The sequence below is a fragment of the Hakea prostrata genome, chromosome 4 (genome assembly GCF_041222555.1).
Source record: "Hakea prostrata isolate BN-2017 chromosome 4, UWA_Hpros_2, whole genome shotgun sequence".
Taxonomy (NCBI): Eukaryota; Viridiplantae; Streptophyta; class Magnoliopsida; order Proteales; family Proteaceae; genus Hakea; species Hakea prostrata.
The window spans coordinates 21,088,770-21,157,592 of NC_142603.1; the positions used below are offsets into that span (position 1 = coordinate 21,088,770).

General features: G+C 36.8%; 2 protein-coding genes across 4 annotated transcripts in view; both read right to left on the reverse strand.

The window, feature by feature from the left end:
* The window catches only part of LOC149018457 (protein GAMETE CELL DEFECTIVE 1, mitochondrial-like), a 13,119-nt gene extending 5,549 nt beyond the window's left edge, over nucleotides 1-7,570 (reverse strand). The window contains exon 1 of the mRNA XM_089152697.1: nucleotides 6,781-7,570. Coding sequence (XP_089008823.1) covers nucleotides 6,781-7,493 — 713 coding nt within the window. The 5' untranslated portion in view covers nucleotides 7,494-7,570. The remainder of the gene's footprint in view (nucleotides 1-6,780) is intronic.
* A 19,122-nt stretch (nucleotides 7,571-26,692) lies between these two features.
* Nucleotides 26,693-55,953, reverse strand: LOC149018458 (uncharacterized). Of its 3 annotated transcripts, XM_089152699.1 has the most exons (12): nucleotides 55,495-55,953; nucleotides 55,053-55,307; nucleotides 53,229-53,353; nucleotides 53,080-53,124; nucleotides 52,914-52,995; nucleotides 52,749-52,817; nucleotides 52,481-52,651; nucleotides 52,298-52,363; nucleotides 48,663-48,731; nucleotides 47,926-48,090; nucleotides 47,788-47,842; nucleotides 47,396-47,549 (listed from the first exon to the last, which is right to left on the reverse strand). In XM_089152699.1, the coding sequence occupies exons 1-12, from the start codon at nucleotides 55,651-55,653 to the stop codon at nucleotides 47,482-47,484; spliced, it is 1,329 nt and encodes a 442-aa protein (XP_089008825.1). In that variant the 5' UTR covers nucleotides 55,654-55,953; the 3' UTR covers nucleotides 47,396-47,481. The 3 variants fall into 3 exon arrangements, with proteins under 3 accessions (XP_089008826.1, XP_089008825.1, XP_089008824.1); XM_089152700.1 differs by lacking the exons at nucleotides 47,926-48,090; nucleotides 48,663-48,731; nucleotides 52,298-52,363; ... (5 more) ...; nucleotides 55,053-55,307; nucleotides 55,495-55,953 and adding exons at nucleotides 26,693-27,040; nucleotides 27,175-27,227; nucleotides 27,295-27,356; ... (4 more) ...; nucleotides 39,973-40,067; nucleotides 40,221-40,333 and having other exon boundaries at nucleotides 47,304-47,549; XM_089152698.1 differs by having other exon boundaries at nucleotides 52,914-53,124.
* Nucleotides 55,954-68,823: the final 12,870 nt, after the last annotated feature.

Here is a 68,823-nt window from a genome sequence, read left to right on the forward strand (position 1 = left end):
GAATCATGAGTCCAACAAAAAAATCGTGTTTGGTTTAATATTGGGTCGGAATCTAGCTGATTCCCACTGGAAACCACCTCAAGAGGTGGTTTCCAAACAGACTCACCAAAATCGAACCGTGGTATAAATTTGGGAGACTCAAACAGAATCACCATTATCGGGTTTTTTTGTCTAGGGTTCTCATTCTCGCAGGGTGTTCTTTTCGTCCGAGCTCCATTTTATCATGCGAACCTCATTCTAGGATCTTATCTTCTTCTTCCCATTTCTACAAAACGTTGGCTTTGTATACGAGACACATTTGGTTGAGCTCCATCGTTGAGCTTTTGTTGCCGTATCGTGAGTTGCAGGTTGAACTTCTTCTTCTTCTAAATCAACATCTGTCACGGAACATCATCCTTGAGCTCCATCGTTGAGGTGCGCAAGTTCAGTGTCAAGCTTCTTTTTCTACAACATCTCGGCGCTGGTCCTGCATCTTCTTCTTGTTCGGCGCTGGTCCTGCTTCTTCTTGTGGTTCAACTTCTACCAAATCACAGGTATAAGATCCTAAGTGTTGCTTTATTTTTAATAGATCCTAACAGATTTCCTTTGAAGATTTGTAAGCACAAGGTACAGTGTAGTAGCTTATGACCTACCATGTTCAAATCTCTTGATTATTTATTTGAAGTTTTGAAGACGGTAGACATTTCTTAAATAAGTTGATCAGGCACTTTTTAAGATACTAAACAACAAGGTAATTAATCTTGATCAAGGGTGATCTGCTGTCTATACTTTAAAAAATAAAGATCATCGAGTTTAAACAAAATTAGTACCTGAAGCAGCTTGAAGGTCTCATAGTCTAGGTCAGCATGGTACCAGTTTTCTCCCTGGTAATCAAGACAGTCTAACTGGAAAGCAGGGGCTGAATTGGTTCGGCTGTTGGGTCTGGCACCTAAGCTGACCATGTTATAGGTTGCAGAACCACCAGAGGATGGAACAAAGAAGAGAAAGATAAAAAGTGAGAGAAGAAAATTCATGGGTTTCTTCATTTCCATCTATTCTGGGTGAGTTACAGAGAAGTTGATAGCAGTTGGGTTATAGATGAAATAGGATCTAGGAAGAAAAAGGAAATGAGAAGTTGATGGAAGAAGTGATAATAAATTAGTGAAGTCATGAGCTATTTATAGGATAGAAAACAAATGGATAAAGCAATGATGAAGTGAGAAATGTAATGACTTATGCTCATGTGTTTCACAGCGCCTTTAGTTGCAGAAAATAAGAAATCCTGAATCAATTGTTCAAGGTTTGAATTGACCTTCAACGAAAATTGAGGTCAAGTTAGGTAGCTATTACCTTTAGAGAAGAAGTCACTAACATGGGCAGGAGAAGTTCTGGCTTGCTTGCAATGAGCCTGCTCACTGAAAGGATACACTAAATTCAAAGCAGTTAAGCGATTAGTTATTTTTATTTTTTATTTTTTTGGATTAGAGACTGGTAGTTATATAGTTGGTTAACCTGCAACATAGATTTATGTCTCAAGTTCTCAACCCGGTTTAACTGTTCAGCCTGACTGGTTGGACTGTTGATGCTGTTTTATTTCCAGGTAAAGGATTCACACTTCCAACTTTGCAAGACACTAAATACCTGAAAAGAAATTCTACAGGGTAGTAGAACTGGATTATTCTATGTTCATGCTTATGATTTGGCATATTTTGAAATTTTTTGGGGCCTTATGATTCTTATTCAATACTGATTTATGATTATGCTGTCTGGTATGACAATCAATTTCAGAAATGATGGAAGACATCTGTTGTAACCTCTGTTCCCATCAATTTACAGTACGACACGTTTTTTTGATGATTAATCTCTCTGTTTTTAGCAATCTATATAACAGAATCCAATGCACTATGAATCTTTAGTGTTACAAATAAGAGTTGAACTTATAAGTTTTTGTTCAAACTTGTTATTATCTTTCTGAAAATGATGATTAATATTTAGAGAAAGTAATGTAGCTTGTATTTGATAATGATGATTACCATTAAGCATCAGTCATGTTATCGAATTTTGTAATGGTTACTTCTTGATTAATTGTAGCTTGTATTTGAAGGAAGGTTGCCCTTTTTATAGCGACTGGTTTTACATTCAGATATTGTTAAACTGAGGTGTTTGCTTGAGATATAATTCTGAGTTTGATTTTACAGAAAGATAAAATGTGATTTATTACCATTTATAGCTAAAACAATGACATAAAAACAATAGTAACTGAGTGCAGTTGGAGCTTCTCCATCACTCTCACTTCCTAAAGAGCATTAGAGTAGCAAGGAGCACATGCCAATAACAACCAGGTCTATGGAAAATGAGGCCGAAATTTAACTACCATATGGCTCTCACTATAACCCTGCAATCCATTAACTCAAACAACATAGAAAAGAAATGTATTTTTGAGAAGTGTTAACAAAGAAGCTAAATTGTGCAACATAGACAAAGTCAGACATGCATTGCAAAAATGCCATGTTCAATAATAGGAACTAACAGGTATTCACTTTATGTGACACAAAGGCAACTCTGTACTTGTTTTTCACTTCATGGGATTGTGGGCTTACATTGGTAGAAACCAATAAATGTTCTGAGTTGTGCTGCAGAGTAGCAGGGTGAAAGATAGGAGAACATGGATTCCTCTTGTGAACATTGGTCCATAATTTCAAAGTTTTTTTCCTTCTTTTATGATTGCTGACTGATGGAAAAAACAGATTTACTAAAAACAAAGAAAATCAAAATCTTTAGGTTTATGCTACTTCAGAATCAGCTTGAAGTATTTATTAGGTTTATAAACCTAGATTCTGGATGAATTGTTGATTTCATAGATTGGGTTTCTTACCTGGTTCTTTGTTTTCCAATTTATTTTTTCTGAAGAAGCAATTGTTACATTTCAAGCCAAATTAAGAATGAGTTTTGTGGAGCTCATATTGAATACTCTACAGAGGTGGTTTGCCATCAAGCTTCTGGAAAATTCTGAGCCTTATTAGGTGTTGACAGAGAGGACATTCAGAGAGCATCTATCTTTCATGAGATCATTAGAACAGAGAACAGCATTAAGAATATAAAAAATAAGTGGATGACTTGTCTTCTATAACAAGCTACCTTACACCAATTTCTTTTCCAAACCACACCATAATGTTTGAGGTGTTTGCTTGAGATATAATGCTGACAGATTTCTTAATGACCTCTTAGCCATGTTTGGTGTAGTTAGGAAGTGTTTCTTAGCTTCTAAGAAGCCTGCAGATGGGATTATTGCCCGAATATTTCCCAATTTGTTCTCATCGTCTAGTGAGGTGACATTACTTATTTCTTTTTTCTGCTCTTGAATACAGTTCTTGATCTACTCAAAAATGTAGAGGTGCAAACTATTATTGGACCTCAACGATCTGCAGAAGCAGAGTTTGTGATAGATCTTGGTGACAGAGCTCAAGTGCCTATAGTATCTTTTTCCATAACTAGTCCATCTCTTGCACATAGAAGTCCTTATTTTGTTCGAACAGCTCAAAGTGACTCTTGTCAAATTAAAGCTATTACTACAATAATTCAAGCCTTTCAGTGGAGGGAAGTAGTTCCAGTACTTGAAGATACCGAATATGGAAATGGATTTGTCATACTTGATTGATGCCTTGCAGCAGGTAGATGTCAAAGTTAAATATCGGCTAAGTATTTCAATTACAGCAACAGATGATCAGATTCTGGAAGAGCTGTACAAATTGATGACCATGGAAAACAGGGTTTTTGTGGTGCACATGACAGCAAGAAACTCTCTTGTTTCTTGCTTTTTCTTAAAGGCAAAAGAAGCAGGAATGATGAGTGAAGGGTATGTGTGGATTGTTACTGCTGCAACCATGGATCTCTTGGATTCTTTTGATAGAGATGTCATTGAAGCAATGCAAGGTGTCTTGGGAGTAAAGCCTTTTATTCCAAGATAGAGAGGCTTGATAATTTCACGTCTAGATGGAAGAAGGCATTTCTTCAACAGAATCCTCACTTAGAAGGAGCTGATCAGATGGATGCAACATAATATCATAACTTCTCCTATCTTGATCTTTGGAATATAAAATGGAAATGTTAGATGTGCATAATTTTGTAAATGTTCAACCTTATTGTCTTTCATAATAAGGTCTGGATTTGATGTTTGTTATGAACATTGAGTTTATGAACATTGTATTCTCCTTGTTAACCAACTAGATTCATTGAATGTGTACAAATAACTTTGTATAACGTACAAGAAAAAGATGGCCGGGTTACTGAATCCTGTGCTAATGAGGAAACCCACCTTTCCTTTTGCCATGTACATTGTGCAAGCTAATGTTTTTCCCTTGGAAGACTAATCTGGGATATACATACATTACAACTAACGAGTTTATAAATTATGTGTAGCAAATCTTGTTTATGGTTCAAAACTTTCCATTCTTGAAGGCTGTAATAGTAGGTGGGATCCAGATAATCCAAGATCATAATAACCAACATAAACATTTTTTGATTCAAAGTTACTGCTTTAAAATATAGGTGTTATGATTTAAATGTCTGGGTATGACCTAAATTTAGAAATGCATACTTTCTGACTATCATGATTTATGCATTCCTTTTTTAATTCAAGTTTTCTTTGTTTGGGTATTACCAGAAGCAGCCATCAAATTTCTTTCAAATGAAAACTGAGCACCCTTAGGTAGTTGCAAGGAAAATTAAAGGAGAGCTAAATGAAAGTTATCCAAAGAAATATAATTAGGTCATTGGGTTCAGTGTTTATATTATTTTGTTTTGCATACAAATATTTTGGATTTTGAAAGTGTAAAATAAAAATTACAGTTAGAAATATCATACTAGATATAAATATGGTAAGAAATTTGAAGATTTTCAAATTTTTCTGAACCCTCTTAGTTTTTTTTTAAATACGTTAATATAAGAGCAAATTTCTATTGCTTCCCTATACTTAACCTCTATTTACTAAATTTTCCCTATTCAAACTTCCATATCTTATACTTAGCCTTTTAGTAGCGCTCACACACACAATCAAAAAAATTGTTAGTGCAACTTGGAAAGTTGAGGATTAGGTTATTATAAGTAAATAAGATTGATGCATTGGATTGAATTAGTTGCGTTTGTGGATTAAAACCCAAAAAAAAACCATTTTAATGCCAGAGGATCAAATACCTTACTAGTGACATCACTTTCACCAAAACTTACTAACAACCATGGGTTCAAAAAGCTTATAGGATGAACTCGTTAACAACCGGACTGAGTTGGAAGTTGGAACATATTAACTGGGTGAAAATAGGTTTAATGTTTAATTACTGATATTTAATCTTGACCAAAAATGTGTCTCAATAATTTCATGGTTGATGTATTGAATTTTGTAAATTTTTGTTATGCTCTTTGGTTAATCAAATAAAATAACAAAGCAGATTCACTTTCATAATCAGGGTAACCAAACACTATTTCAGACAGATTCACTTTCAAAATCACGATAACCAAATGCTAATTCTGACAGATTCACTTTCAGAATCAGGGTAACCAAATGCTGATTCTGACAGATTCACTTGCCAAAATCAGGGTAACCAAACACGATTTTTTTTAGGAATATGACTCTACAGAACCTAATTCCACACTCATGATTCCCTATAAACATGATTCTAAACCCGATTCAACAGAATTGCGAAACCAAACGCCACCTACGGGTTTTACAGAGTTCTGTTGCATACCTATTTCATTGGTTTCTTCCACTACATCAATTTTTGGTTACTGTTTCAGGTTATATGGCTGAGTTCTACTAATAATTTGATTTCTCTTGATTGCTGGTTTGATCCCATTTAGATCTGACATTGATTCTCTGTTCTGGCAGCTGAACTGTTGCATAGTTTCATCAATAGGATTCTTTGCTAATTCCACATCAGACCATCAGGTCTGGACCTAATTATGAGGAGCTGTTTTCCTTCAAAAATATACCCTTTAATGGAGTGTTGATCCATCCCAATGATCTGGTTCTTCACTTCTTTGGTTTTTCTAGGATCTGATTTCTATAACCCTTCAATGCGACTCAGGTTTCCAAAAGGCTACTTAATTCCTAAGCCTTAGGTATTTAGAAACCCATCAGATCCAGTGGCAGCATATTAAATCACTTGTGCACCTGTATGCCATAATCTTGCCAATAATCCAGTTGTTGGCCATATGGCCTAAGTGGCTGCCAAGTGCACCAAGACTATTAACACTAACCAATAATCCCAATCTTCTAGTGATGCAAGGCATCTTTCACCCCAAGCATAACTATGACCCTTTCCATGATCACCGATGTGGGAGAGGGGGTTTCTCAGTTCTGTCTGTGTAGACGATTCAGTAATCAGTTACATGATAGAAAATACTAGAAAGCTCATAGATAATCCAGTTCATTCTAAACCACTCATATACTAGAGCAAGATTCGTATCTTTGATTACAGTGTCTGTTTTCAATGAAGTAAAACACTAATCAGCATTTTCAGCATTAAGGTCCGGAACTACCGAAAATACTTCAAAGAAACCATGTCCACCTACAGATTACTAGATTTTATCTACATGACAATCATTTCCACGCTCTTAAGAATAACATGCCGTAATTTTAATTAAAGAAAGATATAGAAGTCCAGTCATCCATAGTTCCAAAAATTTTAAATGCTCAATCAATCACAAGAAGCATAAACCAAATCCAAGTAATCAAATTTCACGCAAATACACATGTTCGTCAAGAAAACAGGAAAACAAGTGAGCCGGAGAATTCATATCACTTACTCGGGGCAGGTGTCAATCAAAATCTCAACAGAATCGTCCAATGGGTGACCAAGCTTCTTCTCCTCTTCCTCCTCAAGCTCCTTCAACCAAAGAATCGCGTGAACCCTCTGCCGCATTATACGGTAATCCTTGGCCAATTTCTCAATAGTATAGACTTCGGGATTCTCCTTGTGCAATCGATATATCTCAGCCTTCTCAGAATCCTTCAAATACGTACCCCTAGAACCGGGCTCTCTCACCTGCTTCAACAAAACATACATTTCATTCATCCTCTCATCCCATCCATCAACATACGCTCTGCTCCTCCGGTTCTCTTTCTCCAACTCTGCAACCTCGTCAACGTCTTCCGAAGACATCGAAGGCGACGGCACGACACCCCCTTCCCCAGGAGAAACTTGCTGGCCGATTGCCGCACCGTCAAAGTGCTCTTTGGTGAGACCAGTAGACCATGACGACACAGAGTCCCAACCGAGATCGGAGCCGTCATTTGATTCCGTTGACGAACCACCAGGCTTCCGTCCTTTAGACCACTCATCCTCTTCATCCTTTCCACCATCGCCCGATTTCGATGAGAATGATTTCGACCACGCAATTCTCAAGGATTCAAGACCATTTGAAGCAATTCTGATATCATCGGTTGTGGCTTCTCGGAAGGCTCTTGAAGTTGCAGGAGAAACAGAGAGTCTTGAGAAGATACGATGCAAGCTCTGCATTTTTGCATGCCTATCTCTCTATTCAGAGCTTTGAGCAGTCTTACGAAATCAGTGTCTGCGATAGAGCTTCAGCTTCTTTCTTCTTTCATGGTAGGGTTTTTGGTTTTTCCAAATGGGAACTGGACGGGTCCATGGATACTGACCCGGTGTCCCGATTGTTGGATAGTGACGTCATAAGTATTCATTTAAAATTTGATAAAAACTATAAAATTTTAAAGCTGTTATAAATAATATTTATTATGGATGTCCATTACCCCAAAGAGATTGTACTTCCAATTGAAGATCTCAATTACCTCAGGATGCAATATTGGTGAAGATCTCAATTACCTCAGGATGCAATATTGGTGAAGATCACAACCATCTCATTACACAATATTGGCAGTCAATATTTCCATTCTATGCACCTTCTATCTTGGGCGGCAATCTATCTTTCCATATCAATAATATCTTATTGTGTGGAAGAATCATATATTGTATTTCCATATCAGAGTAGATGCTCCTTCTACTATAAATATGTAATGCACTCAACTGAATGAATTAGTTCTGATTGAACTCATCTTGTCTTTCTTCTTTGTATCTAATATATTTTCTCTTTATTTTATAATACGTTATCAAGACGATTCCGCTCAAGTATTAGTTGCGTTTTGAGAAGAAAGACAAGAGACAATGTATCATTATGTTTTCTATTCCAAAGTGAAAATAATGATCGATCTCCTCGCACGTTTTTGTAAACAATGGAGTTTACCTTGTCCATCTTGAAATGTAAGTGCATCATGATAAAAGGTATGTGTTTTATTGAATATAATAATCAATCAAATAATAAGATATTATGTTGCTTTAATGATTGTGGTTTTATTTATTGTATATAGTGGCTGCTAGCTTTGCACCACAAAGATTGTTAAATGCATCTGAAGTTCCAAGATTTGAAATTGTAAATGAATACAGTTCTACGGATGCACATGAAGTTGAAAGATTTGAAAGCGTAAATGAATACTGATTCAGATGCACATGAAGTTGCAAGATTTGAAACGTAAATAAATACGTGTCATGAGATGCACATGAAGTTGCAAGATTTGAAATCGCAAGATTTGAAACTCGTAAATAAATACAGATTAGTAGTATTTGAAATTAATTCTCTTTTGAAATTATAAGGAGAAAATATTATTCATGAATATATCCCAGCAAATTTTCAAGTTTCAGATTTGTTGTTACAATAGTAATATTGTAAGAGTTTTAAGAAATACTCTGAATGAGTAAAATAATGGACTATTAATGAAAAGTCATGAAGCTCATCTTATTAGTTTTACTCCATTCCCTGAAGTGAATGCAGCAATTCATAATATGCCTGAAAGAAGGCAAAATTAAAATTATGATCATGACTGTAGAAGAGGATGAGGCAAAAGACGGAATAATTACCGTCATTATTATGAAAATAAATAAGAGAATAATAAGGACTCTCAATATAACAATTCAAGGAGTGAAGATAATATTTGTTACCAATGTGGTATGAAAGCCATTAGACATATATCTGTCATACTCCACAATATTTGATTAAGCTTTGTCAAGCCTTAATTAAAGAAATAAAAATAATGTGGAGATAAATTAGATTTTCCAAAATCGTGATACTTGAGAAATTTTTGCCTATAAAAGGAATGATTTTGATGGCCTCACAGATACTACACATCTAGATGCTGCAAACTTCTTTGAAGATAATAGTTGAAGATTTGATTATGTAATTCTTTTCTCTTCAAATCTCATCTCATATGTTAGTTTATCTTAAATTTAATCTTTTTCTTCTATAAATTTTTTTATTGACTTTCTATATATCTTTTAATATATTTTGTTTCATTTTGATGAAGAATGTGAATATTCTCTTATATGCTGTGACGCATATTATACTGAGAGAAAAATATAAATATTTCTCTTATTTGATGATACGGAAGCCAATGTTCATATAAAATCGGTAGTACAACATTGATTGGAAGCTCCGGAAGAGCTAATCTATTATTATCTGGGAGATAAAATTGGTTATAAATAATTCATTATTTTGTAGTAAGTCTCAAAGAAACTTATTAAGTTTCAAAGCTATTTGTCAAAATTATTATCAGATTGAGACTACAAATAATGGTATAAGTAAATATCTATACAAAGTTATTAGATATTTCTCCCAATTTGTACTACACGAATATCGCATGGTTGAAACACATGCTTGGGTAAATCAAATGAACATTGATTCCAATAATTTTATTATTTGGCATGATCGGTTGGACCATACCGGATCAAGTATGATGCGAAAAATTATTGAAAATTCAATTGTCATCCATTGAAGAACCAGAAGATTCTTCAATTAAGTGAATTTTCTTGTATTGTTTGTTCTCAAGAAATATTTATTATTAAATATTCACCAGCTAAAGTTGAGATTGAACATTCTACGTTTTTGAAACGTATAGAGGGTGAAATGTATGGGCCCATTCACCCATCATGTGGATCATTCAAATAATATATGATTTTAATAGATGCATCTATAAAGTGGTCACATGTATGTTCATTATGAACTCGCAATTTGATGTTTGCGAGATTGTTTGCTCAAATAATGAGATTAAGAGCATAATTTATGAATTATAAGATAAAGACAGTTTATCTTGATAATGCTGATGAATTTACATCTCAGGTTTTATGATTATTGTATAACAATTGAGATCACAGTTGAATAGCCTGTTATTCATGTTTATATCCAAAATGGTTTGGTAAAATTATTTATTAATTGTCTCCAATTAATTGCTAAACCATTGTTTATGAGAACAAAGCATCATTTGTACACATCAGGCCAAAATGTTGTCATAAATTCTCCCTATTACAATTGGCTTATGGTCAGAAGCCAAATATTTCTCATCTTAAAATTTTTGGATGTACGGCTTAGGTTCCAATTGCTCCACCACAGTGAACAAAGATGAGTCCCAAAATAAAGTTGGGAATATATGTTGGATATAAATCTCCTTATATAATTCAATATATTGCTAAGGATAGGAGATTTATTTAATGCAATACTTGCTGAGTATTATTTTGATGAATTAGTTTTTCCAACATGAGGGGGAGAAAATAAACAGTTGGAAAAAGAGATTGATTGTATGCATTATCATTATCTCATTAGATCCTCGCTGAGCACTGTGAACTTGAAGTTCAAAGGATAATGCAATAAATATTATAAATCAACCGCCGATTTGTTGACTCGCTAAGAGTTACTAAATCTCATATTCCAGTTGTAAATGCTCCAATTAGAATTGATGTCCCAGCAGGACAATCTATCAGTGCAAATGAAATTAAACCACGTTTAAAACGTGGAAGATCAATCGGTTCCAAGGATAAAATCCTAGAAAAGGAAAGGAGCAAATGATCAAGATGGTCATAATATGGAGACAATTGATTATGAAGATCCTGAAGACATAACTTTCTATAAAACCCCAGAAGAGGTTCAGTGCACCGAAAATAATGAAGAGATCTCGATTAGTTATGTCATTGCAGGAAAAAGATGGAACCGAAAAGATAAAGTTGTCGACAACATTTTTGCATATTATGTTATTGTTGAAATAATACATCAAGACGAGGATCTTGAATATAAATTTGTTGATGAATATAAATCAAGAAATGATTGGCCAAAATGTAGAGACGCAATTCAAGCAGAATTGAATTCGCTTGAAAATTAAAGTTTTTGGACCTGTAGTCCAACATCTGAAGGTATAAAGCCAGTGGGGTACAATTGAGTTTTCTGCGAAAAATGAAATGAGAAAAATAATGAAATCGTGATATATAAAGTATGAATTATGGCACAAGAATTTTCGCAGATGCCTGGCATTGATTACATGGAAACATGTTCTCTTGTGGTGGATGCAATCACCTTCAGATATCTTATTAATCTGGCAGTATATGAAAATTTTGACATGCGTCTAATGGATATTATTACAGCCTATTTATATGGCTCACTCGAGTGTGAAATATATATGGAAATCCCTGAAGGATTCAAAATGACTGAAGCATATAAAGATTCCTAGGAAGTTTGTTCAATAATGCTTCAAAGATTATCAAGGCATATATGGTAATCTCCTTAGTGGATATTTACTAAATGAAAAGCATAAAAATGATCCAATTTATTATTGTGCCTTTATTAAAGGATATGGATCTAATTTTAGTAAGTATATATGATGATGATTTAAATATCATCGAAACTCTTGAAGAGTTTCCAAAAGTAGTAGATTATTTTAAGAAAGTTGAAATGAAAATCTTGAAAAGACAATGTTTTGTCTTGATTTATAAATTGAGCATTTGACGAATGAAATATTTGTTCATCAATCAACTTATATAGAGAATATTTTGAAGAGATTTTATCTAGATAAAATACATTCATTGAGTACCCCAATGGTTGTGAGATCGCTCAATATAAAGAAAGATTCATTTCGACCCCAAGAAAACAGTGAATAATTTCTTGGTCCTGAAGTACCATATCTTAGTGCTATTGGGGCATTAATGTATCTTGCTGATAATACACAATCGGATGTAGCATTTTCTATAAATGTATTAACAAGATTTATTTATTCTCCAATACGAAGACACTGAAATGTTATAAAACATATATTTCGGTATATTCGAGAAATTATTGACATGATATTAATTTTATGAATGTGGATATCAACTTACTAGTTTTGCAGATGCAGGATATTTATCTGATCTACATAAAACTAGATCTCAAACATGTTATTTATTTTCAAGTGAATGTTAGCTATTTTATATTTGGTTAAGATCAATGATATAACACATTCATGAAGCATGCAGTCTTCTACTAGAAGAAGGAATTTCAACAATATTATATGAAGATTATGCTACATGCAAAGCTCAATTGAAGGGATGATACATCAAAGAAGATAGAACGAAGCATATTTCACCGAAATTCTTCTTCACTCTTGATCTTCAATGAAATGGTGAAATATATGTTCATTGAATTCGTTCAAGTGATAACTTGACAGGTTTATTTATTGAGGCATTGCCTACTTCAAATGTTGAGAAGTTGGTATATGATAATGGAATGTCTGTATTCAAAGATACTCAATGATGTTATCATCAGGGGGAGTAAAATACGTGCTGCACTCTTTTTCCCTTAACCAAGGTTTTGTCCCACTGGGTTTTCCTGGTAAGGTTTTTAATGAGGCAGCTACCAATACGTATTATTTAGATATGTATACTCTTTTTCCTTCACTAAGATTTTTTTCCCACAGGGTTTTTCTTAGTAAGGTTTTAACGAGGTACATTATCTATTGATGGACATCCAAGGGGGAGTGTTATAAATAATATTTATTATGGATGTCCATTACCCCAAAGAGATTGTACTTCCAATTGAAGATCTCAATTACCTCAGGATGCAATATTGGTGAAGATCTCAATTACCTCAGGATGCAATATTGGTGAAGATCACAACCATCTCATTACACAATATTGGCAGTCAATATTTCCATTCTATGCACCTTCTATCTTGGGCGGCAATCTATCTTTCCATATCAATAATATCTTATTGTGTGGAAGAATCATATATTGTATTTCCATATCAGAGTAGATGCTCCTTCTACTATAAATATGTAATGCACTCAACTGAATGAATTAGTTCTGATTGAACTCATCTTGTCTTTCTTCTTTGTATCTAATATATTTTCTCTTTATTTTATAACAAAAGCTACCTTCTTGGTGTTTTTTTCTTTTTTTTTTGTTAGAAAAAAAAAAAAAAGAAAAGAAGTGGGGGGGGAGGGGGTATTTTATTTTTTTTTTTTTTTTAATATAAAGAAAAAAAAACAAATATTAACAAAAAAAAATAAATAATTTATGTTGGAAATAGAAATAGGGGGGTTATGGGGGGGGGTGTTAGTAAAAAAAAAAAAAAATTAAAAAAAATAAATGGGAGATTTATACCCGTTGGGTTGTGCAAATCTAGATTCACCTTTTTACACTAACAACGTGATTCTATAGATTTATGGATATAAGGTGAAATCTCCCTCTATCATAAAAGCCCTAAACATTTGAACTATGACTCTATAGATGTTTTTTCAAGATGAATCTACAGATTTCATTCTAAAGATTTAGGCTAATCAAACAGCTAATTTTATGAATCATGACTCCATAAATTTAAAATCTATAAATTTGAAATCTCTAGATTTTTGAAATCTCCGAACTCAATTAACCAAACAGGCCCTTAAGAAATTTGTGAGCTAGTTGAGGATTATCGGGCTCTGAAAGGTGGTGATCTGCTTATCTTGGATTTTAGGCCAAAATCTACATAATCTCATATATACACTCAAGATGCTCCTCTAGCTCTTAGTATGTGATTTAATTCCAGCACAATTTCTACATTGGTCTATATACCCAATTTGGATGCCTGCTCGCTAGGTGTGTTGCACTATATTAGAGACCTCAACCTAAGGACACAAGAAAAAAAATGTTCCAACACCCTTAAAGTAGCACTACATAGTCTAGGGTAGTCTTGGGGTTAGTGGTGGTGTTCCAAGTTTTAGATTGATTCCTTGCAATCCAAATTGCGTTGCACATAATCAGCATTATTGATAACACCGAATGTAGCATAGGCTTATCAATGTCATAAACCGATAACAAATTAGAACACAAATCCAGTAGATTGTTTGTTGGAACTGCTATGTTCTTAATCTCGGTGGTTCTTCTGCCTGGATTCTTCTTGTCCATCTGTAATCAATAAACATATGCCAAATGGATTCAGCCTTAGTACCACACATAAAATAGTTAATTGTATAGCAAAAGTGTCTTTTGTGGGGATACCTGCATGTAAAATTTGCAAAACAACATCTTAAATCTAAGTTGCACCTTGAGTTTCCAAAAAAAATCCACCATTCTTTACAAGGATTTTGGAAATTAGCAAATTCAACCATATAGAAAGATTTCAAAAAAGCAAGTTTGGTAGAAAATTCTCTTGAGTTGGAAATTGAAGATTTCCAAGCATCTAATTTTTTGTTTAAGGATAATCAATTCGCCTCTCCATCACATCAATAAGACTGGCATTCCTTAACTAAAAATGGAGATTGAAAACTCCAACCTTATAATCACGGGTCAAAACAACCTATGGATCAAACCAAAAGGAACATTTCTACCATTTCCCACCTTTCATCGGACCATACCTGCAAGTTGAGGAACAACCTTTCGTAAGCCATTCCAGTTTAGAGAGCTAGACTTTCGAAATACCTTCAAGTCAAAGATTGAGGAGTTTGGGAAATATCTAGCTTTTAAACATCGTGCCCAAATAGATTTTGGCTTATTTAATAGCCTCCAACCTTGTTTCAACCATAAAGCTCTATTGACATTTTCCAGTTTCTTGAAACCAAGGCCACCATTTCCTTAGGAAGGCAACATTTATCCCATGATATTAGAGTGAGATGCTTCCCTTGGTCAGTGTGTCCTAACCAAAATCTTTTACATTTAGCATTCGAATTCCTATAGATTTCTTTAGGGCCTGTTTGGTTACATGAATCCAGAGATTTGAAATCTCTGGATTCATGAATTTGAGAATTATACCCGTTTTGGTTGTAAAAAATCTCTAGATTCGTGAAATCTAGAGATTCACATTTTTACACTAAAAACGAGAATCTGTAGATTTATGGGTAAGGGGTGAAATCTAGAGATTTCAAACAAATTATACATTTGCACATTCACAAAAATCACGTCGATCAAATAGTTTTTTAAGACGAATCAACAAATTTCATTCCACAACCAAACATCTAATTTTATAAATTATAACTCCATAGATTTGAAATCTATAGATTTGAAATCTCCAGACTCATGTAACCAAACAGGCCCTTAAGGAAAAGAGAATATTGTATATGGAAAATAGGCAAAATAGCACCTTATTGTAATGCCAAGATAGTAAGATTGATTTCTTTCTTTCTTGTCTATATTTATATATTTATTTTGAGAAACGGGATGAAATAAAATAAGGAAGAATTACAATCTATGAAACCATTGACATTCACTCGTTCAATTTCTATGTTAATTTTACAAGGAAGAAGGACCTCAATCCCTGACCCCCCCCCCAAAATCTTATTGTTAATGACTAAAATGGTCATTCTATCTTGGTTGGTCTGACTTGTAGGCTTATACAGTCAGACCATCCGGTCTAGGGTCAGACCGACCATCCTGTCAGGGAATCCCGATCAAAGTAAACTTCTATTGTATGACAATAATCTAAAGGAATGAGCCAAGTAAATAACTCTTCCTAGAGTTATATTCCAAATCTAACTCTATTATCTTAAACTATATAAACACCTCAAGTAGGCATAAGAAAGTAAGTATTTAGATTCTAGTGTGATCAATTACTTGAATTCTCTATTGAGTAGTTGAGATCATATATCATTGGTATTGACTTGCTCGTCAGAGACGTACCTCGACCCCCTAAGGTCAAGCACGTGTTTTATAGGAACTTGACAGGGAAGGATGAGTAGGATTTCGTATCAACACGTACAAAGAGTAAAAATGGATTTAGGTATACACTATATCATTTTCCATTTGTTAGGTTCACTCACTTAATATGTTTAGTATTTTTGTTGTCTTCAATGAAAATTGAATAATTCTAATTTAACCCCATTATGACGTTTATGCAGTTGCGAGGTAAGTAGGGATTGGTAGGAATAGTAAAGTCAAATGCCCGAAATTCATGTTAAAGAGAGGAATCATCTGTTTAGAATCCACATAGCTAGAGTTTGGTAAAAATATCAACGTAGATCTTACTTTGTCATGCAAGGTTTACAAAGAGAAATCAAAACAACGAAAAATAACAAATCTCTTCACTTTATTCTATTACATTATAATTTAATTTCATAATTATGTATTTTGAAATACCATTGAAAATATAGCAGTTGCAACTGGCAACTAAAACTTTGAAGTTTTCTTCTTGGATCTTCCTTTTCTTGGTTGATACTCTCTTTTTGTTAGCCTACACAGTTTCCTTGTATCACATTATAGTTACTAATCTACTATTGACCCTAAAAAGGGAGAAAGAGCCTATCATTGTATTATATTGCAGTGTATCCATTTGTAGATGACATCATGATCTTCTCCAAAGCCTCCTCCATTTCCACCGTTATGTTCTGCCTTTCCTTCTTCTAATATCTCTCAAATTTTTGTGTTAACTTGGAAAAATCTATCTTGTTAATACAACCTAGAGGGGGGGGGGTGATTAGGTTGTATCTAGTGGATTATCCCAAATTCTTGGTTTAATTGCAATTTCAAATTAAATTGAAAATTTAAATGAAATTTGATACTATCAAGCAATTCCAATACAAGAATTATAGTGGTTCGACTTTACAAGTCTACGTCTACTCATCTTTTGGCCTCAATAGAGTATTCCACTAATGAATCTCTTTCAATACAATGGGTAGAGAATCAAACCCTTACACTCTTTGTTTCGGGGCAAGAGTACCCTTTATAATCTTTGTTAATCAAATAGGGCAAGAGCACCCTTTGCAATCTTTGTTCACGGGCAAGAACACCCAATGCAAATCCTAATCAATCGAGACTAGGATTCAACAATCAATACAAGTATCTTACCAAAAAAAAACAATCAATACAAGTATAAGAGGTGATGGATATTACCTAACAAGGAGTGTGACACTTTACCCTTCGTGTGAGTGTGATGCAATGAATGAATGCTTCAATAAAGGCAATGCATCAATGAGAAGTCCTTATAGCTTTCAATAACTCCAAGCTTGACTTCAAGAAGTTTGCTTGATAACTTTGGAATGATCTTCAAAGTTGGGTGGAGTTGGTGAGCTAGTAATCAATGCAAGATCACTTGTGTAATTGCTTTTTCACTTGAGAAGGAGTAATAGCTTTGTTGGCAAGATTAAACCCCTCAAATGGGGGTGGTTGGACTTATAAAGAAGTCCCACAATTGCTTGGCCCCAACCTCCCAACGGATATAAAATTTCACTGAATTTTTACCCCAGACGGTCGTCTGTCTCAACGAACTAGTCGTTAAAAAGTAGCCATTTGAACTAAGTCAGGGCCAGACGATCAACCGTCTGCCCAAACATTCATCCGTCTGGCCTACTGTGAGTAAAACACAATAGCAGCAAACTAGACGGTCGACCGTCTAGTGCATGTTTGCTGAATCATATTGGGGCTTGGACTTGGCTTGGGTTTTTGGACTTTTTGGTGAACCCTAAGCATCATACACCTCACTAACATGTCCTAGGTTAGTCTAGTGACATGAGTTACATATTATACATGAATTTTCATATGCGTGTATGTGAGAGTGTCCTAAGCCCTAATTCAACCCAAGTCTTGATCTTTGACTTGATCTTGTGCAACGGTCTTTGACTTGATCTTGACTTTGGTTCTTAGCCCAAGATAGCTTGAGAGCTTGAGTATCCGGTAAGTCTTTGGTCCGGTTGCATTACATTGAGATCCGCTTAGTGATGAGCTGGGTAATTCAAAACTTAAGGAAATCATTAGTATTTTGTGTTTGTCATCATCAAAACATATTGGAGGCCGATGTGGCAAATGCTGACATGGCCTTTCCCAACACATCTTTTCCTTAGCTGATATTCCATCCATTAAAGCCTCTCTTCTCCAACTCACTTGTTTCACTCTTGGCTCTCTTATGGTGGTCTACTTGAGCCTTCTCCTCATCTCATTGGAGGCTCACCAACCACCATGCATCCCATGCTAGACAACATCTCCAAGAAACTTAAGCTTTAGGAGGGTAAGCTTCTATCATTTGTTGGTAAGGGAGTCCTTATCAAATTGGTCCTTCAATTTTCCTACCTCTACTAGAGAGGTATCTTCTCCATTCTAAAAGCCACCACTAGAGCCATGGAAACCCTCGTGTGTTCTTTTCTCTAGAAAAAGCCATGAGTCCTCCCGATTCCTCCATCCCATTAGCTGGTTAGCGGTTTACTAACCTAAATCTAAAGGAGGGCTTGAATTTGTCGTATTTCTGACTTTAATACCACTACTTTATTGAACCTCATCTGGAAAATAACCTCCAAGCATGATTCCATCTTGGTTAACTCGGTCTACTCCCACCTCATGAAATTGAATTCCATCTAGATGCCCCCCTCCAACCCTTCCTAGGTTTGGAGGAAACTTCTCTAGCTCTGATCCCATACCCTTCCAACAATCTCCACTCTCATTTCAAATGGCTCCATCGTCTCGCTCTACCTTGACCCTTGGCATCCTTCGGGAATTCTTTAGAACTACTTTGGCCTTTGCTTTTCCTAGAAGTTTCAACCTTGTTGACTATGACAACAGTCGTGACTATAAATAGACTCATGACTATGGCAAGACTTTGCTCTACTCTCTCGACACCGCTACTCTAATCAAAATAGTAAAGGCCCCTACTGAAGATTTAAAAGGTGAGCACTGAAATGAGAAAAGCTTGTAGACTCATGACGCAACAATGAAAACAGATGTGCTAATGTGTTGTAAGTGTTTTTGGAAGAAAAAACACTTACATAGGCGCTTGAAAAAACTTGCTCATGGAAGCCTTTTTAGCATCAACAAGCATTCCATAAAATTTGTTTCTTGAAACGTTGATTTTTTTTTCTTTTCTTTTTTTAAATTGGCACAAGTGAGCTTTTTATTTATAGGGGATGGAGATATTAGATAGGCCATTAGCAAGGGTCAAACCCACCACTTCTTCATTAAAAGGTGTTCATCCATTACACAAATGATACTCGATACTAATTTGGTTCCTACTTTGTATGAGATTTTATTCTGTAAATCAAAACTGGCTTAATAAGGACCCATTTGATAACCCATCTAGTGTTTCTAATTAAAAAAAATACCGAAAAGGTTTTCAAGTTGGAAACAAAAAGCGCTTATATAGGTGCTTGAAAAAATTTGTTTATGGAAGCATTTTCAAGAAGAGGTCAACACGGAGGGAGTAAACCTTGCTTGTAGGGGAGAGAGAGTAGGATAGAAAGCCCACATGAAGGTCGATCAACATGTTGACTTATTTACCATTTAGTTGATGAAAGAGAAGGGTACAACTTCTCTTCGTTTTACTTTTCTTGGTCTTTGAGTTCTTTATACATTTTCATACAAAAAAAAAGGTTCTTAATCATTTTTTTTTGTACAAAGGGGCTTTATTAAGCCGGGAGATGGGAATATTAATATGCCTTAGCAAGAGTCAAACCACGACCTCTTCACTAAAAGGTGTTGGTTTCACCACTAGAACAGCTTTGTGTTGGCTCTTAATCATTTTTACAACCCGTATTTTGTTGTAATTAGTTTCACATAAGATCTAGAAAAATAATCACATTATATATATATATATATTCCAAAAAATCATTTTATTAAATTAAGAATGGATGGAAAAAAAGAGGAAAAAAATCAATAAAAAATTACATTTGCGAAGCATGATCCTTGCCTTCTACCTCACACCCTTGAAATTCCAAAAGAAATCAAACTAAAAAACTAAAAGATTGGAAAAAACCCTTCCCTATTAGAAGTGCCAATGATCTAAATTTGATTGTTCCTCCCATTGTTTTCTCTCTCCAACAAAAGTCTATCAAATTTTGTCATTGCTTCAAATGCAATCTCCCTTTGTCTACTCTTTGAGCTCTCCCTTTCTTCCTCTAAACCCACAGACATTGAGCGAGGTTGCTTCTTTTCCCTCCGCCTACTAAGTTTCACTATTTTTTTCTCCACTAATTATTCCTATAATTCATACCAAAGCATCTTGGCCTCGCCGGAACATTCAATTGAACCATTGGATCAAACTGTGAATCATGAGACACTTTATCAATGGCCAACTCACCATCCACGTGGGCCCCCTTAATTGAATGCATGGTAGGCTCCAAGTTCTCCCCATCAATCGAGTTTTGAGAATCCTCCTCTTGTGTAAATTGCTTTATGGGGACCCCCTTTTTTTGGCAACGTGTTTACCACTATCATTTTCAAAATTTTAAACTCTAGTCCACTTCATCATCCATCTTTTCTCGTGAATTAGAGTCTGTTGGTGCAACCTAGAGGGGGGGGGGTGAATAAGTTGTAAGTAGTGAAATGGCCCAATTTTCGGTTTAATTGCAAATTCAAGATAAATTGAAAATTCAAATGAATTTAAACAATATCAAACAACCACAACACAAAAATTTATAGTGGTTCGACTTTACAAGTCTACGTCCACTCCTCTTTTGGCCTCAAGAGAGATTTCCACTGGTGATTCTCTTTCAATATGGTGGGTAGAGAATCAAACCCTTACAATCTTTGTTATAGGGCAATAATACCCTTTTACAATCTTTGTTCATGGGCAAGAGTACCAAAATCAAATCTCATCTACTTAGATTAGAATTGAACAAATATAAGAGAATGATGTTACCTAACAAGAGGTGTGACACTTTACCTCTTGTGTGAGTGTGATGCAATGTGAGTGTATGCTCAAATGGAAATGAATGCACCACTAATGCCTTCAATCACCTCAAGCTTGGCTTCCACAAGCTTGATTAACACTTTAGTATGTCTTCAAGGTTGAGTGAGGATGAGAGGCAAAACATAATTGATTTCTTGTAATTTAAGGGCTTGAGAGTATTTTGGGAGTAGTTGATCAATTGGCAAGGTCCAAAGCTCTCAAATAGGGTTGGTTATTCTTACATAGATAGCATTCAATTACTTGGCCCAACCTCCCAACGGACAGAAATTATAGAAATTTCAATCCAGATGGACGTTTGTTTGAATCAGACGGTGCTCCGTCTAAAAAATAGCCGTTGGGCTTAAGTCGAACCCAGACAGACATCCGTCTGGCTCATTGTAGCCAGACGGACATCTATGACCAAACGAAAGATCGTCTGGCTAAGACGGACATCCGTCTTTAGCACAAAGTGCACAGTAATGTGCATTCAGGGACTTGATTGGCTTTTTAGGGATTTCTAGCCAACCCTAAGCCTCATACACTCTCCTAACATGTCCTAGGTCAATCTAATGACATGATATGTGTATAATTGAGTGCAATTACATCTGAGTGAACTTGAAGTGACTTAAGTCTTAATTTGTTAAGTCTTCTTGCTTGAGCTTGAGTTGATGACCATTGATGTTCTTAAGTCTTCTTGTACTCAATTCTTCATGCTTATCTTGATTTAGACTTCATATCCATCTTGGCTTGGTCTTGCCTTGACTTGAGCTTAGGCATTTGGCATTGAGTTGGATTTGGTCCACTTGCTCTCATATCGAACTAGACAAGCACAATTCAATATAGCCATTAGTATTTTATGTTTGTTATCATTAAAACTAATGGAGGCTGATGTGGCAATGCTGATATGACATTTCCAACAATCTCCCCCTTTTGATGATGACAAACACATGAATAACAGAAATATGAATAGTCATTAATAACAATAAGTTATCATTCATATGCATGTTATCACATGTTTTCTATGAATAACCCAATGAATTACCTAAGTCTAATTCACACATTCTCTCCCCCTTTTGTCATCAAAAAACGATATAAAGGATATGCTTCCCCTTAAATAACTCTCCCCCTAAATTAATGTATAAAACAACATTCTCTCTCTCACATATGCACTCTCCTAAATTAATGCATAAAACAACATTCTCTCTCTCACATATGCACTCTCCCCCTACATGAATGCATAAACAACATACTCTCCCTTACATATGCACTCCCCCTAAAATTATGCATAAAAGAAATGACAACTAACTCTTCCTTAATAGCCTTTTTCAGGTTTCCTTAATTATTTTAAATAAGACTCCAGATACTCCAATTAAGTCGTCCCTTTCCATGCCATTTGTTTCATTTAAGCCCCTATCACCATTATTAATGAAATTAAGACTATAAGAAGAATTTACCTCAAGGTCTTCTTGTTCTTCCTTGGACTTTGCCATTAGAGCCAAATTGATTCTTCCTTCACTGGTCTCCTCCTTTGCTTCTCATCATCACGAGTGATGTAGGATGTTTCAGCCATACAGGCTTTCTTCTTTTCTTCATTCGGACATTCAGATTTGATGTGACCTGGTTTCCTACACTTACAACAAGTGACATTTTTGTTAGAGACACAAGTTCTTTCTTTATAAAGATTTTTACCTTTGTTTCCTTTGAGGATTCTCCTTTGTGAGGATGCTTTTCTCCTTTCTTTTTGAGAAGTCACTTGAAATCTTTGGTGATTGAGTTTATTTCATTCTCAATGTCCGAGTCCTCCCATTCACTCTCACTTTCTTCTTTCACTTTGATGACACTTTTTAAGGATATGGACGCCTTCTTTTGATCTTGTTGCACGCTTGGTTTGACCTTGTTGTCCTCTTCAAGCTCAGTTCATGAGTAAGCAAAGACCCCATAAGCTTATTAAGGGTGGTTTTAGATAAAAATTTTCACTTCTTGAATTGCAGTCCTTTTGGGTCTCCATAAGGGTGGAAGGGCTCTTAAAATTCTTCTTGTCACATCCGCATTTGCAAAGTTCTTAGCAAGGCTATGCAACTTGTTAACAATGTTAGTGAATCTAGTAAATAAGGAAGTAATATTCTCATCATCTAACATTTTAAATTCTTCATATTGAAGCAAATAAACATCTAAGTTCATATTTTTATGTGGTCGGTCATTTCATACGTGACAAATTGACAACCAATTTATCAAAGATTTCCTTAGCATTTTTGCAAATCCCACATCTATTGTAGATTCTTTCACTTAAAATACATTGGAAAAACATTTTTGTTTTGTGGTTTAATTGAATTTTGACCTTGTTGGTTGAAGTCGACTCGGCTTTGGGTTTGGGTATTCTATTGACATGTTCATCTACTTTAAGAATTTCGTTTGGTCCACATGTGATGATGTTTTAAAAATCGAGGTTATGTGCAGAAACGAAATCTTCAAACCTATTTTTCCAATAGGCAAAACCTTCTCCATCAAAGTATAGAGGTTTAGATGGGTTAAGTCCTTCAGTTCTTGAGGGGACTTGGTCAAAAGGAAAGGCCATGATCTTTTATTTCTTTAGAGATTGATTTCAACCTCAAATTGAGCTCTTGCTTTGATAGCAATTGTTGGTGCAACCTAGAGGGGAGTGAATAGGTTGCCACTAGTGAAATTGCCCTATTTTTCGGTTTAATTGTAAATTCAAGATAAATTAAAAATTCAAATGAATTTAGACAATAACAAGCTGTTGTATTATTTTTAATATAATAAAATATGTTTCATTTTATTGGATTTGTAAGTTCGGAAAGTGTCCTTAATTTATTTTAGGAAAGTGTATTATTATATAGTCCCACATTGGAAACCGAGGTGTCGGAATCCAGGTTAATTAATAGGTACCACCTATTAACTTTAATTTATAATAATGAGACACGCCAGTGTGTGTGCAGTGTATGAGTGTGTGGGCTGTGGTCGTTTGTGGCGCACTTAGCACTTAGCACTTAGCACTTAGCACTTAGCACGCTTTGAGCAAGATCAGATTTGAACCGTGTGCTTTGATCAACGGTAGATCTAGGGCGATGGAAGTAGATCCATAAATATAGTTTTGATGGTTCAATATGGACCGTTAGATCGTGCGGCCAAACGATCCGACGGCTCATATCTGAACGTTAGCATTCGTATCCCTACAGAGAGGTGCACCCATACGAACAGAGTCATGAACTGTTCAATAGAGGCACCTCAATGCCTATAAATCCTTCTAGCTTCACAACAGCAAAAAAGAGAGAAAATCCCGAAGTCTTCTCTGTTCTTGAGTTTTGCGAGTGCTTAGCAAAACTTGAGAGATTCAACTCGAAGTTGGGCATCTTTGTATCCTGGGAGACGGTTCACAGTACCTCATAGCACCTTGATGTGAAGGCGAATTACGTCTTAAGGAAAGCGACGCTGTAACGCGCCTAGAAGTTCCAGCTCAAATACTATGATTCTCATTCCGTTTCTTTTACACAAACAACAACAACACAATAATTTATAGTGGTTTGACTTTACAAGTCCACGTCCACTCCTCTCTTGGCCTCGAGAGATTTCTACTAGTGATTCTCTTTTATTACGGTAGGTAAAGAATCAAACCCTAACAATCTTTGTTACGGGGTAAGAGTACCCTTTTACAATCTTTGTTCACGGGCAAGAGCACCATCTACAATTTTTGTTTACGGACAAGAGCACCCTCTACAATCTTTGTTCACAGGCAAGAGTACCCTCTACAATCTTTGTTCACAGACAAGAGTACTCAAAATGAATTCTAATCTACCTAGACTAAAATTAAACAAATACAAGAGAATGGTGTTACCTAACAAGAGGTGTGACACTTTACCTCTTGTGTGAGTGTGATGTAATGAGAGTATATGCTTAAATGGAAATGAATGCACCACCAACACCTTCAATCACCTCAAGCTTGCTTAACATCTTGGTATGTTCTTCAAGGTTGAGTGAGGATGAGAGGCAATAATAAGTCAATTTTAACAAATTTAAAATCCCCACTGGGAGACTCACCCACCATAGCCAGGTGTGCGACCCGCGTCGAACACCGGATTAGTCAGGGCAAAGGCTTGGAAACTGGGGTTGACAAACCAAAAAAAAAACACACAAATTTGAGAGCTTGAGAGTTGTTGGAAAGTAAATGATCAATTAACAAGGTTCTTGCTCTCAAATGGGGTGAATTAGACTTATATAGCTGGCCTTTGAGTGCCTTAGCCCAACTCACAACGAATAGAAAACGGTCAGATTTTAGCCCAGACGGACTGTCGCCCGACTCAAACGAACGTCCATTTGAGGGTTGCTTAGTTGGTAAGACCAATATTTCATACCTTATAAGGTCAAGAGTTTGAATTCCTTGGGACTAGAGGCAAAGTTCCGTCCTACCTTAAATTATATGTAAAAAGCTACCCTTAGGATGTAATTAAAGTATACATAAACCAACAACATTGATAACTATAAACTCTGGATGATAGCATGAAATCTAATGAATTTTCACATTTAGGAAGTGTAGAGGGACAACCACAGTCTAGTTTGGTAAAAGGGAAGGATAAGGTGAGCGACAATGATATTCGAAGTAACTCCCATAAATAATAAACTACGCTGTTAAGCCCTTACATGCCCCTCTTAAATTTCGAGATTGAAGACACTTTGAAAGACCCAAAATAACCTTAGAAAAAGAGGTGAGACATTATATGCATGACTTACGCCTTGTAATTAGTATGAAGTTGATGGGGGGCAAAGATCTATGTTATCCACCCTATCCATTTGAGATTAGTAGCTGTTGATATTGTTGTGGATGATACATAGATTCCATTTGAATGCCTTAAATACATTCACGTGGGTGAAATTTCATACACTCGATATTTTATACTCCAAAAAGTCTTTCTTCTTACCATTACTTCGTTTGGCTTAGTAATGAATGCTTAAATGCACAGGACTGTCAGTCCTACAATTAGATGCTTGCCATGTGGTCCAATTTTAAATCCCAACCACTCGTTATTTTAAATACTTACGTGCAAAAGAGATGCAACAGATGATCGAGATTTAAACCTTAGAACTCTTGACTTACACCCCTAGTTTTATTTTTTTGCTGTCTAAGGTTCATCCGGGCCAACTTGTGCGCACCTCTATTACATCCTCAGAGGGAGCTTTGTCGTTCGCAAGGGTTAAACCCATGACCTCTCCATTGAGAAGTATGGATCTTACCACTTTACCAACGTTGCATTGACTGAAGCCCTAGTTTTAAATAAGCAAGAAAAAGAACTTCAACCTCGGAAAAAGTAAAGTTATTACTAACCCATGCTACAATACCTAGTATCATGTACCACTAAACCAACGGCATTAACTTAAAACTTTGAAAACAAAAGTTACAGATTCTTTTTACCCTTTTGTATTTCAATTCAGCCCATCTAATTGATGATTATATAGGATTGACTTGCACAGATCCAATAAGTTGGTGAGCCAGCCAGGCATCAGACAGCTTAACTGTGCTATACACAGCCTGGTTGTGCATCCGAATGTTAGCGGCGCAGCCTAACCATCATATGTTCATAGGCCAGTGGCTGGTCACATTGGAGAGGATCCAGATCCAAAGATGAATAAATTTGACAATCACTCAAAAGTGAGAAACATTATCAAACAAGGCATTGCATTATTAAATCACTCAGCCACCAGCATAGGGGCTCAATTGATTATAATCAGAAGGTATTACAAAGAAAGAACTATACAAGCAAACATTATTAGCAATACAGGTACAGTGGGTACACCCAAGGGAGATCCATGCCATAAACCAATCTAAGAAAACGAGTTTAGAGAAAAAGAAGTTCCCTTGTAAACAAGGCATCTAAAAAAGTGACCTATACTTGTAATATGGATAAAATACATATATTACGGTAACAACTAGCTTTGACATTTAAGAAGATATACATGTGACCCAAACTGACTGAGGACTTCGCTTTACCATCATCCACACAAGGCCTGTCTACTAGGTTAAAGAAGAGAAAAATGGACTTACAATAGTTTTATGCTACTACCCTCAGTAGTCAACTTCTTTGCTTCAGTCTTCATCTTGGAGAACATTTCATGACATTTACCCCTTGCAGAGAGAGATTGTTTCAGAGAAACATTGAACAACAACAAAGATTTGGATCACATTTAAGGCACATTTATGTGTTACATCTAGAATTACTTCAGAAATCTCACATGCATGAATGGGAGTAGAAAACCAACCTGGACATTTCTTGTCTTTAAGCGTCAGAAGTTCATCTTGAATACGTATGAGCCTGTGAGGCAAGAAACTAATGTCTCAGTCTTATTTGTATTACTTGAAAACAAAATGTCTATGACTACCTTTGTTGCACTTCTGTCATTTCTTTTAGTAACTCCTTTTCCCTATCACAAGCTGCCTCAGGCTGCAACAACCAAAAGCAAAAGTGTAGAAATCTTCACCCTCCAGAAAGGAACATAAATGAGAATGACATCATAATATTGTGGCGCTACCTTTCATCAAAACTTAGGCTAGATGTTTAGAGACATTAAGCAAAGAAATTTTTGCCAATAGACTCTACTAGTGTAAGGATTTCTTAAAGAACATCAAAGGAACCATTTCTATTTTCATTATCCTCAAGAAACATGACCCAATGAATTCGAATAAGTTCAACACCAATGAGAGTGAAAAGGAAACTCTACTGATGTGAACCGGATCCAGGACCACCCAAAGAACGCACAGGGAGGTTACCAATACCCTGCGGCCCTACCAGCAGCCCAAAAAATTTCAGCCAGTATAGGGTATTTTGGGTCCCCTAGCAAGACCCAATCTGAACTAGTTTGATTCAGAGTCTTGTTAGGAGTCTCAAGTCTATCTTTACTTGTTATTTGAGTTAGTCATAGTTAAGTTACGAAAGAGTCCGAGTCTAGTTAGGGGTCCTAACTAGAGAAGGATTCCTTTCATTGGATCTACTTCTATTTTTTGAATTTGAGCCATTGTTTGTCAAGTTATTGAAGACTCCTAGTCAGGTTGGGATTCCTAAGTACAAAGGGAATCCCCTAGTTGCAGCCTACTTATTGCAATGATTTCATATCTAGTTTTATTTTTCAATTTGGATCATTCTAGAGTAAGATATGGAAGAGTCCTTAGTCCAAGTAGGAGTCCTAAATTGATTTAAGTTCTAAAGTTGAGTCCCACTGTGAATTCCTTTTAAAGGCTATGAATAAGCCTCTTGAGTCTTATTTTAAGAAATAAGAAAAAGATTTGAAGGGGCAATTGCTGGTGTCATGGGTTAACCTAAAGGGAAACTTGCAGCAGCTTAGAGTGAAAGAATTTTTACAGAATTTTATGAAGTTTGAAAGCCTCAAGTAACCTTCCCCCTCTCCCCAACCCTGAGGCAGGCCCTAATCCCCTCCCTTAGCCCTGAAACCCTAGCCCCCTCCCTTCCCCAGCCCTAGAATAACATCCCCATCTCTTTCCCTTTTCTTTTTCTTCTTCATCTTCCTCTTAACTTGGGGCAGATTCTGGAATTTCCAGAATTCCTAAAAAAAGGAAGAAAAAAAAGAAAAAAGAAAAAAAGAATTGAAGTGACACCCTTAGATTCCCCTAACCCCTTGACCAATACCCACCCCCTGTAGGATCTAGACTCCCCTCCTCAAACCCTACCTTCAACTCCTAAGTTACAGCTCTTCCATTATCTCAAAGTCCCTAGCATAACCTAATCTTCATCTACTTTAGAAGCCCTTAAACCCTAATTCTTCAACTTCCTAATTCTCTTCAACCATCCATCCAAACCCTAAGCTTTCTAGAATTAACTTCCCTCAACCCTATGGCTATGAGACACTCGACCCTTACCCTAATCTAATTCAACCCCAGAAATCCTAGAATCTTAAGAAACACTAGTTTTCAAACCCTAAAACTTGAAATTCAATTCTGAAATTAAAATTCCAGCAAGGTTTCAGACTTGACTCTCTTAACCCTGGCTTTTAAACCCTACCGAGCCTATCCCTACCCTCCCTACCCTAGAACCCCCCCGTGCAGCCTAATTTCCCTTACCATAGGGTAATACAAACCCTAGGTTGCTTCTGATTCACTTGAGAGAGGATCCTGAGGGTGGACCTAGACCTAGGGCTTGCATCAACCAACTAAACCCTAGATCTTGATTCACATCATCTATCTTCCATGAGAATTTTGTGAACTTCTTAAGAAGTCTGCAAAGTTGTACGGTATTAATAAATATCATGTATGTGAAAAAGCAAGAGTCATCCGTTAGCATTATGCAGAAGCTGGGCTATAAAGGTTAACTCCACCTATTATTTCCTTTCACCACATGTAAAGAAGTTTGTTTCGGAGACACTGTCTCTTTATTGGTGAATACATAACCACTATTACAAATGGATTTATTATTGTTTTGTCTTGGTGGTACAATTATGTGTATGGTTGTCTCTACCCTACAATCACCTATAAAATAGTAGGTTAAAAAATTCCTAAAGTCAAGGCACCACCATTCTAGTTTAAACCCAGTCATATGCATTTGGTAATTGCAATAATTACAACAACAGGCTTTCACTAACATACACAAGCACTACTGACTGAGATGATAAGAAAGGTCCCAATCTTATGTGTTTGGTCATAAGAATGACAAAGTGTCATGGAAGAGATGTCTTAGGTTAGACATTTGGTACTTAGTTTATAGCATGGTTCAAGATCTCGATCTTAATCTCAAGGTCCATCTTGCCAACTCAAAAGGGTGAGTTGGCTAGAGATCTTAAGGAGATCTCACCGAATTGGTAGAATTTTTTCCACCAACTAGAGGCTCAAAAAGTATTAAGGGTCAATTAGGGCAGAAACTTGCTGTCCAGCCTATTTCAGTGCCCTTTTGGACAAACTGGTAACCTCAGATTTATGAAAAAGATATTGTAAATGTGAGTTCCACTTCGGACCCTAATTTGGTTACCCCTAAGCTGAAGTGAAACATCAAAATAGCCTATTGTACACATCATATACTCATATGTTGTTCAAAGTAAAAAATTCAAGCAAGTTTATTACATTAAACATGTTCATTGTTCAAAATAAAATGTTCAAATGATAATCCAATCACTGAAGTCACAACTTGAGAGACAAGACTCAAGAACCCATGTGCTAAGCACACCATCTCAACTTGCACATCACCTGTGTTGCTAAGTGGAAAAAGCAACTCGCAAGATCTATGTGAGATCTCATAAATCCTCCTACCATGGTTTATAGACCCAAATGCATAATTTTTGTAAGCCAATTACTAAAGTTACAACTTGAGAGCCAAGACTCGAGAACCCATGTGCTGAGCACACCATCTCAATTTGCACATCACCTCGTCTTGCTAAGTGGAAAAGCAACTTGCAAGATCTATGTGAGATCTCATGAGTCCTCCTACCATGATTTATCGACCAAATGCATCATTTTTGCAACACTGCACTGTGTCCCTGTCCAACCCTTACTCCAAAGAAAATTGAACATATATCAACTCGTAAGCATTTCCTTCATTGCAAAGTAGATGAACAAGCAAAGTTCTCAAAATATGACCTAAACCACAACATGAGGAACTATAGAGACTTAGATACCCTAGGAAACACAAACATCACATACCAAGGAGTTCTCTGTTAGGGTAGTAATTGTTAGCATATGACCTCCATCACAATTAACTGAAGAAATAGAAATGAATCAAGTAAGATAACAGGAAAAAAATATTAAAAAGAATAAAAATTTGAGAGAAATGTCTTTCTGGAACCTGTGGAACCACCAAAAGGTACTTGCTTCTGTACACTTAAAAGAGCCTCCTGTAAAGGGTAAAAGAACAAAAAAAGCCTCCTATATAAATTTAGATTGCAAAAAGATGTAATAAAATGAGTCGATCTCATACCCTTTGAAGAATGTTTGACTGCAAAGCAGATTCCAACTGCTGGTGAAGTGAACATCCAGGAGGATTCAATGACCTAGCAGCAGATGATGGTTTTGGAGAAGATACAGGAAGTTGGGAAATCACCTACATAATCACTAAGTTTACATAAGTTGGGTATTAAACATTACTAATGTTGCAACTTCTAAACTAATTTAATTAAATTGATTCATTAAGTTAAATAAATTAGGGCTGTAATCTTCCAACAATGTACTTTCCATTTTGAGAACTATGGGCGCTTTAGACATATTGGGGAAAAAAGGGGTAACTCCTTCGCTAAAACTGTAGAAAGTCATGTTTCTGCTGACCTACTCAAGAACAACTTCGTATAGAAAAATATGGAGTAGAAATTTCTAGTGGAAACATCAAACTATCTTCTCCTACAACATCATTTACAGGGCGGATGGTCAAACACATCTTTTGAAGTCATAAATTACGTAACTAGTTTAACTACAATATATATGTGTTTTTCCACCTTTTTCTGAATTACGAATCATCTATGATGCATTGACAAAGAAGATTTATACTTAGCTAAGGAATGAAACCATAGAAAGACTCAAAGATAGATTCAAGTTGATACAGGAATGGACTGGACTTCCCAATTCTTTTTAAGAGAGGGGAGGGCGGTGGGGGGAAGATGAGCATGTCGCATATAAACGGGCACCATTAGGGGAATAATGGGTCCCACCAATGCCATTGTAAGGCCCATATCCCTCTACAGAGCAAACCAAAAAAAGAAAGAAAGGGCAAACCCAAGCAGCCTATTGATTGGGTGGAACTTTAGATTACATATCCACTATTTTACTACCATTGTTAAGAATTGACATTTTTACTGCAAGGTACATTGGCGGAATCTGTGCATAATAGGGTAGAATGTCCCTATCGTGGCTTGGTCATGTGCACTAGATATCTTCCAAATCTTCTTGTTTACTTTCAAAATTAGGACAGGCTGTTGTTGCCTGGTTAGAGTAGTCTACAAGTTATAGTTTCTCTGTTTACCTTGTAATTATTTTGACATTATATATTGATTACATGAAGATTGCTTAACTCTATCAGTTTTAATCTTTCTTCCTTCTGTTTTCCTTTTCATGTCATTGGTTATTGATCCTGATACTGTCACATGGTATCACAGCTTTTCTAATCAATAATCTTATTCCATCAATCTCTATTTTGATAGTTAACTAAAAGACCTCGTACTTTGGTTGCAACAACCTATGTTGCTAATCTACAAGTTTTTACCCTGCTTAATGATTATATTAACACCAATTAAGGGACTCTTCCACCATCATTTGGGCTTTGCTATGTATTTTGAGATTTGGAGATCAGTTTTTTTTTTATATCGAATGGTTGCGGATCAGGATTTGGATTGTTTCCTATAAGTGATTGAGGCTGATAATAACTCCTATTCCTGCTGACTGATGGTCACAGATTTTTTAGGTCTAGTTTTAATTCCCATACCTATTATTATTTGCATATCTTCTGTTATATCCATCTACTCAAGCCTTACTTTTGGGATATCATTTTCTATCCTGTATACTTCTTCAACTTCACTAAGCTCCTTCTGACCTACCAGTCTTTGGTCTTCTAAAAGCACTCAAACAAAAGCTTGAATGCTCTGTTTTTTTTGCTACCTGTTAGTGCTTCTCTTCCTAACAGTTTCAATTGCTTCCTATTACATTGCTGATCTGTTAGATGTTGAAACTCTGATTTCAGATGTTTGATCCTAAGTCCTTGTCTAAGAATCTTGAGATACAAATTACAGCCATTAGACACAATGGAGTTTCAAACTATTTAGTATGAGCCCAAATTGTGCAGCCAAAAATACTCATGCAAAATATGAAGATGAAATATGTCACATGTGATCCCTCCATTTCTTTATTCTATGGACCCCATGGAACAACTTTGTATGTAAGTGAACACATGAGAATCCACTATCAAAAGCTAGTTTGGAACAGTGTTGAACCACCATTGGAGCCAATGTCATGTTCCACTCTACTATGAAGGGTTTCTAGGATGGACTTGGACAAAAGTTTCTCTCAAGACAAAATTAAACAAAGGAACAAATCATTGAATGAATATTTCAATGTTTATAAAAGGCATCCTAAGAACTCTAGATACATCAACCTCCTATCTACTAACCTGGACTAGTCAAAACTACAGAGACCGAGTTCCATCTAGCTAATTTTTGCCTCAGCTCAGTTCTAACTACCAGTTTGTTAAAAGTCAACTTCTTAGTGTGGTGAAGGTTCTCATAGTCCAGTTACTCCTTCCAAAGTTGACTTCTGGTTCTCTAAAGGATAGTATGTCACTTATTGCTGGTTGAGGATGAGCAACTAGGGAGAAGCCATGGCCAAAGGCAAGGATGTGTTGTGGTAGAGGTGGCCAATAGTTTTCTTGCTGGTGTAACTACTGTCTCACGCTGAGTCACACAATTGAGCAGCGCTCATCTAACACAGCCCAATACCATCTTGTAACAAAATAGGGGCATAGGGAGAAGAAAGCCTGTCACACGCTAGGGTACATCATCCAATCTAGTCAATTAATTTGAGGTTTTATTGAAAAGACAATCAAATTAAGGCAAGTTGAAAGAAGTAGGTAAGAAGAGTGGAACATAAGTTGCCTACCAGTTTATAGCAGTGCCCATGACAACTTGGTCACACGCTATTGGGTTACTTTAATTGACTACTATGACTAGGCGGGGGGGGGGGGGGATTATTACAAACGTATAAATATTTATCAACAATAATATAACTAACTGTTCTTCCTAAACTAGACATAAACATAGGCAAATACAACTCTACTTGTTTGTTCCCCACAATCTTTTAGGTCCAAAGTGGCCCATTAAAAAGAAAACATAGAGAATCAAAGGCCCAAACCTACATCACCTACAGTTAGCCCTAGCATTAATATTTATACCACCATCCCATTTTCTATATAATACTACAGTATCTCCATTGTACCCCTCTCCATTGTACCCCTAATATTTGACAAGAGATTAGATTTTTTACCATAGCCTACAAGGTTTACTCTGTACCTAGGTTTTTGAAGTCCAATCTGAGTCATGATAGAATTTCATTTAGATCTATGGTCCGCTTCGCAAAATTCTCATATCAACTTCCCCACTGAACTCTGATTGTTTTCAAAGTTTTGTATTTGGGGAAAAAGTAGGTACTAGCCAGTCACAAGGCTCCCTTTTGAAGCAAACCTCTTGAGGGTTCAATCCTCTCTAGCCTTACCCGTGTCACCAGAAAGGCAGTTTCCAAGACTTGAACCTGCACCTAAGCATTCAGAAAGTGACACATGGCAAGCACACTGCATGACTCCAGAGTTCCATGTTTAGAGATATAGAAAATTAAGTTCCCCTATCTGATGATTTTTCAGTTGAGTTATGGAGCTACCGTCTTCGCAGAAAAAGAATCAGAAAAACAGGAAGAAGTAGTTCACACCTGAGGTTGTAATGGTGTTGCTCTCGGCCCTAGGGGGTGGGTTTGTATTTGTTTTAATGTTGTTTCATGGCCTTTGAGGCCTAGGGCTGGTTTTGTTGGGGCCTGGTGGCCTTGTTGGGCTTGGCCCTTTGTTTCCTGGCTGTTCTCTCCCCCTCCCCTTCTTTCCTTTTGATAATGAATTCTTTATTCATCCAAAAAGAAAAGTTCCCCAATTTCTCAAACTACAAGCTGATTTGCACCCGTTCACTTTAAAATCATCCTAGTTTTTTATTAATAGGTAAACTTGTTATGTTAGAGGAGGAAAAAAAGAATATTGCAATCCCCTGCAAGTGGTGAAGGATTTGAAACAATGCATTCTTTCCCTCCTAAGCATCCTGCACAGGAATAAACACCCGACTACAATCTGCAAAAAACATGTGACTCCACATCCTTATCAAATAGGTCATCTAGCTCTTTAGGAAACTCCACAGGAGGAAAGATTGGGAAAAGGGGAGGGGGGGAGAGAGAGAGATACATGAGGTCTATGTAATACACACACTAAAAGTGCAAGGGTAGTTGGACGTTTCATTGTTGAATATAGATTCCAAAGTGGCAACTAATTGAGGTTTTTGGTAAAAGAGGATGATAAACTCCGCTGGTGCTTGTGGATTTAATGGCACAAGAAGAGGGATACCTTTTGCTGCTCACCAGCTCTTATCTCTTTTTGAAGGAGGCCAAAAAATAAAGATAAAGACATGAAAAAGTCAAAAAATTTTTTTCTTTCGGTTTTAATTATTCTAATTTTTTCTTGATTCATGATCATAAGTAAAATGATTAATTGATTAAATAGTTATCTTATTGAGATTTGATCATAAGCTAATATGTAGCTCAAGGGTTTTGACTTTAATTTAATTTATAAATGGAGAATTACTAGATTTATTTAAAGCCTTTATTTAGTTTTAACTTAAAATTTGACTTAAAAAGGGATGTACACAATTACACATTTATAAGAGAATGAATATAGGAGTCATATGAGATATCAAAAAGTAGCAAGGAAGTCAATTGAGGTTCTTTCACTAGAGAGAATCTAGGATAAGAGTCATAAACAAAATAGAAGCTGAATAGGAGAGAAGTTAAGAGGGAAAAGACTTAAGGAAGAATTAAGAATATAAAGGGAAAATATTATAAAGAGAGGATAAGAAGAGCAAAGTGTGAGGGAAATCATTCCCTTGATCCAAATTTGTGAGAAGAAGAAGAAAAAGAGAAAGGAGAATAAGAAGAATAATATTTGAGATATGTCTTTTCCTTTTATGTTTAAGATCAAAGTATCGCATTCGTTGAGTTTAGAATTAATTGACCAAACAAGGGGGTGATGTTAGGCTTTGATTTCCTATAGGGTGTGGACTGATTCAATTGTTTCATGGGAGAACAACTGTATCTCTTAAGCCGCACATAATTATGACTTGAAACTTTATAGAGTTATGACTTATGGATGAATCTCTCCAACAAATCTGGGATTGACATAATCTCACTTGATAGGGTAACAAAATGCAGCAAGTTGGACTGGAATGGTAATCTCAATAATCTAAACCCTGATTTTGGAGAAATCATAACTGGGGGTTTTAAACATGATTCTAGCATGAAAATTTCAAAATATGGTCTACTATGTCACTAAATTTTAGAGAATCTTAAAATTGAAAATCTTAGTGAGCCGAAGCTCTGGAACACTAGCTTTAGATTTTAAAGCTAATTATGTTGACTCTTGAATTGGATTAGGCTTTGGGAAACAAACTTCAGAATTTGAATTAGCTGAGAACCTAGTGGCTTCTACTATGCCAAGTAAGTAAACCTACTATACTCATACGGACTATATAGTAGATACTATGATTGATGTGGCTCGAAACAATACATGATTGAGCCTCAATGACTTATGGTGAGAATGTTCCAATAGATTGGATGAAATGCTTTATGCTCGAAAGCAGTAACTTGTGGACTTATAGTGTGATGATACACAAATACACAATCTGAAATAAGAGTTTGATTGCTATACATGAGTTCCAAGATTGTGGAAGTATTGTATTTCACTCCCGTGAGCTGAATTGCATTATGTAGCATTGCACGCCAAAACTTGGAACTGATTCGATTCCAGTGAGTTGACTGGACTAGATGGTAGTTGGATTGAATAAGCTTATGAGATCCATCACATGATGATATGAGATCTGAAATGTGGATACATTCCATTGAATATAATGTTGGAATCTGAATGAGATGATTTATGTATCTCTCTTATGACCTTGGACCATTGTACAAAATTCGATCAAAACATGCAAAATTTCAACCTCGAAACGAAACTTTGGGTGACTGAAAAAAATCCCAAGTTCCGACCAAAACTGTCGAAATTTCGTCGAAACCTAGTTCAACCCAGCTGGACCAATTGGTTAATGAGAAAAAAAAATTCCCAAATTTCGTGAAAACTTGGGAAATTTCGTGGAAACATGGAATTTTGTGGAAACCTGGGACTTTTTCTTGCAAGTTTCGTAGTTCTCCCATATTTTTAATTTATTTGTTTCTTTCATGTTTCCCCAAATACCACAACAAATACCCCCTCCATCAGAACTTCCCTATCTAAATTGTGTATTCCCTCAAACTGGTTATCTTAGGCATGTTGATGACCAGTCTTATAAAGCTACAATTGTTGATTACCTTGACAACCATAGGCACAAAATGTCAAGGGATGTCAATGTTCGTTGGTTGGAGGAGAGGATGTTATGAACACAGTACTACTCAGCTCACGGGATGGATCCACTGAAGCACTCCTCTTGGCACTGAGTTTTACTTTCCTTTTGTTGTCAGTTACTTTGTATTTGATGTTTTGAACTTAGAAGTTATATATTGAATGTTATGTACTTAAGTAGTTAAGTTTATAGTGTACTTCTCGGACAACCCTACATTGATGTTATGTACATTGAATGACATATCTACATTGATTTGTTTTAGCAAAATGCATAAGGCATGTATTCTTTATACTCTAATTAGCTTAAATGTAGAGTCCCGCCGTAAAATACTCCCTAAAACCTGTCAAAACTTGCACAAAAAAGTCCTAAGTTTCCTCGAAATTTTCCAGTATCCCACCTAGGTTTCCCATTTTCACCTAGTTGAAACTTGAGTTTCCGTCAAATTTTTTTCTATGCCTTGGACATACTTACATGATGAGGAATGTGAAATGGTTATGTCTAAGGGCTATATTGAAGCCATGTGCTGGTGGTTGATTAAACAATCTTGAGGACAGAATGTCAGGATTATAGCCTAGAGTTGGAATGGACACTAAGGAGTAAATGTCAGTGAAAATTTTACAAGGATGTTTGGTCATTGAGGATGATATCTTGATGATGCCAATTGATAATTAATCATAAAAGAATTTAATTATATAACTGCACATGATAGAATGCACTCGGCTAGGTTGCATTACTCTGTACTACCATCCCTTACTAGTAGCGGTTTAAGTACTTGAATAGCTCTATAAACAGATGTTGTTCCATGGATGATTTTCAGAGCATTTGCTGGTGTACAAGGAGGAATAGATGATCGATGTGTTATATCTGGGACAATACCCTACCTGTGATCGAGTGGGTGACTGATGTGTGATTTTGGGGACCACATTTATAGGTTCTGGCCAATGCTCGAGGATGAATATCGGGGTTATGTTGGAACCAGCGGGGCTATACTATTTGGGGTGTGGTAGTAATCACCCAAACTTCATGTCATTGCATCACATTCATAGTAGTCAAGGCGACAAGGCGAGGTGAGGCAATAGAGGGCAAAGAAAAACAAGGCGACAAGGTGAAACCAGGTCCCCAAGGTATTACATTATATTGCACATTATATGTTGCATCTAGCTTCAGGCTAAGTTAGAGGGGGGTGACAAACATGGTATCATTATGTACTTATGTATTAATTGTCATGCATCTTTGGCAGTATGCTTTGATGATTTACTTTATCATCACTAGTTTAAATTGCTTGTTATATATGTCCTCTTGTACATTCAGATTCAACTATATATTAATAATCAAGGGTGCAAAGCCATAAACCATTTTAAGCAACCCCTTTTTAGTTCAAATGTGCTTTTGCTTAAATTAGGGGTTCCATGAAGCTTCGGGCTGTGATTTGGCTTAAATCCTACTAAAATGTAGCAGAATACCAAATTTCAACAAAATTTTAGTGTTTCAATTTTTTCAATAGACCAAAACACCAAAGTGAAATGAGTTCTAGAACCTTGCAACCTAGATTCCACCAGTTTTCACTTTAAAAAAACTAAAAACCATAACTCTAAATTGTTGAAATTTCAAATCCAACAACATTTCACTATTCGAGAAACGATAAGCCTTCGCTGATGGACTCCCGACGGTCACTTGACATTACCTTACCATTAAATCCAATGTCTTACCACACAAAAGTCAATCGTCAACCTGACAAATCAGTGGAGATCATTGAAACTAGGATCAATACAACAATGAAGACAAAATATTATAATTATAACTTTTCTTTTACTTTTATATGAAAGAAGAACATGGAAGGAGAGGCGACCGAAAGATAGTAGGGGAATGGGCTATCTCAGCCGTAGGGTCTCTCAACCATAGCTATCTCAGCTATGGAACATGGATTACTCCATAAGCAATGACTATATGACCTACAATTTCAGTTTTCAAGAAGTCTTCTTCTATTTCAATTAAAAAGTTGTTTATAACTTGGTTAAGCTTTACATGAATAAAAACTTTTAACCTAGTAACTAGTGGCAATACAATCTTATAGAAAATTGAAACTAACTATACTTACAAACTATTAGGCTTTATAATTCAGCCACAAACATGAATAACTAAAGTAACTACTAAGATAGAAACAAAACTAAGCTTTTATATCTCCAAGAATAAAATTTCCATGTAATCTAATCTTAGGCCCCAGAAATCCTCTAAAGATTATTTCCACTTAAAGCAAGTAGGGGGCTGTTACACTGTTTATGTGAACAATAACATGAGCAATGTTTTGGCCTTTTTTCTGGCCCTTCTAAATTACCAACTAGATTGATTGGGCTGACTTGAGTCAGTGTGGTCCAATGCTGGTCCATTTGGTTCTAATTAACTAGTGTCCTTCTGTCTAGCCTTTGATTCTAAATCATCTGATTAATGAAAACCCTAGATTTGACCTAAACGAACTTATCAGTTCATAGTAGATACAGGTTATACCACCAGAGAATTAACAGTACTGTCACCAGAGAACTTAACATATACAAGTCAATCAACCAGATTCTTTTTCTTTTTTTGAGTGGGGGGTTGGCAACCTTGGAGTCAGTCAGCCATCATAAAGAAAATGCAATAAGAAATGATCTTCAAACTAATAACTACTAGTAATTCGGGTATAGAATACCTAGTAGTCTTCTCCTAAAAGCACTAACACGAAAACAAGTACACTACTTACCCAATGCTATTTATCCACCCCCCCAGCAACAAAAAAAAAAAGAGAGAGAGAAAAGAAAGAAAAGAAAAAAAAAAGACACTAACCTGGATGCTGTGACTTTTTTGTAGCATAGGGGATGGAGTCACCTGATGAACTAGTAACCATTAAAACATAGTCCAAATTTCAGAAAATATAGGGATAAGTACCATGTCAGAAATTAGTCAACTCACCTTTTCTAAGTCCAAATTTTCAGATGTCACCTTGAAACGTCCCCTTTGTTGCACTACTGGTGCCCTTGTTTTTTCATCAGAGTCATCACCCATTCCTATGATAAGAAACTCTGTTAAGGGATACAATCTGGGAGTACCTTTTCTAATAACTGGCAACCCATGTGTGGTAAGATCACAAAGATACCAAAAGCTGGAAAATAATTTCATCATGACAATCAGTTGTAAGGGAATAATGACCCGTTACATACCTGATGCTTTGGATGCTATAGAAAGAGTATCAGATAGTGCGTCACCCACTACATGCTGACCTGTTGTTCCATCAGAATTGACCATATTCTGATGATGCCTTTGCTGCTTCTGACTGAGGAATGAAAAAAAAAAAAGAAATGGGACTTTGATGAAAGAAATGTGTAGTGCTAAATGCATGGGGGTATAAAACAATAGTAGAATCAGCAACAAATCAACAATGGCAAGCATGAGATAGTAGACATGCATTACAAAAAAGCGAAAGGAATTTAAAATATAAGGCATCTCATTCAACATACACAGTGCTGCCAAGTTCTTCGGATGCATAGACTTATCACTGCCAAATATTACATAAAGGAAAAAGACACTAATGCACAGAACATAAGAAAATTTGGCCATTAAAATAAAAAAAAAAAAATGAAAGAAAAAAGAAAACTGAATGACTCCTAGTTAACTGTTGGTCTGTTACATAATAAAATAGCAACAAGTGGACAACTGAAGAAAAATAGTTGTCAGTCTTTCATGATTGCAAAAGTTTCCTAAAGGACCAAGTCATAAGTTAAGGTTGTTTACATCACTTGACATGGCTAATTGAAATGAAATGGCTATTGTGCAACCACATTGTAGAATCTTAGTGAAACAGGTAGTTTTTTGCAATAAGTCTAGAGTTGAAGAACAATAAGAAAACTCTAATTGTAATAACATATGAATGAGATTAAAATTAACAAATAAATTATTTTATTTATTTATTTATTTAGCAGGTCAGGCACTTGATTACAGAGACGGAAAACAAATGTTGATGGAAATTCGTGGAGGGACAAAACAAGGTAGAGTACATGCAGTAGTTGGGAAATGTGATGTTATGAAAGTTTGGATTATGAAGATGGAGATGCCATGAGGTTATGGAACATGGTTGGCTCAGAAGCCTAAGGTTGAAGGAATAATAAAAAACAATATAACATGGTATTCCATGATGGGTCGTGGGAGGTGGTTTCTTAATTTAGGGAATTGAAATGCAAAAGTTGATCACAAAGCAAGAGAAAGAAAATCATGGAATTACATCTGAAGTGGCAGTTAGCACTGTCATGTCTTACTCTTGAAGAAGATCTACTTGGATTTAGATTCCAATAAGTAATTGGTATCTGAAACTAGATTAAACATCCAAACCATCTGCAAGTTTGTATCCATATTTATGCCTGATCATTAGTTGGACACTTGGATACTCGACCCAGGTAACCAATTACGGAAGAAAAAATGAGAATTTCTACTTCCTCAATATAACTATATATACTAATCTTGTTTAGAGTTGATAAATAAGCACATGTATATACATTTACCTTCAAGAAAATTTGCATAAACTAATCTTACAATGGGACCATCTGCAATCCAACTATGCCCATGGCCACACTTGGAAGGGATCTTGGTTAAGTTTTAGCATGTCAAAAGCCCCAGTTTTAAGTCAAAATGAACAATTATAACAGAAGTAAGTCAAGTAACTATGCTTTAGTCTCACAATTGCTAGTTCTCTCTCTAATTTCGTACATTATTTACAAAAAAAAACCTTCTTGGTTCACACAGCATAGTCTTCCAAAACAATTTTAGACAAAAAAAAAGAAAAGAAAGGGGGAGTCACCTGAAATATTGATAGTATGAAATAGATTTCTGCTATAACCAACATCCTAAACCTAAAACTATAATAATAATATTTCATAAGCATGTATCACAGGCATGTCCTGAAGCAACCCTTTACCATAATAAGATACTAACATACTTCTAGGTTTCTAGCATGTCAACTATAAAAAACTATTACCTAGAAGATGTGTATTTGCCTGTGTGGTCGCCATCCGCTAAAAAAGCTAGAAATGAGATGTTGCAACCCAGGGTCTAGGGTTGGATATCCAAGACCCTCTTTAATAAGAACCAGCACTGGTTAGGGTTTCTAGGTGTTTAGGTTAGGGTTTTTCTAGGTTCTAACACTGCCCAGGTATGCTGAATTTGAAGTCCCAGATCTGAATTTATATAGGAGTTAAAATTCAGACTTGAAAAATCAAATCCTAGATCAGGTAATACTAGGATTAAGGTTTTGGCCAGAGGGGAAAGGAGGGCTACGGCTTCCGGTTCTGCAAGGCAGAGAGGCTGTGATGAATGTTTTAGGGTCCAGAACTGGTGTAGGTAAGATGGGATTGGGTTAAAGATGTTTCAGAAATTTTCTGAGATTTCAGAAAATTACTGCAACTTGCACTTGAAGAAGATGAAGTGCAGAAAATTCAAAAACCTAGAAAACAGGGTTTAGACTTGAAATTTTCGACTGAGATGGGTAGAAACCTGAGATGAATATTTCACTGAAATATTCCCCAGGTTTCTTCTCAGTTGGCAAAAAAGTGGTCTCGACTTTTCACCGCAATTTCAATCGACAGAAATTTGGACTATGCTTGATATAAGTGAAGAACATAAAGGTTTAAAGTCTAATATTACATCAAACACGTTCAGTTGTTCACAAATTCACATTACAACATCGGTGTACTTATAAGTTACACCACGAGAGTAAAAGAGTGAAATCAATGACTAAGCAGCTCCTTCAACTTCTATTCCACCAACAACAGTACCATGACCCCCTCCACTAGTGTAGAACATAGTTATTTATTTATTTTTAATAAATGAAGTTTGTGAAGGACAATCACCTTGCTTCAAGATTGGCTTCAAAATCAACAAATCTTTGTAGTAGATGAACTAAAGAACTTGTTGATACAGCCTAGGTAGAGATCCAACTTTCAAATGAAAAATCCAGCCAAAGCACTAAAACCAAGGAGTGTTGGGACTTGTTAGCATCAAGTTGAGATTGAGATATCTCGACTCATCTAGACCAAAATGGGGTATTTATGGAGACATTTAGTAAGGTCATGGTACTATAGCACCTCTTACTGTCTATGTTGCTGATATTGTGGTAACTGGAAATAATGAAGCTAATATATCTAGGCCAAAGACCTGCATAGCTAAAAATTTTGAAAATCAAAGACTTGGCTCCCTTGAAAAATTTCTTACAAATTAAATTATCCAAGTCTAAGGAGAAAACAAATATATGCTGAAGGAAATTTGTTCTTGACTTGTTGAAAGAGAGAGGCATTTTGGGATGCTAACTAATCAACTCTCTTTTTAAGTAGAGCCACAGAAGGGAGAAGATTGTGGTACCACCCTTATTGATGCAGAAAATACCAGATCTATCCATCTATTACTCACCCTGATATTTCTAATGCAGTGGGAGTGGTGAGTCAGTTTATGGATGCCCCTTAAAAGTGGACATTGAGATGTTGTGTGTCGCATTCTCAAACACCTAAAGTCCTCTTCAACTAAATTGCTATTTTCTGCTAGGCACAACCACTAAGGACTGTAGGCTTCACAGATGCAGATTGGGCTAGATCTATTACATATGAACACCTACCTTTGGTTATTGCACATTTATAGGAAAGCTAGATCTAGTGCAATGGCAGAATCTAGGGCTATGGTAATGGAATATGTGAGCTCCTGTGGTTCAAGAGGCTAGTTCAAGAGATAGGATTTGACATTTAAGCATCTTTGAGATTATTATGACAACAATGCTGCCATCAGATAACTGACAACCTAGTGCAACATGATAGAACAAAACGTATTGAAGTGGATAGGCACTTCAACAAAGAGATTGATAATAGTCAAATATGCACTTCCTTTATCTAGTGGTCAGTTGGCAGACATTCACCAAAGTGACTTTCTTCTATCTGTGTAAGGTAAACCCCTGATAAAGTCCAAGCTAATATCCTTTCAAAAGCCGCTCCAGTATCAGGAATGGTTAGAGGAGACCTGCTGATTTCATGGACTGATATTTTACTATATCTATTTTCCTAGTTAACACGAATTCAAAATCTATCTAATTCCATACCCCATTTTCCTACTTTAATTTTAATTTTGGACCTGCTGATGCAGATCTGAGGGTCTACTGCTGCAGGAGATCTAAACCTAGCATGTTTCTGTGTACTTTTTTGAATATGTTTTTAACTTGGTTCCTACAGTGTTATAAGTTAGCTCTCCTTGTTTAAAAGTCAAAGTTGATGTAAATTAGCTAATTTAGTAGTAAGAAGACATGGGTAGTCTAATATATGCATTGCTCTTTGATCCTGTGGCCTTTTTTCATGGGCCTAAAATATGGTATAGGCTAGGCATACTAGATTACTTAAGTTGGTGGCTTTGTTTGTTATATCATTTTCCCAATAGCTTAATGCCTATATTCATTCGTTAGTTCAGTTTCCATGTTTGAGTCTATAAAATGAGGTCATACCCGGTGCACAAGGCTCTTGTGTTCAGCCGGGTCTGAGAAGGGTAAAATGTATGCAATCATACCCTGTTTGTTGGACTTGATCTCATGATAATGTTAAAAAAAGAAAAAAGTTGGATTTGAAGATATTTCTATTTTTACCCCTAAAAAAACAAAAGACCCATGAGTGTACAAGAGGATTGTAGATGCACTGGACACAGATTTAATAAATAAAGCTGTTCTTGGATTTGAAGATATTCAATTGTGACTCCTACTAGTTGGATTTGAAGATATTTCCCCCCTCCTATTCTGCCTCTACATTATACCTACAATTTAGACCTTGTCTAAGCCCTATTTATTGTGTTTTCTGAACCTAACTAAGCTACCGAATTCTAACTACATCATCCAAAAATCTCCAAATTAACATGGTGCCACTTTCCTTCTAGGAGAGTAGGATTTATTTGTAACTTCAAAATTGCCCATCAAAACTGGCTGAAACTTTCAGTAAACTTTCCTTCCACTGCATACTACCGCTTGACTTCACTGACATTCTTGTCAACCACCAACGTAATCTAACTTACCCTAAATCTTGCTACCCAAACTATTCTGTTGAATATCGATGTTGGTTTTTGATTTCTTGATCCTTGAATGAACCAAATATACAAGGCATTATAAGCATTAGATTAGAATGCATATAAGGGATTAAAAATGCTAAAAAGCACCCAAGTTTTAGCTTATAAATGAAGTCTTCTGTAGCATTACTAATAAATTGCTACTTTTGGATGATGTCCAGCACATTACCAAATCCCAAAATCCATAAAATAAAAAATTAAAAAAAAAAAAAAAAAGAAAAGAAAAGAAAGAAAAAAAAAAAGGGTGGGTATAAATTCAGGGTCCAGAATTGATGTGAACCAGACCCAAGGCCCTTCTAATAGAGAACTAAGGATTGAAACAGGGCATAGGGTTGCTGCCCAGCACTAAGCAAGGGGAATTTTGGTAACTTGGGCTGTCCTTACCAAGTCCAATTCGAGTTAGTTGGATTCAGCATGTTAGTAGGAGTCCAACTCTATTTTTATTTTGGTATTTGATTTAGTTTTGGTCAAGTTATGAAAGAGTCATAGTCTAGTTAGGGGTCGTACTTAGAGAAGGATTCCTTTAGTTGTAGTCCAAATTCTACTAGGAGACTAGTCCTACTCTTGTTTTGTAATTTGGATCATCCTAGGTTGAGATAAGTGAGTGTTGTTAGTAGAATAGGAGTTATAAGCAAAGTAGAAGTCCTGGTTTGATTTGCTTTCTAATTATGCTTCCTAGTCTGAATCCTTCAATGTAAGGCTATAAATGTAGCCCCACACTTGTAGACAAGGTAGCTTATGAATTATTGAATAAATATTGGGGTCGCAGGGTTTCCAAGGAGGAAGCCTGCGGCTGCTTGGTGCTCTCTGTTTTTTGAATTGTTCAACCTCCCTTCCCCTATAACAAGTACACACCCCATCCCTGCCCCTATCCTTCCCCTTCTCTCTTCTCCACTGCACCCTTCCTTTGCCCTTCCCCTAGCCCTAATTCTTCTAGCCCCACCCCAAAAACTGTATCACCATCTGAGCCTTAAATCAAATACGCCCTTTCTTCTCCAACACTACCCCATTGCAGCCTCCCCTTTTCTCCCCTTTTTCCTATCTCGTGGCAGCCATAGTTTCTTCCCCAATACTAAACCCTAGGTCTCCCAGTCTCCTCACCCTAATCCCAACCCCCTTTGGCACAATCACCCACACCCCTTCCCTAATTTTGGATACCCATCCCCATCCCCAATTTCTTCTCAAAACCCTAAAATTTGTGCAGTTCATCTTCTTCCCCAAAACCCTCGTAACCGTAACCTCTTATCACCTAGATCTGTCAAACCCTTCACCTAAATCCAGTTTCCTTTTGGATTCATCATCCCCTACACCTCCTCTACCTTCGATCCTAACCCTAACCCTAGCCAACCCCTAGAAAACCCTAGTTTTTAAACTCCCAAAATCCCTGAAACTTGAATCGGAATTTAAAAACAAAACAAATCAGATTTAGATTTCAATAAAACCCTAGCTTCTAAGCCATTACCAAACCTTGCTTACCCTATTCCCAAAGCCTAGATTGTTTAAAACAGCCCCAACACCTAATTCACTACTGAATTGATCCTGAAGACTGGCCCTCAATTTGGGGGTCACATCAAGAATGTTCCATATACATCTCAGCCAAGAATGGTCAAATGAGGAGTACATATTGTACACTCTCCAAGGAACAATAACATTTAATATGTAGGAACAATATTTTAACCAAATGCTATCCATAGATGTAAAAAATCACTCTGAAGAGAAGGAGAAAGGTCAAAAGTGAAAATATACGTAATAGCGCGAAACGCAAAACGAGGCGCGGGAACGGAAGAACGAGAGCGAAAACGGCGGCAAGAACGGACGCGAAAAGGCTAAAGAACGCCAACAAAAAAGATGACCAAAGAAGAACGGAAGTGATAAATTGGTCAAAGAGCCAGAACAAGTTACAAACACAACATTCAACCCAAAAAAGAAAAACACAACAACAGGAAAATACGCGGTCAAACGCCCAACAAGCGAACGGTTTTAGCAGAAACATTAAAAACGGTTTTGCATAAGAACTGGTTTCTCAGAAGAGAAACATTACCAAACGCATACTAAACTGCTAGCTAAGTCATCATTGATATTGGATCAGACGAAACTGATGAATCACAACAAACTAATTGAATATGGCTGGTTGTGTTAAAAAAGATTTTGTAGTTCTAGAACCGAACCTCTCTTCTTTGGCAAAGACAGGATCAAGTACATTGGTTCCTGATGAATCTCCAAACTGAAGAGAAGGATGACTAATCATACCCTCTGACAACCTGTCATTGATCTCCATTTCAAGTTTTTCGATCACAACATTTTCAATGTGGTCATGATGCTGCTGCAAACTATTCTGCGACATATTTAGTTCACAACTTGAACCAGCAATACAGCAAATACTGAATTCATCATCTGATGCATCACACCTACCTCTGGACAATTGAAAGACAATAATTATGTGATTTATAAGAATGCTAATAATTATTGGTGAAAGCAATGGACATGACAGCATTAGTTAGAGATTGAAACATAGGAAACACAAAAAGAAAAAGCTTCATTGCATAATATAGTTTCTTTCATATGAATTGATCTCAAATTGGTCCAGAAAATTATGATAATGACTGCAAAAACATAATTATAACAGAACATGCATGTCACAGTAATACATACTTGGATTTCCAAATGAAGGATGTGCAGGCCGGTTCTGTATCACATCATCATCTTCCTGCAAAATACCATTGTCATTAGGAAACTTTCAAGACCAAAACATCTTGTCCAAACCAATCTACAAAAAGGCATCAGACATACAATATCTTCAACGTCCTTCAAATTTTGGCTGATAGCAGAAGGTTGACTTTGTGATTCTGATTGTGTATCCTGCATGTCAACACCAAAGGAAGAAGACAAGCTCCCTTGACCTAAAGAGGAACATGAAGTCTCACCTTGTTCGGTCAGAGTTTCCTCGTCTTGACACTAATGAGATTAGATAAAAACAAAGTAACATAAGTAAACTAGTAACTCGTAGAAATCTAATCAACGACAAATAACAATTAAAAGGCTAAGAGCTCTTTTGGTATCAATTCTCATTCTCTATTTTGCCTATTTAAAATAAATGAATATAAGAATCCATTTTTCGTCAAACATGAAAACGGGTTTTGTAACTTTTGTCCAGAATAAATTATGGAATGAAAAATAAGTTTGGTAAGTCAGATAAAATTCTAAAAAATGAAAATCAAAATTGAAAAAATGGAGAAACAATAGGGTATCCATAAAAAAGAATGTGTGCTTACTATTATACCCTCATTTTGCATTTGGATTGTAAGTGGCTTGTGCAAAAATGAATAGAATGAGTTTTTGACCCAGAATCCATAATAGACAAAAGTCTACTACAACTTTAGGAAATTTTCTTTTATTTTAGACAAAAATAGGATTTAAAATGGAAACCAAACACATCAAAAAAATAAAAAATATTAGGAAATGAGAATGAGAATTGATACCAAAAAGGCTCTGAAGTAACAATGTTACAAGAATGATCACGGTCATACCAAGGAAGCTTGTGCCTTCAAATAGTCAACATCAAACTCCCAACCACTAAGTGATTGTTTGTAATTATTCTACATAAAAAGTATTAAAGAAAGGAATCAATAGCCATAACCAATTACATGTTCAAAATATAGTTAGGTAGAAAAGAAAGCTCTACTAATGCTGTCATATACTCTATGCAGATGAAAGGAAGCATAGCTGTCATAAAAAAGGGAATCAAGAGTCAAAATGAAAATCCAAAACATACCAAACCATTGGGAAGAGTATGCGAACGGTGATGTAAAACCAAGTCCAGGGCTGAAACAGGGCCTAGGGTTGCTTTCCCAAACCCCATGGCCCTCTAGTACCACTGCACCAGAAGGGGTATTTTGGTGATTTTAACTTTTTTCAGTTGAGTCCAATTAGGGTCTAGTTATGTCCAATATGTTTGTGGACCCTAGGTCTACTTTTGTTTTTGAATTTGAGTCCATATTTGTAAAGTTATTAGAGTCCTCATTAACAGTAGGATTCCTAAGTTGTGGAGTCCTCTAGTTTTGTCCTACTTCTTGCAAGGATTCCATGTCTACTCGTATAATTCAATTTGGACTCTTCTACAGTGAGATATGAAGGTTCTTTATGTGAGTAAGAGTCTTTAGTCAAGCAGAAGTTTTAGTTTGAGTTGTCTTGCAAGTTAGGGTCCTACTGAGATTTTCTTCTAAAGACTATACATAAGCCTCATAATATTACATAACCAGCAGTTTTGGATCATTAATAAAATTGATTGAGAGTTGAAGGCAGCCAATGGAGTTGTGCGCTCCCTAAAGTAGGTCTGCAGCAGCTGTAAGAAGAGAAGTTTTGCAGAAAATTCACAATACCAACTTCCAAATTCAATCCAGAGTCCAGACCCACCCCAAACATCCCAGCTTGTTTCCAGAGAGGCTGATACAGGACTTGAACTTGTGACCAAGCACTTCCATGCATCAAACACAACCTTCTGACAAAAAAATCATTAATAAGGAGAAAAAGAATACAACAGCCACTAAAGAGGGGAGGATAACAAAAAGGAACCCAAAATAGGACCGTATCCTCATGAACCAGAGGAAGATTCTGAAGTAAAGACAGGAATATGCTGGTTTTCCGGGGTGTCACTGCAAGTGGAAGAAGTTGCAGAAAACTTGGCTTTAATGTCAAAGGAGATTGAGTCCCAAATTCGGAGGATCGGAGATGGAGGCCTATTTCTGATAGTTCACTTCATCTAAATTTCATTGATGGCCGCAGGAAGGCAAGCTTCCCCATTACATCATCACACATAAAAGAGCCAGCAAAAGATTTATGCACCCAAATTTATTCTGTGGGGGGGGGGGGGGGGGAGATTCTTTAAAGTTTGTTGGCCTACGTTTTGCTAGATGCCCTCTCCAAAAAAAGAGGTGATTTATATGTTCCATCATGTTGCAACACATGCAGCAAGAGGGCAAGACTGAAGATCTGATGAAGGATGAGAGATGACTGCATAGAAGCAGGCATGCCGAACAGTGAAGCTGCTGAGGCACAAAAGCTGCGCAAAAGAACCAGGGGTCCTTTGGGACACGAAGACATCCAAAGCTGCCTTAGAGCAGAAAGGGTCTAAAGAGTTAAGCATCCAAATGGTATTTATCAACTCTTCACTGGGGGTGGCTGGGAATGGAAGGCAAGGCATTCCACAGATAGATACACATAAGAGAGTTAGCAGAGGAGCTCAGACACCCAGTAGAAGAAATATTTTGCACTAACCAAAGGGACCAGAACACTCCATGAGGTGCTAGATAGCACGCCAAAGGAAATGGAGGAACCATCATTATTCTGAACAAAAACGGACCAAATGCCAACAGCCAGATGAGATAGGATTTTACACCAGACACAGAAGCATCAGTTGAAGCAGGAACTATCCATGTCAAAATTGAATGAAGGCCTGAGTAGGCCCAATCAACCTATATACTATGCTTCTTGGATACAAGCTCTCAATTACCTGGATAATACAAGGAGTTAACTTCTCTGATTCATATAAAGCTGAGACCTCCCTCTTCCCTGAAGGATAAAAGAAGTGGCATCGAGGTTTATTCCAACTTCAGAGTAAACAGGGAAAGCACATTGTACTTCATTGTAGAATGGCATGTAAACAGGGAAAGCACATTGTACTTCATTGTAGAATGGTAGGTATTGTGCTTCATTTTGAAGCCCTTTCTGGTTGTTAAATGAGAAGAACCACATCATTTACAGTCCTCAAGTAAGAGAGCAGCAACACAGAAAGAGTTCAGTGATGTAGTTAAAGGTGTGATCATTTGAGAAGCTGCAAACAACTCCAAAGTGGGAGACTACTGGGTATATATGGCAAATGTTTTTGCGTACATCCAAGCAAAGTGTCTTGATTAAGCATATCGTAAGTGTCATCATGTGTATAAGAACCTGCTAGGTTTTAAATTTAGCATGCCACTGTCATCATAAGCTCTACCAATATCATCATACAGTATGTAGACACTGGTCAATGACACACATGTATGTTTTCAGGTCTGATACATTTTCATGTGATTTTCCCTCAATCTGGCACATAACAGAGATTTGCTAAATGCTGGAGAAGCTTGTCCACATCATCCTATAGTCAGCCTACTAATCTATTATATCGATCTTCCAAATGGTGCTGATATTTGTGTGATCTTATAGGTTTTGTTTATATATATATATATTAGAAAGAAAAAAAAAACACTGACACGAGACTGTGGTAGCTTAGACTAGTTCTATGGAATGATGTATAAGTGTAGGACTCGAATGAGAATGAAAGAGGAGTTGATGAGGACCATGAGGGCTATGTTAAGCTTGATGTATTTCACATTTCTTACATTTCTAACACTTATTTTAGTTGTTTTACATCAAACACATACAAATTTTGAATGGAGAAGCGAATTTTAGTAGGACTCAACATTCACCAACTTGCCAAGATCTTAGCCCAACTTGGGTTTTTGGCTGACTGAGTTGGAGTCTGAGACCAAGTTGTTGAACCTTGATTGTTGTTGTTGTTGTTGTTGTTGGGATCAATGTATATCACAATCATAGCTTGATTAAGAGAATCAGATATCCTGTTCTTCTGAATGCAATATATTGAAGTGATGCCAGAAAAAGAAATGCTGATATTCAAATCCAATAAGTGAAAAAGGAAAAGAAAAAGATGATGGAGAAGTTGAGGTACTTGCAGAAAAATTAAAAATATTTGATATATGTAGAAAACTACTAGAAAAAGAAGTCCTCAACAACGTCAATATATTTATATTTTGCATTGCTTCAATCATGCAATAGTATCCTAAATCTTAACACTTTTTCCTTTTTGTCTCCCTTAACTACTCATGCTAGCAAGGCATCACAATCGGAAATATAAAGTACAATATGGAACATTCACATGTATTGTAACCATGATAATCGAGAAGCTAGTGCACGTTAAATTCTGAAACAAGAATAATAAATATATTGCAAAGTAAAGCCATAATAAAAGGACGGGAAACTAATAGAACCAAGTTAACAACAATATGCATAAAAAAAAAATAATAATAAAATAAAAAAAAACACTAATTTATTCCAATTGAAGAAAGAATGACCACTTAATTATTTTTGCTCAAGGGAAACCAAAAACCTGCGATAGTTCCTCCTTTTGCCCATCCGATATTTTTTTCTGTTTAACCATATCTTCTTCTTTCATCTGTTTAATATAAAAGATGAGCCAGCTTGTAATCATATGGTGTTAGTCGGAGTGGATGAAGATATCATAATATCATGGAATCACATGATTCACATCATAGAGTGGTGATTTCCTAACCTTCAATTTTTTGAGCCGCTCTCCAAGACTTGGCAACCCTTCTAAAATATTTCGGACAATATATTCATTGGACCTAGCTTTCTTAAAAAATGAATGCTTCAACAGCTTTTTTACAGTAGGCCGTTTCGATGGATCTTTAACCAAGCAACTAGCAATCATCTGCTTCAATGACTAAGGGAAGGAAGAAGGGGGGGGGGGGGATAGTCCATAAGGATGCACAACTATAACTGAAGAGTAAAAATTGAAATGTATTATATAAAAAGGATACCTTTGAAAACTTCTTGTCCCTCTCATAATCAAGGCCTGGTGGTGCATTTTGCAAGGTCATGAGAAAAACCTACCAAAAGTTAATCAAGCTAAAATTACTAGCATCTGATGGAATTTGAATACTGTACATTATAAAGATATAGGAAAAACAGAATGACATATGTACCTTCATTGGAGGGTATTTTGAGAAAGGAGCATGACCATGGGCCAACTCCAGCGCTGTTATACCAAAAGACCAAATATCTGCCCTGAAGATCAGTAGTCCAACATGCAATGTCATCAAGATATTTATTAATGATTCAGGGAAAATATATGATAGAGGAGATCCTAACTTGAAGTCATAACCCTGTAATTGCTGCATAACCTCAGGTGCCATCCTACAATAAGTAATAAGGAACCTCGGATATTAAAACAAATGTCATATAAAAAATGTTACTTAACTCATATAAAATATGTAGAAGCAAGGAGATCAAAACTATACCAGCAAGGTGTCCCCACAAAAGTATTTCTAGTGCGTTGTCTATCACCTGAATCAAAAATGCAAGCAGCAACACCAAAATCTCCTAGCTTGATTGCACCTTGGGCATCTACTAGAATATTTCCAGCCTACAGAAATGAAATAGCAAAACAAAGAGGAAGAAAAAAAATGCAGCAAAGAATTAAAACACATAAAATATGCACACAAGAAATATAATTCACGATAAGACAGATAGAAACAAAAACTGTCTATTAAAGGCACATCATAGAGTTACAATTAACAAAAGGAATTACCAAAATTTTGCACGCACAAATATAGAAATGTTTCTCATCGTTTAGTTCAGGAGGAAACGACTTCAACTGCAGTCAATCTGGTATGCTGAACACAAAACTAGAGAGGGTTATACCTCTATCTCTTGGTTGAAAATTAATATGCTAGGTTGAGACTGATTATAGAAGTGTGAATTAACATCAACCCACCAATACGTGGTTTAGATTGTCTACCAAATGAAATATAGGATGGAGCATAAGCCAGATGAAATTGAAAAAAAAAAAAATTGATAATGATGATGAACACTTGGTCCAAATGAAATTACAAGAAAATGGTACAAGAGCTTAGGAAACCTGTGGTTTATCTTGGCTAACAAAGCTGTTTAATGAGATAAGATTATAAGAACAAGAAGAACACTAGAGAAAGTATCTTGGTCTCATTTAGAAAAATAATGATCATGTTTAGAGCTGCAATAACTATAGACACAGAACTGGTAAGTCATACTATGGAATTATGGGAGAATGTAATGAACTCCATTTGGAACAAAAAAAGCTACAATAACATAATATAATGAAACCCATTTGAGACCAAAAAAATGTAAAAGAGCTACTATCACAGAGAACCACTTTGGTTTTATGCCAACAAGATTTACCATGAAAGCTATTCATCCAATTAGGACACTTGCGGAAAGGTGATCATAACAACAACCCATCTGGTGCCCATATTAAGCTTTTTAATCCATTTTCAGTCCAATATTATGGCCTGAATTGCTGCTGGCCGTCTTGTTCTTTGAACTTCTCAGAAATATGGGCATGGCATATAAGGTTGTATGTTGTAATAACATGAGCTAATTTACTCTTTATCTTAGCAATTTTTGTCTTTTGCATGTACCTAGTGGTTGCAAGTTCACCATTGCAAGCTATTTCCTTGCTTGGAAATTTTCTTCTGAAAGAGATCCTAAAGAGGTCAATAGCAAATGTACCAGAACTTTTGCCTCACATTAACTTAAAGTATTTCTAGAAGGCCTATGTGAAAATGCCTTGAGATGGTCGGAGGATCAAATACCCTTTCATGCCATCTCGTGTTATGCTAACTAAAATAGAAATAAAACAGGATCTTTCACTTATCATGCTATATTTATTTCAACACGAGCTTATTCTCCAAGAAATTGAAATTTTATCCTCATTTCTTTGCCCTTCTGTTTTGTGGGCCAGGAGAGAAATCCTGCCATATTGATGGGACTGCACCCTCCACTGATGGCAGTTATACAACGGGACTAACATATTACCAAAATGTTGCCTTATTTGCTTTTTATAGAGTCCAAGGTTTTAATATTGTTTTCCAAAAATTATCATATTCTGTTTCAGTAAAATTTTCAATATTCTTTTCCTATGCAAAGAAATCCTGCAAAATAATTTCAGTAAAATAATTAAGCCTTGAGAATAATATAATTCAACAGAAATCTCACTTGTTAACAGACACCTGGAATCACCAAGGCAAAGTAGTTAGCAAATGAACATTGATAGACTTGGGATAATCCCCAGAATGATGACTCACCTTAACATCTCGGTGTATATGTCCATGTTGATGAAGGTATTCTAGACCCTTTAATGCTTCACGTAAAATAGTTGCTATAACCACTTCCTCAAACCCATCCTCATAAGAAACTTTCAACATATGAAGGAAAGAACCCCCCGCCATGAATGGCATTACAACCCATAAATCGTGATCGGCAACAAAGGTACAATAGGCTTTCAGAATATTAGGGTGGTCAACCAGGATCATAGTTTGAGCTTCCCGTGAGAGATTACTCTACAGATAAAAAGACCCAATTCGTACATCAGCAAACCAATATTAAAAGTTATGTCTCGGCATAAGAACATGCAGAGGTTCTAACACAATTTTTTCGGTAAATGTACAACCAGACTCAATATTAAAACGAAATTTCATCAAGACCAGAACGAATTCCTTGAGAAGGAGAGAGAATAATTTGACTTACCAGATCAGTACCATGTCTCTCGAAATCAAGTATTTTGATGGCGACAGTCTCGTTTAATGGAATACAGGTTGCACGATAAACAGAAGCACTTGCGCCATGACCAACTACTTCATACAGAACGTAATTTTCAGAACCAATCGGATATTTCTTTTTCTCCATGACTCAAAGCTCCTTCTTACGAATTACGTCCCTCGAAAACCCTAAAACTAATCATGACTCTCTTTTATTTCAACGAGAAACCTCAGAATCATCATCATTGCAGTAAATGAGAAATCCAGAACGACCCAACAGAAAAGTTGTGAAGAGATGGATTCAATCCAAACACAATGAGTGTAAGACTGAGAACCAGACAAGGGTGCGCGAGGGATCGGATCGGATCGGTGTTGGGTGAATATTTGTCAGCAAAAGCTCGCCACTTGTTTAGCTGAGGCCATGAGCTTAGTTTGGTTTCAATCGGTTTTAGATGTTTTTGGTTTGGGACTCGAGAATCGACAAATTTCAAACTAACTAACACGTGAGATTCGCACGAGTGCTTCAGTTATACGCTATACCGCTATGAAGATAATCTCACGTGTTTTAGATGTTTTTGGTTTGAGACTTGAGAATCGACAAATTTGAAACTAACACACACGTGAGAACGATTTTTTATTTTATTTTATTTTTATTATTTTAAAAGAAATCTAACGTGTTTTTCAGTTAATAATTTTATAAAGATTCCAAGAACTGCTAATTTTGCCACATGCTTTCAACTCTTTTGATCAATAAATTTGTTTTTTCACGGAAAACTTGATAAAAGTTTGGAATGAAGGTTTAGAAAAACATGCTTGTCTAACATTTAAGAGTGGTAGAGAGTCATGCTTCTCAATGGAGAAATCGTGGGTTTGATTCTTGCAGACAGCTTCTCCCCCAAAGGATGTAATCAAGGCGCACGCAAGCTGGCCGAATGAACTTCAGCTTCCAAAAAAAAAAAAAATGAAGAAGACATGCTTGTCTAACATTTTGTCATTCATTGTTTGTTTTTTTTTTTTGGGTAAATTAACTTTCATTCAACACAGGAACAACACCTGGCCTTAGACATACAAAGATCTCTAAGCCGGGAGTGGAATTTGGTCAATACGTCCTTCTTGAGGTGGACGCAACCTTCCTTGCCAGCTAGTCAGCCACATTGTTACCACATCTAGCAATAAAGGAAAATAAACAACTAGAGAAACAACATTTTAGAGATAAAATATCTCCAATTACTCCATCCACATTCAGTGGGGGACACTCAGTGGGGGAGGGGGTGGACAGCTGATTCAAGATATTTGAGAGCTCCAAATTGTCTGTCTCTAATGTGATAAATTGAAGGTCCTCAGATAAAGCTTGTAGTAGGGCCTCCCTAACCGCCATTGCTTCCCCCAAGAAGATCGCTTCAAATGGAATGGGATCTGATACTGCTCTTAGTGGAATCCCATTATGGTCCCTAAATACGAAGCCAACACATGGTGTGTTCTTTTTCAAGCTTGCATCTGTATTAATCTTGATGTACCTATCTTCAGGTGGACTCCATTTTGTAGGATGAATTACCGCGGTCTTCTCCATAGGGATCTCTGAAACAATCTTCTTCTCCTTGCTTGTATCTGAACCTCCCACTTCTTCCTTGATTTGTGCACTACTTCTTGTGGAGAACTCATGTGACCTTCAAACATTAACTTGTTTCTCGCAAACCATATTTCCCAACATATGTAAGCTGCTAATCCTTCCAATCTTTTACCTTCCTCGCCTTCCAGCCCCATTTTCTTCCAATGCTCTATGAATTTATGGACCTTTGGACTTAGGGGAGGATGGTATCTAAGGGAGGAGATCGCCCACACCACCCTAGCAAATGGGCAATCCAAAATAGTATGGTCTATGGTCTCCATGCTCTCGCCGCATCTCAAACACATTGGATCTATCTTCAGATGCTTTTTGATTAACCCTTCTCCAGAAGCTAGTCCTCTAGCACATGCTCTCCATAGGAAGTTTTGGGTCTTAGGTTCTGCATCACACTTCCATATGTTCCTCCACACATCTCTACTCACCGTTATCATGTTCGAGTTAGGATCCTCTCTCTGATTACTAGTAAATGGTAAGCTGATTTGGATGTGAAAATGCCATTAGTAGTGTGGCCCCATACTTGAATGTCTTCCTTAGGAAAAAGGCTTAGTTGAATGCTCATAATAGTTTTCGCATCTTCCGAGTGAAACGAAGCTTGAACTAATTCAGTTTTCCACTTTCTAGTATTTGGTTCAATCAAGTCAGCTACCCATTTCACTTGACCCCTCTGAAATTCCGGATGCTTTATCCTATGATTAGGTGAAGATAAAATCCACTTATTCCTCCACACATCTATTTTGTCTCCCATACCTAATTTCTAGCTAAGCCCTTCCATAAGATGTTTTTTCCCTTCTAGAATGCCTTTCCATGCCCATGAACTGTTAGATCTTGGCCCTGCTTCGAGAAAATCACAGGTTAGGAAGTAAAGTCTCTTATAAAATTGGGCCCAATAAGAATTTGGGTAAGCCTAGAGTCTCCATGCTAGTTTAGTTAAGAGAACTTTATTTTGTATCTTTGGATCCCGAAACCCCAATCCACCTTGGTCCTTTGACTTGCATAATTTCTCCTAAGAAATCCAGCACATTTTATCATTTTTCTCATCTCCACCCCAATAGAAATGGGTCACAACCTGCTTGATTTTCTTATGATGCGAGCTCGGTAATTTAAAGTGAGAAGCAGCATAAGAATTATATGAAAGAGCTACTGATTTGATCAAGATTTCCTCCCCGCATATGATAGAAGCTTTTTCTTCCAGCCTTGTATATTGCTAGAAGTCTTGTCCTGAATATCCTTAAATAGATCCTTCTTCACTGCTCCAAACTCAACTGGAAGCCCTAGATACTTTTTTGGGCCATCCTCGTATTTGATCTTTAATTTACGGGAGAACCACCTCTTAATTTTTGTGGGGGTAATTGGGCTGAAGGTTAGACATGACTTCTCATAGTTTTATGCTCTGTCCACTTGCTTTACAGTAGAACTCTATGTAGGCTTTCAAATTGTGGATCTCTTCTAGTGGCATTTCAGAGAAGATGATGCAATCATCTACAAATAGTAAATGGGATAAGGATTCAGACTTGTTTCTCACCTTGATCCCTTGGACCAAACCCGCAAGACCTGCTTCACTCAGCATAGCTGATAACTCTTGAGTACAAAAATAGATGGAGATAGTGGGTCACCCTGCCTAATTCCTCTAGAGGGTTTGATGACCTCTTGAGGAACTCCATTAACCAATATCTTATATGAAACTGGGGTGATGATTTGCATTATCATATGAACCCATTTATCACTAAAGCGAAGAGCCATCATGATATTCTCCACAAAGCGCCATTCCATCATATCATATGCCTTCTTAATGTCTAATTTCATTGCCATCAGCCTCTTTTTTCCTCTAGACTTGTGCTTGATGTAGTGGAAAGCCTCGTGAGCAATAGCACATTATCTGAGATAAGTCTGTTAGGAATAAAAGTTGATTGGGGTGGGGAAATAATATCATCAAGGTACCCTTTAAGCCTATTTGCTTGTACTTTGCTAATAAATTTTTAGTGACATTACAAAGGGAAATAGGCCTAAAATGATCCACCAGTTTTGGTTGATCCACCAAGTTCCTAGTTGTGGAATTGAATATCCTATTTGATCTCTTCTCTTGGTTTACATTTTAGCATAATTGCAGTTGGTGAAAATGTTCAAAACAATTAAATACTTTGCAAAGATATATTCTAAACTAAATTAAAGACAGTAAAAAATTATAAAAAGGCTTTGTTGCTACGGATAGGAATTCAACACTATTTGTGCAATCCTTGCAAGGAGCTGATGAGGTGGAATTGTTTGATTTGCCTTTGGATATTGTCCTCTAGGGTATAGTTTGTTTGCAGAAGTATGGTGGGACAAAAAAAAAAGGTGAAAAAAATAAACATGTGAGACCCATATGTAATGAGATGTTGAAAACTTGTTGAGGAATTTCCACGAACACTTGAATGATTGTTGTAATCACAATACTTCTTCATAGTTGAAACGTACCAGAAGTACTTTCTTTAAGGTATTTAGACAACCCAATTTGTGCAATATGGGTTCCAAATGTGTCTTCATCCCAACATCAGTTAGTCCAAACCTTTAAGGTTGAACCTCAGGAAGATTACTTAAGGTGTAATCACAGTTATGTTCACTACTTAATAAAATAACAATTGGGAGAGAGATAGAGAGAAAGAGGAAGAGGAAATTCAGTGTAAAAAAATGAACTCAAAAATAGGTTTATATTGAGCCCCAAAGGCTGTGGGTGAAAGGGTAAGGTCACCTCCCTTTGTGAGGGTACCGTTAAGCTCAACTCCTTACAGGAAGGTACCTGTTCAGCTGACCTCCCTAAGGGAAAGTGCCTCTCTAATGGCATCTCCACACTTTCACCCAATAGTGTGCTTTCTGGATTAGGGCCCATGACAAATGGGTTTTCATAAACCGCCCCTATATGATGTGAAATTAAACCTTGTCAGGGTGGGTGTTAGCAAGTATTGCAAGGCCCTAACCATGTGTTAGTAAAGGGTACCATCACTAAGAGGAACACCAAAGTGTAAGGAGAGAGAAGGCCCAGATGCCATTGGGCATGGTAAATCCTGTCAGAAGACTGCATGGCCTCTGTACCCGAAAAGAAGTGAATATCCCCCAAGTCCTTTATGGCAAAATCCATGGACAAAGCCTTGAGAAGGCAAGAAAAAGCCAATAAGATGTTTTGGTCACCAAGATACCATCAACACAAATGAGGTCATAGAGTCATCAAATCACACCAGCCTTGTTGTACATGAATAAAGAAGGATGCGAGAGACAAAAAGCCATGTGAGAGAATCAAAATCGTCAATATGGTGAACCATGCTCTTGAAGCCTGACAAAGGCCGTATAACAACTTTGGAGTAGAGCGTGAGGACAACAGAGTCTTTATGAAATGCCAAAGGAAACAAATATAGATGCCAAGAGATGAAACTCTACACTACCAACAAATTGAAAGAGAGAATGTCACAATCAAAGAAATTTTCCAATAGTTTCTTCAAACGGGGGTGAGTATAGCATGGACATATTTTTTACTTTTTGAGGGGTACAACCAAGTGTATGTAGTGCAGTCATCAACAATGACAAACATAGTATGGTAAACGATCAAAAGAAGTGACAGGATTTTTTTCCGAAAACTCACTATTGAAGGAGTTCCAAAGCCTACTAGTAGTGGAAACTAAAGACTGAAATGGTAAACAGTGTGACTATGGGGGAAGAATGATAGGCATCACACGCAAGTAAGATGATAAAAATTTATTTTTTGGAATTGGCAATTAATGTGTATTTTGGGGGTGGGAGATAATTACATATATTATTAGGGAGAATCGAATCATGACCTCTTCGCTAAAAAGTATTGGTCATTACCAATTGAGCCAATATCCCATTAGTTGAAGGTGGTCTAATTTTTTTTTTTCCATTTTTTTTTTTGGAATTAGCAATTTATGTATATTTGGGGGGGGGGGGGTGGGAGATAATTACATATATTATCAAGGAGAATCGAATGCTGACCTTTTCATTAAAAGGTGGTGGTCATTATCAATTGAGCCAACCCTTTGATGTTAAGGTGATTTAAAGTTTTGAGTCAATTAGCTCAATGGTCTACTTCTTCACAAAGAATACTTTTCTTCTTCTTTTTTTTTTTTTTTTTGGGGGGGGTGTTAAAATAGCTTTAATTTCAAATAACCACAAAGAACATGTGGTGACGTAAACTGAATCATCTAATCATGGAGTGGTGTTTGGCCATATTGTCGTACATGGTGTAAACAATGCCACCTTTACCAGATAATCAACCTTAACATTGACCTTGACCTTTCTACATACATAAACACATAAAAGAAGCAAAGCTAGATTATCTGAGCAATTTAATATCAAGCACCACTGATTGAAAACCAAGAGGAGTTGCCCTTCCAACATCATTCAACAAGGCGATTAGCTCCAATCTTTTAGGTTGCGTTTGTTTGCTGGAATAAAAGTGGGGTGGGAAAATTCTTGAAAAAAGTGTGGATTTCTTACGTTTCCCTTAAATCCCAAAATTGTAGATTTCTTACGTTTCCCTTAAATCCCAAAATTGTAGATTGTTTGGTTGCTTGGGGTGGGAAAGTGAGAGACAAGCTTCCTTGAATCAAGGGAACTTATCTAGTGATTGTGGCAACCCAACTTTCCCACCCCAAGCCATTTTAAAACCCCACAAATTTGGTGGGATTTTGTGGAAAAGTTTGGAAAAGTAAAAAGTGGGACCCACCACTATCACTTTTCCACAAAATATAGGGCCCACAATTTTTTTTTTTCACACCCCACCTTTGCAAACAAACGCAGCCTTAGAGTTGAGCATTATGATTCCACTTAGTAGAGGGATGGCCGGGTCTTCTATGCCTTAGGTCAAAATTGATAGAAGACATTTTATTAGCAAGTACAAAAATTGTAAGAGACGAAGCATGCAAAAAACTTGAGGTGTGAGAGCATCTAAAGAGAGCTAGAACAATCCATTCTTACTCAAGCCTTTGTAGAGTACCCAACCTTCCTTTGACATGCTTTTGGTTTATATTTGTATTATCTTCATTTGGTGACTTGATATGCCCTTGGCTCTCTATACGTATGAAACTTGTTGGGAAATGCCATGTCACATTGCCACATTAGCCTCCATTAGTTTTGATGATAACAAATACAAATTACTAATATCTACATTAAGTTGTGATTGTCTAGCTCATTACTAAAACAAGTAGACTGAATTTGACTCATTGGACCAAATTCACCGGATGCTCAAGCCCAAGTCAAGATCAATTAATCTTGGACAATGAATCAATGTCAAGATGAACATCAAGTTCAAAGCATAAGAAGATGCGAAGATCAAGTCAAGTTCAAGACTTAGAAGAATTTGGGACTTAGGACACATACACATGCACTCATATGTAATTGCATTAAATCAAATGCATATCATGTCACTAGATTGACCTAGAACATATTAAGAGAGTGTATGAAGCTTAGGGTTGGCTAGAAATACCAAAAACCACTCCGTGCTTCAAACGGACGTCCGTCTAGTCACAAAGTGCCAGATGGATTTTCCATCTGACTTACTATAGCCAGACGAGCATCCGTCTGGTCCTAACTTACACAACAGCTATATTTTTAACGACTAAAAATTGAGACGGATTTTCATCTAGTCAAATGGACGCCCATTTGGACAAAAATTTCACAGAAATTTTTTATCCGTTGGGAGGTTGGACCAAACAATTGAATGCCATCTTTATAAGCCCAACCACCTCCATTTGAAAATCTCTACCTTCCTTATTAAACATTTACTATCTCACAACACTCAAAGCTCTCAAATTGGTGAACAAGCATTGATCACTTGCCTTCCAACCTCACTCAACTTTGAAGGACATTCCAAAGTTGTCAAGCAAGCTCATTGGAGTAAAGCTTGGAGTGATTGAAGGCCATTGGAACTTCATTAGTGGTGCATCTCTTCCATTGAGAATTCACATCATTGCATCACACTCACACAAGGGGTAAAATGTCACACCCCTTGTTAAATAATATCTTCCAACTCTTCAAATTGTATTGATTGTTTAATTATAGTCTAAGTTCATTAGAATTGGTAGAGGGTGTTCTTGCCCTACTTAGAACAAATATTGTAAATGGTGCTCTTGCTTTATTGAACATAGATTGTAAAAGGTTTGATCTCTACCCATTTTATTGAAAGAGAATCACTAGTGGAATACTCTCTTGAGGCCAAGAAAGGAATGGACGTAGACTTGCAAAGTCGAACCACTATAAAATACTTGTCTTGTGGATTGATTGCATTACTTAATTATCATTGAAATCTACAATTTACTTTGTATTTGCAATTAAACCAAAAAATTAGGCAAGTCCATTAGTTACAACCTATTCACCCCACAACTGTCTTATACTTGCGTTCAGGTTCTTGGACCTAAAATATGGATTTCAGGTTAGGATCATAGAGGATTCACATACATTGAACTTGTAACTGAAAGAGAAGAGTTACAAAGAAAATCGTGAAAAGACAACAAAGAGTCAAGAATTCAAATAGAGACCATTCAATTGGAAGCTGAGCCAATAGAGTTGGTGGTGGAAATGATGAACTTGCAGTTTTGCTAAGTTTCAAAAGAAGAATTAACTCAAGCATTGACGAATTGAGAAAGTTGGTTAAGAGTTCACAGTCGGTATTTTTGGAAGGGCCCCAAGATTAGATAAGACCCTCCTGATGTGTGTGCTTAGTGTTGATGCAATGCCACAGACCTACTGCCCATGAAACTCACTCTTGGAATAAATTCCAGGGGTAGGGTCAAGTGGGTAGAGCAGCCCCGAGCAACCCTACCTGGTGCCCCTGAGATGAGAAGGGGTATTTTTGTGATTTTGTGTTATGGACCCACATTTAATGATATTTTCACCCCAAAACGATAACTTTACTTTTAGCCGTCAGAGAATGTCAATCCATGTTAGGGAGGTAGTTTTGAAGAAAGTTGCGGTGATCATCTAGAGAGCAATCCGAGTTCTACCCGCAAAATTGAAGGTTAGTTAATTCTTCCTTTCTTCTAATCCACCTCTTTTCATCTTTTGTTGAAGGAAAAACCTTGTGGGAATATAAATTAAATTAGGGGAACCTAAACCCTATATTAATCTAGCAATTCGAGTGATTCTACAATCACTCTTTTATGCTGATTTTCTTCACGAATATATTTTGGGGAGACCTATTTCATGCTTTTATTTTTTATTTTTTATTTTGTTTTAAGTTTTTTTTATTTGGGAGTTCAGATTCAAGTTTTTGATCTCTTGCTGTAGTTAGACCTTGTTCTTGGGAGTTTTTAGAAAGCCATAATCGTTCTAGAAGTTGTTTGAAACCCAAAAACGAAACTGTTGGAAACCGTGTTGGTTTGCTGTCTGTGCACCGACAAGGGTCACCCTAGGCAACCCTACCCCCTAGGGTTGGTTGTTAGGGGCCTCCCCGGGCTGCCTTTACCCCATGTTGTTTTGAGTTTTGTTTCCATTTTTAATGCTTGACTTCCTAGGTTAATTCTAACTTGATTCAACAATTAATTAGGAAAATTTGGGACGTGTTAGGCCGTCCGTTGTTTTGCTTTGAAAAGGCTATGGTCTACTTGACAGGTGAGGAAATTCAACTATGCATTTTTAACGTTGAATTTCACATGATGTTGATCATGCATAATGACTTATATACTGTTGATATATGGTTCTTTCATTTACTTTATCCTCTGGAATTACATAGAATCATGTCCTATTCTTGCTTGCACATCTAGGATGTCTAGTGGTACATGGTTAGGTTACACTCATCATGTTGTTACCTTATCGGCAAGCGTATTGATGCTGGGTGACCCGTGGCAGCAGTGTTGGGTTGGTGGGCGCCAAGACCGCACACCCCACGACAATATGGACGGACAACGCATGGGTGTGATCCACAGCCACAATATCTCAATTACACTATCAATAATAAACAAGACACACAATCCCATAATCAAGAGCAAAATAATAGTTCAATATTTAATTAAGGAAATAAAGGTTCAAAAACCAAGAATGAATACCGAATGAATCAAATAGGAAAGTTTCAGCGACATCAAAAATAACAAATGTGTCTCATTATGGTTTTCTATTCATCTTTCAATAGTTTGGGGTATTCTTCTTCAAGTTTCTCTATGAAATGAGTCATAAAACTCTCCTTCATCCCCTTATCCATGCGGCGAACAACCAAATCTCTTTTCCCATCAATGGGTGCTCGAAGAGCACTCCATGCACCCGCAGGAACCTTTGTTTTCGACATAACTAGATCCCACTGGCATCTCCAATATCTCTTCAGGAGTGTTCTCCCATGCATAGGGAATTTATCCTATTTTTGCAAAGGCATCTAAAGATAACAAAGAAAATCTACAAGGATGAGTTCTAATGAACCCTGTAAGGCAACAATTCTATACATTAACCCCAATTGCATAATAATAAGGAAATGAATAAATGAAGTGCTAAGTTATGAATGCAGCTAAGAGTCTAACTATGCGAGTCTCAACCTAAGTAGACTTGCTTTAAGATAAACACTAGGCCTCCTCTGGGTAGGTCTTGTCACTCTGATTCCTCACGGACTAGCTACCTCTGTTGAAATCCGGGTAAGGGGTACGATCCTCATCATCAATTATGGATGGGGTACAGGTCCACACTCTCTCACCACAACCATTGGTCCAAGTACTAGTGCATGTCAGGGATTTTATCCCAATGCAAAGTCATATAGTAACACACTACATGTGGTCCAGATACCTTTCCTCATGTTTAGTGCCCTCTTGGTCTAGTATCCTTCACCTAGGAATGTAAATCCTCACAGACTAGTTACCTCTTTTAAACCACATTCGCTAACCCTATGGTCATCCACATATTGTTGGGCGGATGCCTCTCATGTCTCCTCACGACTAACATATGCAACCCTATCATTTGCATGATAAATAGTGGGCCAGTGTATCTCCTCAGGAACTGGTTACCTCTTTTGGACACCCACATGATCACATCACTACTATCATGGGTCACTCAGCTTCAATACCCCTGCCAAAAGGGTAATAGCATGTATGGGTAACCTAGCCATGCATCTAGACATCCTAGTCATGAAGTACAACAACCATGAAAGTGCTGGAGGCATCAAAGGATAGTATCCTATACCACAAGCCCTGATATCCTAAGCTAGGAGTACCAAGCAAGGTATTCCCCAATTCATAGTCACAACAAACAACATCATTCCACAAAAGAAGTAAAATACAATACACATTATTCACAAATCCTAATCAATGAGCAAACAAGCATGACAACAATTACAACAAGTTACAAAGTCACTAACATGCTTAAAACAATTATCGAAACATCATATTAAGCAATTCGGTTACATAGGCAATCATGTCCTTACTTGATTTAGCAAAAAAATACGAAAAAACGTGCTAAGTTCCACAAGCAAATACTCTAGTAGATCCCAAAAAACCCTTAGATCAAGATCGTAAAGTTACACTTACACCTGAGTTTGGGATTCAAATGGGCAAAGATGACTCCAAAACAGCCTCTAGAACCCAGCCGGTTGCTTGAGCTAGTTGCTTTAAGCGAACGCCTCAAGTGACCTCCTCAAGTGACCGCCAAGTCTCGAGCAGAATTCCAAGTCTAAAATTCACTTTGGATCACCCACCCTCGATCTATATTTGGGTAAATCCAAGTCTAAATCACATCCCTAGAACACCAAAGAAGCCACTCAATACTACTAATCTCAGTAAGAAAATCTAAATCTACATCATCTTCTTTGATAGGATCCGCCATTGAATCGGATGTAAAATCCATTCCTCTTGGCACGATCTAACTGAGATCATCAATGGGAAAGCAATATATTAATCCAAACCACCACAACAGGACTAGAGGAAGAATAACTATTCTCTAATAGGATGAAATTCAGTAGATTAAGAGAGTGGTTAAACTTACCTTCACTTAGGGTTCAAAAGTCAAAGAAAACTTGAAAGATTCTCCACAAAAAGAGGCTCTCTTCCACCAATCTAGTGTTCAAGAATAAAATAATATGAAATTAGGCCGTGGAAGGCTTTAAACAGGGTGTCGGGGGCAAAACAGTGTTTTTCTACGAAAATTTTCAATCAACTGCTACGGGTGGCGTCTGCTTGGCCAATCGACCCCCTTAAGCAACCGCTCCTAGTACTTTTCAGTAATTGGGCGTTTTGCACTTTTGGTTGATCCCTAGCTCGGTTATGACCTTAACCAACATGTGGAGGGCTCTTACCTCACTCGTGGACATCTTCCAACTCAACCTTTCTCGTGTTGGATATTCATCTACCCAAACCATCTGGGTTCCGACTGGATATTCTTCCAGTTCCCAATAAGGTAGCTTCTTCACCAACACTATCCAAATCTATAGGTTTTAAGGCCAAAATATGGGCTTCAATTCGGATGGCCCACAACTTCTTCCAACTAGAGCCTTGGCTACTTACTCGGACTCGCCATTTGGGTTCAGGTTAGGAATATAGGGGTTATTACAAGACTAGTAACCCACCTATGCGAGGACATAACCGCACTATGGGAGCCATTCATTGGTAGGGTTGCATATGGTAGGGTTGGGCTCATGAGTGCTCAAGACTAGTAACCAACCCATGAGAAGACATGGAGCTCCCCCCCCCCCATCATGTGTGGATGACCAATAAGGTTAAGAGGAGGCATAGTCTGAATTGGTCGGCTCCATAGGATACATTGAATTTAGATAGGGATGGATACTGAATCGAGTTGGTCAGTGTCATAGGGGAGGTATCTGAACCTAGAACAATGTGATTAACTAGATGACTTGCATTGGGCTTGGTATTACCCTAACACGTGCCAATGCTCATGCCAATGGTCGTGGTGAGAGAGTGTGGCCCTAATCCTCAGCCATGGTCGATGAGAGGATTGTTATCCCTATACCTTAGTCGTGATGCCCAGTTCAATTGGATTTGTTTGGGTCTATGTGAGACTATGTCACACCCCACCCAACTGGATCCGAACTCAACCTGAATACCCGTGGGGGTGATAACACTACAAGATCTAGGTTCATAGTCAATCCATAACAATCATATAACATAGCATAATCCTAAAGCAAGAAAAGGAAATGAAGTATCAAATATTAATGTATCAAAAGGAAATGAAGTATCAAATATTAATGTATCAAGAGTTATTATAGTTATCCTCAAATCTTATTTCAAAGTTAGTTTAAATAGAATTAGAATTTAAAAGAAGTAATTGTTCAACAGCAGAACTCTAAAGGTTATCGAGGAAAAGTAAAGAATGTAAGTAGTGACCCTGCCTAACAAATAAGTAAAGAAGATAGCTAATGGCAACTAAGGTGGCTACTTTCGGCCATGGTATCTCCAACCCAGGGCTGAGGCAAGTCGCTGGTACACAACTCTCCATGTACCTTTGTGTGCTCTCCAGCTGATCTCTCAAAGGACTCTGTTAGGGGCAGACCGTCCATGTGATAACCCCTATAATCCTAACCCAAATTCCATATTGCAGGTTCAAGTACCCGAAGCTCTAGATGGAAGAAGCTGTGGGCTATTCAGATTAAGACCTATGTCTTGGCCCCAGAGCCCATAGATCTGGATATTGTTGGTAAAGAACTTGCCTTACTAGGAACTAGAAGAAGATCCCGGCGGAACCCGGATGGAGTAGACAGGTGGATTTCCATCACGAGAA

Bases quoted from the DNA above. Each gene is read 5' to 3' on its own strand.
- LOC149018458 (XM_089152698.1), bottom strand. From the start codon at position 55,653: ATGGAGAAAAAGAAATATCCGATTGGTTCTGAAAATTACGTTCTGTAT. The intron at 48,091-48,662 runs GTATGACCGTGA...TAATCTCATTAG, and splicing joins TGAAGGCACAAGCTTCCTTG to TGTCAAGACGAGGAAACTCT. The intron at 47,843-47,925 runs GTATGTCTGATG...GGTATTTTGCAG, and splicing joins TGAAGGACGTTGAAGATATT to GAAGATGATGATGTGATACA.